At 45.5% G+C, this 52,245-nt stretch overlaps 3 protein-coding genes and 2 non-coding genes across 8 annotated transcripts; 1 reads left to right on the plus strand and 4 right to left on the minus strand.

Annotated features, from left to right (window-relative positions):
• Positions 1-4,477: 4,477 nt before the first annotated feature.
• Positions 4,478-7,376, minus strand: si:dkey-251i10.3 (uncharacterized protein LOC553498 homolog). The gene has a single exon (XM_061724008.1). The coding sequence runs from the start codon at positions 7,334-7,336 to the stop codon at positions 5,111-5,113; it is 2,226 nt and encodes a 741-aa protein (XP_061579992.1). The 5' UTR covers positions 7,337-7,376; the 3' UTR covers positions 4,478-5,110.
• A 2,404-nt stretch (positions 7,377-9,780) lies between these two features.
• On the plus strand, positions 9,781-27,793 carry ccdc93 (coiled-coil domain containing 93). Of its 4 annotated transcripts, none has more exons than XM_061724009.1 (23): positions 9,781-9,890; positions 10,924-11,037; positions 11,305-11,399; positions 11,527-11,638; positions 11,990-12,088; positions 12,169-12,225; positions 13,904-14,004; positions 14,644-14,661; positions 14,872-14,908; positions 16,267-16,347; positions 17,742-17,792; positions 18,114-18,200; positions 18,276-18,392; positions 19,318-19,380; positions 19,458-19,531; positions 20,324-20,408; positions 20,493-20,639; positions 22,377-22,485; positions 22,585-22,667; positions 24,266-24,303; positions 24,386-24,470; positions 26,236-26,349; positions 27,656-27,793. In XM_061724009.1, exons 1-23 carry the CDS (start codon positions 9,801-9,803, stop codon positions 27,710-27,712), a joined length of 1,914 nt encoding a protein of 637 aa, XP_061579993.1. In that variant the 5' UTR covers positions 9,781-9,800; the 3' UTR covers positions 27,713-27,793. The 4 variants fall into 4 exon arrangements, with proteins under 4 accessions (XP_061579993.1, XP_061579994.1, XP_061579995.1 ...); XM_061724010.1 differs by having other exon boundaries at positions 20,327-20,408; XM_061724011.1 differs by lacking the exon at positions 14,644-14,661.
• Positions 27,794-29,682: 1,889 nt separating this feature from the next.
• nifk (nucleolar protein interacting with the FHA domain of MKI67) lies at positions 29,683-35,582 on the minus strand. The gene is made up of 6 exons (XM_061724015.1): positions 35,370-35,582; positions 33,893-34,021; positions 32,918-33,026; positions 32,333-32,544; positions 31,158-31,217; positions 29,683-30,316 (listed from the first exon to the last, which is right to left on the minus strand). Exons 1-6 carry the CDS (start codon positions 35,487-35,489, stop codon positions 30,134-30,136), a joined length of 813 nt encoding a protein of 270 aa, XP_061579999.1. The 5' UTR covers positions 35,490-35,582; the 3' UTR covers positions 29,683-30,133.
• On the minus strand, positions 31,665-31,795 carry LOC133446638 (small nucleolar RNA ACA64). Its single transcript, XR_009782871.1, has one exon. It is a non-coding gene; the product is annotated as a small nucleolar RNA ACA64 (small nucleolar RNA).
• Positions 33,099-33,229, minus strand: LOC133446639 (small nucleolar RNA ACA64). The gene has a single exon (XR_009782872.1). It is a non-coding gene; the product is annotated as a small nucleolar RNA ACA64 (small nucleolar RNA).
• Positions 35,583-52,245: the final 16,663 nt, after the last annotated feature.

Here is a 52,245-nt window from a genome sequence, read left to right on the forward strand (position 1 = left end):
CAGAGTACTCGACCCCAGTACTTGAGTAAGAGTACAAATACTACTGGTCAAAATTTACTCCGTTACAAGTAAAAGTAGCTCAGTCAAAATATTACTCGAGTAAGAGTAGAAAAGTACTTGCTTTTAAAGGTACTTAAGTATCCAAAAGTAAATGCTTTTAAATTTACTTTAAGTAAAAGTAAGAGTAAGAGTAAGAGTAAATTTCGGCTATGTCTTCACTTGTTGCGGCTCTGTCTTGACAAACGCAGGCTACTTTGGCGGTATCGTTTTGAGGAGGCTTGACGTATTTCCGTTTACGTACATCCCAGTGGAGAGCGTGCACTGTGATAGGTCTCCTCCTTTGACAAAAACAGCTTGTGTCCAATAGGATTTTAGGGAAGAAGAAAAAAGAGCAGACCTGAAAGTAACGAGTACTTTTCAGCCTTCCTAGAAATTTACTCGAGTAAAAGTAAAAATATTTGTATTTTTGTATTCAAGTAAGTGTAATAAGTACCAAAGAAATCTAATACTCAAGTAAAGTACAAATCCTCTGGATATGTACTTAAGTACAGTACTCAAGTAAATTTACTCCGTTACTGTCCACCACTGCCAATAAGGTACCTCATAAAGTACCTAATAAAATACATAATAACAATAACTTATTACAACATAAGTTATTATTATTATTATTATTAGGGCCCGAGCACTGAGTGCGAAGGCCCTATTGTATCTGTAGGAAATGTTTTTTGTTTTTCTTCCGACGAAATGAGGGCCTTTTTGCCCCCCTAAACGTGCCCCAAAAGTCACCAAATTTTCTGCAATAACTTTTGAATGGTTTGACATAAAGAGCCATGGGTGGTGTCATCGGACATGGTTTTGAGTCCTTGACCATAATTGGTGCAAATTAGCCCCGCCCCTTCTTCTGATTGGTCGATATTTGATAGTTCCTATTTTCTGCCAAATTTTTTGAATGGTTTCACATAAAGAGCCATGGGTGGTGTCATCGAATTTAGTTTTGAGTCCTTGACCTTTATTGGTGAAAATTGCACGCGCGAGGGCCCGTTCATCGCTGCTTGCAGCTTTCATTATTATTTTAATTATTATTATTATTATTATTATTATTATTATTATTATTTCAAAATACTCATAAAGTACCTCATAAAGTCCCCAATAAATTATATAATAAAGTACTCAATAAAATGCCCAATGAAGTACTCAATAAAGTACCTAGTTTTTGGAAACTGAGCAATGGTGGGCCTGTCCCAGCCAGCTGCCGTGTCCAAGTCTAGTTCTCCAGTCTGGTCTCCTTTATCCTGCCTCTCTCACTATTGCTGATGTCGTTCCATTCTGGCATTGTGTTAACACACGTGTGAGTTCTCCACCAGCAAAGCTCCCCAGATGATTAGGAGCACCTGGTTACAACGCTTCCTCCTGACCACAGCTTCTTAAAACCCCCCAGATATGCTTTATTTACTTAGAGCTGTATCATTTAGAGCTTTATTTACTTAGAGCTTTATTTATTTAGTGCTATATTTACTTAGAGCTTTATTTATTTAGTGCTATATTTACTTAGAGCTTTATTTATTTAGTGCTATATTTACTTAGAGCTGTATTTTCCCTCCGAGGCCAGACTCAGACGACCGCCACTCACGACTACCACTGAGTAGTACTCTGCAGTCTTTTGTCCAGATTGTGGTCACAGTTGACGGTCCAGCTCTCTGCTCGGCTGAAAACTCGATGAAGCTGTTGTAATTGCTCTGAAGAAGTGCTTCGATGGACAGGAACGTGGAGGACGACTGATTTTTAGAACTGCAAGCTTTCTAATGGAATCCTCGGCTGCCTCTCGGGACCGCGGGCTGACAGCCATTACCGGGAGCGGTGCAGAGCCCATTACTGCCGCTGCCGGCGAAATGGAGTGTCCATCAGCCAAAATACAGAGACGTCAGGTGCCAAAGAGCGAGCGCTCAGCCGTGTGTGAAGGTTTAACTGGCCGCCGACGCTGCAGAGATCAGACACACCTAGCGGTCAGAGGAGGCGGCGGGCCTGCAGAGCCCTCCCACCATCATCTGCTGTCCTCAAACCAGCAGACAAGAAGGAGCTGCTCCCGGTCCTTCCCACCTTCACGCTCGGACAGGAAGGAGGTGTGAAGGAAGGACCTGCACCAGCTGCACCTCCTTCCTGTCTGAGTGTGAAGAGCAGAAGTGATGGAGCTTTACCGGCGGTGACCTCCAGACCGGAGAACAGTTAACCTTTAACCTGCTAACATCCTCACCGGTCATACCAAATTAGGGTTGCCACCCGTCCCGTAAAATACGGAATTGTCCTTTATTTGAGAAAAAAATGTTGCGTCCTGTATTGAACTAATACGGGACGCGATTTGTCCCGTATTTTCATAAATTTTTACACCATATTCTAGTTAAATTATTGAAATAAATTAACTTTTACACCATATTCTAGTTGAATTATTGAAATAAGTTAACTTTTACACCATATTCTAGTTGAATTATTGAAATAATTTAACTTTTACACCATATTCTAGTTGAATTATTGAAATAAATTAACTTTTACACCATATTCTAGTTGAATTATTGAAATAAATTAACTTTTACACCATATTCTAGTTGAATTATTGAAATAAAATAACTTTTACACCTTATTCTAGTTGAATTATTGAAATAAATTAACTTTTACACCATATTCTTCACCTGTAACTATATTATACATCTTGGCTGATGTGGACATACGTAGCATAGGAGGCTATTTCAGCTGCTATATGGTTGTCTGTCTCTACAGTCATGAAAGTTCAATGCTATTAAAGCACTTTAAACTTTAAATCAAAGCATTTTGTTTTTCATATAAAATAAACACATTTTTATTCAGTTTAGAAGTTTTAGGGCTTTTTTTCTTGGCTCCTGCGCTGCTGAAATCAGGGCGTCCCTTATTTCTATTTCTGAAAGGTGGCAGCCCTATACCAAATACACGTCACCATCACATTAAACTCTCCTGGAAACACAACTTTTAGTTTCTAGCAGCGACTGAGCATGTCATTGTTTACTCTTTAATGAATGTATCTCAGTGGTTCATATTCAGTGGTTGTTTTATGTTGATGTTACCAATTTCTGGATCTCTTTGTCAACTCCTGTAGTTTTAAACTTGCTACACCAATAAACTCAGACTGTATATCAAATGAATCCTCATAAATATCATGAATATTCATTCCCACATAAACAGTCATGTGAATAAAAAATAAAAAGCATGCTGGTGGACTTTATTTTTCATCTTATTATGTAGCACACAAACTCCTGCATGACCTGAAGCATGAGGGTACGCGGATGGTTTGTACCTTTATCATCATCAAACCAGAGGTGTCAAGTAACAAAGTACAAATACTTTGTTACCTTACTTAAGTAGAAATTTTGGTTATCTATACTTCACCGGAGTAATTATTTTTCAGACAACTTTTTACTTTTATTCTTTACATTTTCACCCAATTATCTGTACTTTTTACTCCTTATATTTTAAAAACAGCCTCGTTAATCTATTTCATTTCGGCCTTTAAAAAAAAAACTATCCAGTTAAATTGCTCCATCCGGATAGAGTGAATTTGGTTGTGGTTGTTTCAGATGTTCTTGTCCAGTTTTGTTCTTACATCCGTTCCCTCAGATTCCTGCAACTAAACTTGGATGTACATTCCAATAAAGGTTAGGATAAATGATAACATGCCTCTGAAGTTTGACTTTTTGCACCATTACAATACTTATAGGCAACTAGTCATCATATCTCCTGCTCTCTGAAACACATGTTAATGCTCAATAGTACACATATATGGTTCTTTAATATATTTGCATTATACTAAGATACATTCATTTTCAATGGCTTTTGTCCTTAATGGGTTTTTTCACACTTACATTACTTTTACACTTTAAGTAGTTTTGAAACCAGTACTTTTATACTTTTACTTGAGTAAAAAACTTGAGTTGATACTTCAACTTCTACAGGAGTATTTTTAAAATCTAGTATCTATACTTCTACCTAAGTAATGAATGTGAATACTTTTGACACCTCTGCATCAAACTAACCATCTACTTCAAATACTGTACCCCATGATGCAATGGGCTACTATACCAGACATCTCCGACTGTGGTCACATGTTCAGGTTGCAGCGCTGGACGCACCAATGACATCTGTCCAGAGTTCAGGCTCTCCCAGACGTCTGTGTGGAGGATCCGCAAGATATCACCACTATAATGTCCCGCGGAAGGTTTGTACACCTTCTAGGCCTTTTACAGCCACGCATTTTCAGACCGATTCATCAATGATCCATCACTGATGAATCATTGATGAACCAGTGATGGATCCAGCGTGATTGGCGTTTTCTCTTAACATTAACTTTGAGACAAAGTAAAACTCACACCTTCCAGATCTTCCACCATGACAGATTTTAGTATCTGAGTTTATTGAAAGCTCATCTTTCTGTATTTTTGAGTTTCTGCGGGAACAAAGACACATCTGAAGCTCCTCCAGACAGAAATTTGGGACTTTAAAAGACTAACTTTAGAAAATAAAGGGTTGAAAGGTCGGTGAATTTAGGAGTTAATCGTTTTTGACTTTAGAATACGTACAAACATTTGACTCTGATTTTAAAAAAATTCTGAAATTCTGAGTTTCTTCAAATCACATTTTTTTTTATTTTGCAAAGACAAGTTTTTTTAAGCAAGTTTCTGGATCAGAAGTGACCCACGTCTGAGGCTGAGAACAAGGAACCAGGTCATAGATCAAGACCACATCCTCCTCCTTATCATCATCATAACCATCATCGTAATTATCTTCATCATAACCATCATAATCTTCATCATCGTCTTAACCATCTTCATAAACATCTTCATCATCATCTTAACCATCTCCACAAACATCATCATCATCCTCCTCCTCCTCATCTCTGACACTGAAGCCGATGACAGAAGACCAGATTCTGTAGAACCGGAACCGGCTGGAAGTGATGAGACGACATTTCTCTTAAAAGTTTCTGTAATCAGAATTTCTGACTTTCTTTTCCTGATTCAGACAGAAACTGCCCCTTTTCAAGGATCAGGTTCTGATCCAGGAATTCCCAACACGGGAGTACTGATGGTCAGCCTTTTAGCTTGGAGGCGGGGCCCCCCGCCTTGCTTGCAACCTTGGCCAACTCCTCCTTCGCCATGGGCTCGATGATGGCGCCCAGCCGGGTCAGAACCCTGGGCTTGGTGGCCTTTTTGACGGTGCGCTCCGTGTTCCAGGTGCGGCCCAGCGGCACGCGGACGGCACTCTGGAACTGGGCGGGGCTCTCGAAGGGGAAGGGCAGGGAGCTGACCTGGTGGACGCCGATGGCGCTGTTCCTCTTCTCTGAGATGATGACGCCGGGCAGCTGCTGATCCTTTCTGGGCGGCGGCGGCGGGGGTTTGACCCGGAACCTCCTGCGTTTCCTTTTGGAGGGCTGGAGCCCCCCGCCGCCCCACTCGCCCCAGCCGGGCAGAGTCAGGTCCACCGCCTTGGGTTTGGACGCGTCCTCCTGCTTGCGCTTGTCCTGCAGGAAATCGGAGACGACGTCGTCGCCGGCGAAGGCCTCCCTGATGAGCGTCCTCTGGTCGGCCGGTTCCCCGGACTCGTCGTCGTCTACGACGGCCGGGGCCAGCGGGACGGGGACGGCTTTGGTGTCTTTGGTGAGAACCTCTTTCAGCTCAATGCCCCTCTTCCTCTTCTTGGTCTTGCCAGGGGGCGGGGCCTCAGGGCCAGGGGGCGGGGCCTGTGTGGTGGGCGGGGCCTGGGAGGGCTGCTCATCCAGCTCACTAGCGGGAGCTTCCAGGGGGAGGAGCTCCACGTCCTCCAGAGTACTGATCCTGAAGAGGCTTTCTTGTAGAGGAGGGGCAGTGTCTTTGAGGGGCTCCTTTATGGATACCCCACCCCTCTTGCTCTCTGCCCCAGCAGGCCCCTCCTCCTCCTCCATGCCTTCCTCTTCCTCCTCCATCACAGTTGTTTCAGCCTCCCCGGCCCCACGCAGCTTCCTCCTCCTGTCAAACTCTCGGAGGAGAGCATCGTCCGGCTCCTCCTCACCATCCTCTGGCCCCTCCCCTTCAGCCTCGCTCCCTTCTCCTGCCTTACTTGTCTCCTCCCCCTGCTCTGCCGGGCCCGGCCCCCCCTCACTGGGCTCCTGCGTGAGCCTCCCCCTCATCCAGGGGTTAGAAGAGTCCAGTCCTGATGGTTCTGCATCATTCACAAAGTCGGGCAGGGCCTCGGGCTCGGGCTCCGGCTCCTCGGCGGGCTCCTCCTCCTCCTGCAGGGAGGGCCCCACCTTCTTGGTCAGGTCTCTGTGGACCTCCAGCTGCTCCTGCATGGCCCGCCGGGCCTGCAGGTCGTACTTGGCCACGATGGCCCTGGAGCGGGCCCACTTCCCACTGTTCTGGTGCTTCAGCGACATCCTCTCCTGGATGCGGTTCCGCTCCAGGCCCTGCAGCTCCTCCAGGGCGGCGCCCGGGTCCGTCTGCACCAGCTCCTCAAAGTCCTTCAGGGCCTGCCGCTTCTTGGCCTTGTTCTGGACCCGGTGGAACTTCTTGCTCTTGATGCGGTGCGTGCGGCGGGCGCGGGACTCGTAGTAGGACTGGAGAGCCCGGTTCTTCTGCAGCTCGGCGCGGCGGATCTTGGCCTCCTCCAGACTCATGGCCCGGACCGCGGCCTCCTCGGCGGGGGTCAGGGCCGGGTCGTGGAGGGGCTGCTTGTTGGCGGTCAGCAGGGCGAACACCTCCTGCTCCAGCGGCGTCCGGGCCGTCCAGCCGGACACCAGCCGGTCCACGGGCCGGGGCCCGGCCGGCTCCTGGTTCAGGGGGAACACCAGCTGCTCAGCCCGCTGGTTCTGGACGATGACGCTGCTCCAGCGGCCCACGTGCTCCGCCGCCTTCTGGAAGGCCACGCCCCTCTGGATGCGCCGGCTGTCCTGAGCGCTGAGCGGGCTGAGCAGCGTCCTGTCGCCCTGCTGCAGGTTCTGCAGCTGCCGCCGGCTCTGGGCCGGCACCACGGCGCTGCCCCGCCCCGTCCCGATCAGGTCCGACAGCTGGACCCGGTCCGCCTCGCCCTGCGCCGACACCGTGAACTCGGACACGTGCACGGCCGCCTCGGAGCGCTCCGCCAGGGCGCGCTTCCTGCCGCCCAGCCCGCTGATGGCCTCCAGCAGCCGCCGGCGCCGCCGCGGCTCCTCCTCGTCCTCCCCGTCCTCATCCTCCTCCCGGCCGCTCACCTCCTCCTCTTCATCCTCCTCCTCCATGGCGGCGGAGTCGCCGTCCGGCCGCTTAGAGCTCACCGGGGTTCTGGTCTCTGCTTTCACCATGCTGCTGCTGCTGCTGCTCCCAGTAAACACACGTGTGCCGGAAAACCTCCTGCCGCTGCCGGAAGCAGCTGCCGTAACGCCAGCACAACTGTCGCAAAAAGCATTCCTCTGTCTCTTCACGTAAACGCGTCCGCCATCTTGGTCAGGGAACGACACGGGAAAGTGTTTGTAGTAGTAGTAGTAGTAGAAGTTTATTGCAGACTCGTGGTCCATACAAAAACAAACCAATAACCAGTACTCGAGTTGAGGGGGGTTGAGGGGGGATGGCATCCCCCCTGAAATAAAAACAGTCCAAATCATCCCCCCTGTAAAACTGCCATCCCCCCTTTCCATCCCTTATGTAATTTCATCAATGAATGTGGTTTTACTGTAATTTCAACATTTAGTCATCACCAGAAAAATGTGACAATTTTCACCTGTTTCAAGTAAATTTTCACTTGAAATAAGTAGGAAAATCTGGGACAAGATTTATCTTCTTATTACAAGCAAAAAATATTGTTCCACTGGTAGATTTTTCTACTTATTTCAAGTGAAAATCTACTTGAAACAGGTGAAATTGTTGTTTTTTTCCAGTGATGAGTCTTGTTTTCAGTGTAATGAGATTTTTTTACTAAAATGAGACATTTTAACTAGAAATAAGACAAATATTCTTGTAAAGATTTTGAGTTTTTGCAGTGATCCATTTTACTTATCCTGCGAAAGACAGAGTCATATTGATAAGTTCAGAAAACTGTTTTTTATTGTTGTGTTTTGATGTATTTGATGTAAGCCCAGTGGATATTTAAAGCTTACAGAAGGCTGCATTTAACTGCTGCTATGTCATTCCTGCAGTATTTCTGTAGGTGTTTTGGTCACTGCTATTATTTGTAATATATTATATTATTTGTAATCAGCACAAATTATCTGTCCCCATATGATAAAATACACCATCCCCCCTGATTTTTTTTTTACAACTCGAGTACTGCCAATAACATAGGACAAAATAGGCTACATACAAAACATAAAACCTGTCCAGCAGGGAGAGTTACAAATACAAGCTTTTAAGCCAATGTCTCCTGAGACAAGAGGAGTATCTGACGCAGCTCTTCCCAGGGTCATTTATATTGACAATGCTGCCATTCACAGACTCATCCAAACGGCACATGAAACTGTGCATTACATTTCTAAGAACTGCTTGAAGAGTATTGACTCTTGCAGCCACAAACATCTCACTTGCACTGCACCATCTAGGCCTTTTGAGTAAGATTCTCATAACATCATTATACATTTATAGTTTTTTTTTAATTTTATTTTCATTTTGCATAAATACTCAAGCATGTTTTACGAAAGAATGGCCCAGTTTCATAACTCTAAACAGAAAAACGACAGCTAGATATTTTGTAAAGTTCTATAAATATAAATGTTGCACTTTTCCATTTGTCAAGAACTAGGGTTGCCAACCGTCCCTTGAAAAACGGAATTGTCCTGTATTTATAAACTAAAGTACGCGTCCCGTATTGAGCTGAAAAGGGATGCACTTTGTCCCGTATTACTGTGAGAATCAAAAAATAGTCATAAAATGCCATGTAAAATGGCATTGAGCTGTTGAGTTCATAAATTGTTATTTTTTCTGTTTTACTACAACTGTAGCCTACAGTCATGGCCTTTGAGGCACAAATATGTTTACAAGTTTTCTACAGACTTTCTGCTTGCACTTTTGTTATTGCACTAAAATGTGCACTATTACAGAATGGATGTTCTGCTTGCTTTCTATTGTTTTATATAAATTTATACAATTTTAACTTAAGCAGGACAGGTTTCTGTTTAAGAAAGATACTTATTTTATTCAGTTAATTTTGTTATTTTGTATTAAAGTGAATTGCTGGATAATAATTTGTTTTCCATGTGTTCATGTCATTCAAAAATATGCATCTAATTCAATTCAGGTTCCAGTCAAATAGTTCACTCACAAAAAAAGGAGCTAAAAAAATCCACCATGCCAGGAAGGGTGAAAGCTATCTGGATGGCCGGCCCTGCTGATGAGATGTCCCTTTATTTTTCAGGGAGTTGGCAACCCTATCAAGAACCCACTTTTAACCACACAAATATGAACATAAATGTGCTGTAGGGTAAACATTGTACTAATGGGTTCATATTTCTGAGCTATTAACGTTTCTCAGCAGATTTATACTGAGAGATTTTTTAGGATTCTAATATAAATTATTGTATTCGATTACTTAATAAATCCGCAGAGACTATATTTATTATGCCACAGTTATCAGCTCCCGAACAAATGCTTTTCTAAACATAAATGTAAATCAAAAACAACACACACATTTTTTGACTAGGTTCTTCAAGACAGATTTTACTTGTAATTTAATAGTTTAATACCGAGCGCCCTCTGCTGGACGGCCGTTTATAGGCTGCTGGTCACGGGCTCGTCACGTGACCAGCGGTCATGTGACTCGTCGTTCGTGAGTCCAAGATGGCGACGCCAGCTGCGTCTGTCTTCCAGAGAGTCCGAACTGGGTCCAATATTTGCGCTCAGTACGACCAGCAAGGGAACGTGGTCCAGGTGAGTGTCCAGGGTAGATGCCCTGCAGCCGCCCAAGCCCCCTGCAGCGGCTGGAGCAGACGGGGGGGCTGTTTTACCTGTGTTTTCACTAATGTTTCACTCCTGTTCTGGTGGACAATAGTGTTATTTTTGCAGAGGTGTCAAAAGTATTCACATTCATTACTCAGGTAGAAGTATAGATACTAGAGTTTAAAATACTCCTGTAGAAGTTGAAGTATCAACTCAAGTTTTTTACTCAAGTAAAAGTATAAAAGTACTGGTTTCAAAACTACTTAATACTAAGTATAAAAGTAATGTAAGGGGGAAAAAGCCATTAAGGACAAAAGCCATTGAAAATGAATGCGTCTTAGTATAATGCAAATATATTAAAGAACCATATATGTGTACTATTGAGCATTAACATGTGTTTCAGAGAGCAGAAGATATGATGACTAGTTACCTATAAGTATTGTAATGGTGTAAAAAGTCAAACTTCAGAGGCATGTTATCATTTATCCTAACCTTTATTGGAATGTACATCCAAGTTTAGTTGCAGGAATCTGAGGGAACGGATGTAAGAACAAAACTGGACAAGAACATCTGAAACAACCACAACCTAATTCACTCTATCCGGATGGAGTATTTTAAGAGTAATGAGGCTGTTTTTAAAATGTAAGGAGTAAAAAAGTAAAGATAATTGCGTGAAAATGTAAGGAGTAAAAGTAAAAAGTCTTCTGAAAAATAATTACTCCAGTTAAGTATAAATAACCAGAATTTCTACTTAAGTAAGGTAGCGAAGTATTTGTACTTCGTTACTTGACACCTCTGCATTTTTGGTGTACACAAGTGTCATTTTTGGTGTATAGTTGTCTCCATTTTGGTGTACATTAGTGTCATTTTTGGTGTATACTAGTGTTATTTTTGGTGTATACTGGTGTTAACCGATGTTTCACTGGTGTTCTGGTGGATACTAGTGTTCTTTTGGTGTATACTGGTGTTTTATTGTCTATACTGGGATTTTAATGGTGTACACTGGTTTGTGTCTGACATCCAGGTGGAGAGCCGCGAGGATGAGGAGCAGAGTGTGAAGCTGGCGGAGATCCTGGAGCTGCTGCTGGCGGCGGGATACTTCAGAGCCCGGATCAAAGGACTGTCCGCTTTTGATAAGGTGCATGGAGACGGGATGGGGGACGGGGGTATTTTAACGTTACTCATTACTCATAAGTAGCGGTTTCAGTTGACGTTCCCAAGATCTGTATGAAAATATACACCTTTTATCTCCTTGCTTCCTTTTCTCATTTCCTCATGTCCTTGGTTCCTTGTGTTCTTGTCACCTCATTTCTTTTGTCCTCACCATCCCATCTTCTTGACTTCTTATCTCTTTATTCTGTTCCCCCCCCCTCCTTGTCCCCTCCTCTCCTCATCTCCTCTGCAGGTGGTGGGTGGTATGACCTGGTGCATCACCACGTGTAACTTTGACATCGACGTAGATCTTCTCTTCCAGGAAAACTCTACAATCGGTCAGAAAATGTGAGTGAAGCGATGCCAGTGGATCATTCTGGTAAACGCTTCTGTGGCATCACAGGAAGTCATGTGACTCAGTCTTCTGGTTGTGGCTGATAACAGTTTAGTTTCAGATGTTTCCTGTTTTCTTCAGAGCGCTGACAGAGAAGATTGTTTCTGTCCTTCCAAAGATGAAGTGTCCCCACCGTCTGGAGCCTCACCAGATCCAAGGCCTAGATTTTATCCACATCTTTCCTGTAATTCAGGTGAGAGACTTGCAAAAGTGATAGAACTTAAAAGGTTTGCGTAGGTACTTGCTAGTCACCATCTTTATAAACTGATGTTTGTATTAATTAATACCAGGTGACTCTGAGTATGTGGAGTTAAAGATGCAAGGATCCTGAAACGGAGCCTTGTGGTACTCCTTAGTTACTAAAATCAATGTTTCCATGGCGATGGCCCATCCCAGGTGCCTCTGAGTCCAGATATGTCGATCCCTGAATGGTTAAGTGACAGTATGAACTTTAGCAGGAGAAATCATCTTTGAGGAACATTGTTTTTACAGAATTTCCCCTACATTTGTTAATAACTGTATGACGTTCATGGTTTCCTGTCAGTGGCTGGTGAAGCGAGCCATCGAGACGAGGGAGGAGATGGGCGATTACGTAAGGTCCTACTCAATTTCTCAGTTCCAGAAGAACCACAGTCTCCCAGAGGTAACCATAACATCAACATCCTCCAAACCTCTCAACCAAAATTGCTTTAAGTGATTCAGACGTTTGGCACCTCCATCCAGGATGAAGAGTTCCTCCAGAGGAAAGACAAGGCAGTGAAGGCGGTTTTAGACGTGTTGGTGAGCAAATCAAATCAAACTATATTTATACATCACTTTTCGTGCACCAAAATCCAGGACAACGTGCTTAACAGCCTTTTCCCCACCAACCCTAATCCCTATCAATAATAAAACCTGATCAAAGATGAAAAGAAATAACGACATGGAGAACTTTGCTGGGCAGAGAAGAACCAGTCAGGGGCGTGGTCTGGCACCCTCTCCGTGGGTACTTTTATTAATAACATAAATGTTAAGAACGCCGGAATAAAAGTTCAGAGTCGAGAATTACGATGTAAAGTGATGTCCTTCACTTGATCAGATGTCTTTAAAGACATTGCGTGTCATTTTAACCAATGTTCCCCTCTTTTAACCTTGGCACCGATGACTCAAACTTCGGATCTGTCCTGGTTGAGTTGCAGGAAGTTTTCTGTCATGATTTATTTTATTTTTTTAACCTTTATTTCACCAGGAAACGAAACTCATTGAGATTAAAAATCTCTTTTACAAGAGGGTCCTGGCCAAGACAGGCAGCAACACAGTAACATGATTCCGACATATGACACGACACATAACAAAACAAAACACTTTAACACCTAAATACAACTAAAACGTCATCAATTGGCCGCGTGTCATCAGCATAGCTGTGAAAGGGAATACTATGTCTCCTAATGACATCCCCAAGTGGAAGCATATATACATTAAAAAGAATCGGGCCTACAATTGAGCCTTGGGGAACACCACATTTAATGTTACGGATCCCTGAGTAGCATGTATCCGTACTTACCAGAAACCTTCTCTGAGTGAGGTAGGACATGAACCGAGAACAGTTCCAGGTAGTACCTTAGATCATTGAGGATCTTTAATACGGCTGTCTCTGTACTGTCGTTCATCCTAGAACCTAGAGATTGAAATCTCTCACAAACATTATTTTAGTTTTTTTTTTTTTTTAAATCATTCAACTGAATAAAAGCACGTTTCTCTAAAAGTTGGATCCTGGTCTGTAGTTATTTAAAACATCAAGATTCAGAGGGGTCTCGCCACAGCAGTCTTAAAAGCAGTAGATGCCCATCTGAAGAGAACAATTACAACATAAAACTCCCTCTCAAAGGATTCATAAAGAGTTATTAAAGGCAAAGTGGGACCTGGATCTGGAGGGCAGGTGGACTCGGAGAAGACTAGCAAGCATCTGAGCATCAACCAGGACAAAACTGCCCAGTGGTTCCTCAGGCTCCTGAAGCGCTCTGCAGATTCTTCACAAAAGCGGTCTCTAGTAAAAGGTCCGTGTTAGGGTTAACTAACTCTGTGTGTTGATTAAATCAGGGTTGATGAGCTTGTCAACAGTAGAAAAGGTTAAGGGACGTTTTTATTTTCAGTGATTGGTTTCGTGAGCTGTCCTTGATAGAACTCGATCATTCAAGTTCTCGCTCAGCTTTCCTGCAGATTCCTTTTGAGCTGTCTAACTTCATCGGGTCCACGAGTGTTTACCTATTTAGTCAGTATGGGACTACAGAGTCCAGCTCCACAGTTCACACGGACGTCTCCCGTCGCACCACACTGGTCCGATACAGCCGAGTCTGCACCGGAGGACACTGGGCCAGTGGATCTACCGCGGCTTGTGGCCAGATGCGTTTCCTCATCGTCCTTGTTACACTGACAAACCAATCGGATCAGCAGAGACCAGTCATGTGATGTTTTGCAGGAGGTGTACAAACCTCAGAGGAAGTACAGGAGGCAGAAGGAAGCCGGAGACCTGCTGGATGAGGAGTCCAGGGTCCACTCCACCCTGCTGGAGTTTGGCAGGTGAGGTTTCCTTCAGGTGTGTCCGTTACCTCTTCAGAATAACTCCAACAAGTTCTGGTGCTGGACTGGTTCAGAACCACTCCAGACTCATTCCCTTTGGTAAGATTCTGAGAACTAGTTTGGTTTCTTCTCTAAATGTACGACTTTGTCATAAAACTACACATTTGTTTCTGAAGGTTCTTGTTTTTATTCTCATCGATACATGTTTTAGTTATGAGAACTAAGTTGGGCAGCTCTTAGGGTTGAGTCGGATCTATAACGATATCTGCCAGCGGTGGAATTCCCTCAGCCCTCCGAGGTCGTGCATCAGTTTGCAGGTTCTGTGGCGACCTCTATGGATGACATGTTACAATTCGTTTGTTAAATTTGGTCATGCCATCACAAGATGGAGATCACTTTGGCTATGGCCACAAGTTAGATTTTTCAGTTTTTTACTTTTGGTTGAAACTTTTTTTTTTTTTCTTCTTTAAAAAAGAAAAAAAAATACTTTTTTTCTCAAAATGATAACTTGGCTATAAGACATAGCCCCGCCCTGGTCCTCACGTCTTAGCCGCGCCCTGATCCTTGCATCTCAGCCCCTTCCTGATCACGTGTCCATGTACTACTTCCTCTGAAATGTCCTTCCATCTCCACCTGCAGACCGTGTCATTTCCCGATGTAAGTACTTCACCTGTGTGGAGTTTCCTTCACTTCTGTGTCTTGTGGTTGAACGCTCACATGTTTGAGGCATGACGGTTAAGAAGCGTGTCTGTGTGGTCCATCAGAGCTGGAGCCCCGCCCTCCGCTGTGCCCTTGCTGTGTTAACGTAGCATGCCGTTTTATTACCCGTGTTTCCTTTGACTAACGTTGTTGCTTCTTCCCCCCCAGACGTTATGGATTCAGTAAGCAGTCCAAACAAGAGCAGGTAGGTGTTGATCTGTGAGCTCTTTAGTTTTCCTTTTTAATCCTATTTGTGTGAAACAAGCCCGGATCATCATCCCTCCACCACCGTGCTTGACTTTACTTTACTTTACTTTATTTATTTCTCAGGACAATGCACATTGATGAACATGCATATGTAAATGTGCCAGATTGTAGCACAAGGCTAGTTTCCATCTGTAGTCCAATATAGGCAGGTAAGGTGTTAAAAGCAGAGAAGATAAAAATGCAATAAGAAAAAGAAAACAGAAACAAAGACAAGTACAATTAGTAAAGACAAGTACAATTAGTAAAGACAAGTACAATTAGTAAAATGAGAATGATAAAAAAAAGTTAGTAGGTAGGAGCAGGCCCAAGCACACATTAGGTGTGTGTACACATTTGTTGACCTCTGAGCCATATTTTTATCTGGTTTTTAAAAGTTGTTAAAGAGGGGCATTCCCTTATGTGTACAGGTATAGAATTCCATAACGCACTACCCTTTATGGATAGTGCGTTATGGCTAAAAGCAGTTTTTCTGAACGGAACCTCTACGTCTCTGTTGGACACTGCTAGAGTGACCCGCGACTGTCGGTATTTAAAAAAATCCTGGAGGCAAGGTGGTGCCAGGCCATGTAGGGTTTTACACATTAGACAACTGTATGAGAATTTGCAGAAGTTGTCGAAGCTTAATAGATTGTATTTGTCCAAGATGTTGCAATGATGGTATGAGATAGGTTTTTTATCTAGGATTTTGAGTGCTTTTTTATATAAAACCTCCACTGACCTGAGTGTGGTAGGCCCCACCATGGTCCAGGTTGTAATGCAGTAGTTTAAATGTGAGAAAATCATAGCATGTAAAAATGTTAGGGCAGCAGTGTTTGACATGACACATCTAATGTGCTTAAAATTATAAAGATTGAACTTTATTTTTTTAGTGATCATTTTTATATGTTTTTTAAAAGAGAAATTTGAGTCTAGAACAACACCTAAGTATTTAAAGTCTGTTACCACTTCTACCTTTTCAGTGCCTAAGCTGACCCCGGGTAGAGAACGCATAGGGGAGACAGTGGGTGTGAGGTGTTTCTGTGTTTGGACATTAAGAGCACACAGCTCCACTTTGGCCTCATCTGTCCAGGACATTGTTCCCGGAGCAGAACACCTCAACCCCCCCCCTCAGATGTGGTTTTGGAGGGATGGTGCCCCGGGCTTCTTCTGGCATGCTCAGTGAGGCCTGCAGGCTGAGATGTAGTTCCTGGGTTTGACTTTGACGGTCTGATCTTGGGGTGAATGTGCTGCTCTGCTGAAAAATCTTGTTTGGAAACGGTCTGAATTAAAAACAGACGTCTGTCTTCCTGTCTCCAGGTGGATGGGGACAAGACTCCGCTGGCGCCCCCTGGCATGGCAGAAGTGCAACAGGAAGAAGACCTCCAGGCAGCTGAGGAGGTGAGCCCTTCAAAATAAGAGATGATGATTCATAGGTCCCCACAGTTTGTGTTTATCTTGAAAAACAAGTTTTTGTTGTTTTTAAATTCAATTGGAACCGACAGGTTATGAGAATTCACAAATGTCAAGGTCTTGCATGGGCTCCAAAAGCACTTAGGATTAATTTGCCTTGACCATTAACCAGAATTCGAAAAGTCAAAGACTTTTATGAGATAGTTATTCAAGCTGGGAGGAGAGGGACTCATGTTTGAGGAGGAGTCCTGTCTTCAGCAGTAGGGACAAAAGGACGTCACAACTTCCTCCTCCCTTTAGCATGTAACCGTAGACAAAACATGAGGAGCATTACGTCACAGCCTCTTTTTCTCTGTCGGGCCCAGTCATGTTGCTCGGGAAACAGACAGAAACGCGGCCGCCCTTTGTCAATCAAAGTTCGCTTTAGCTGCTTCAGCTGAACCGAACCAAAATGCCTGCAAATCTGCTGTCAAACGGTTATGCAAAAAAACATGTTGACTTGGCATTTAGCCAACACTGAATCAATACAAATGGGATGTGGCGTTGCGCCACTGTAGAATGATGATTATGGAGGAGGAAGTGATAACTGCTAGACATTGGCTGAGCCGACTGTCATTTGGTCAGATTAGACTAACCCAGATCCGAATCAAAACCCTGATGACCAACATGGACGCGATGGAGGAGGAGGTTGGTCTGCTAAATGACAGTAATAGTAGTAGTAAACTTACTGCTTTTTTTTTTAAACATGTTTCTTTATTGGGTAATCCATGTAAATTATATTACACAATAAACATTTCTTTTAAAGGGTTCGACAGAATACCCCGTTTTATATTTTACCATACACAATCAAAAAAATAAATAAAAAAATAAAATAAAATAACTAAATAAAATAAAAAATAAATAAGGACACAAAACTTAACATAACAAACACCCCAAAGCACACACACTGCAAAATACGTAATTATAAACAGGTCCCAAAGTAAGTACCGATTACCAATCAAACTCTGACTGAAGACAATAATAATAGGAAAAATAAAGTAATAAACTAAAATACAGGACACGCAAAACAGCAGCAACAAAAAAATTAAAAAAATTAAAATAAATTAAAAAAAGAAAATAAGATAAATAAATAAAAATTAAAATAAACTGACATAAGAGGAACCCTAAAAAAAATGAGACATGGTTAGCAATATCATACTTCCCTGTAATTAAGTTAAATCAGATTAAATTAATCTTCCAAGGATGCCAAAGAATAGAATAAGAATAGGAAACTTACTGCTTTTACATAAACTGCTGACATGGTACAAAAACTGCTAAAGGTCACATTGTAACGTTAGCTTTAGCATAGATCTACAATAACTTCTTTGTTGATTTGTGTCCAGATGCGAATCAAAACCCTGATGACCAACATGGACGCGATGGCAGAGGAGGAGGTTGGTCTGAGTCTCTAGTTCCAAACATCTGCAGCAGAGTGATGGTTCTTTGAGCGGTGGAGTCTGTTGACAAGAGGCTGTCTTTGTCTGTCTTTGTCTTTGTCAGTATTTTACGTTTAGGAAAAGTTTAATTGATATTTATTTTCTTGATGTCTCTGGTCCCATGTGGATGGATTCAGTCCACGTTTCAGGCTAAACCGCTAAAAGTTCCTTTTTATTCCCGTGAATTTTCATGGAAAGTTTGGACTGAAGGTTTCTGGAACAGCCCCAGAAGAAGGAAGTGAAATGCCAGTGTGATGGAGGTGTGTTTGGTTTGTTCAGGGGAAGCTGACCGCCAGCGCTGTTGGTCAGATCGTTGGACTGCAGTCGGATGAGATCAAACAGATTGCCTCCGAGTACGCCGAGAAGGTGAGGACCGCTCCTCTGGGTTTATCCTGACTGAACGGTTCTGTGTTGTTCACCGTCTCCGTGATGTTCCTGCAGCAGTCCGAGCTGTCGTCAGAGGAGCGATCAGAACGGTTTGGACCGCTGCAGCAGCACCGCCGGGCCGTCGCCTCGCTCAGCAAACAGATCCAGGAGAAGAGCAGGCAGCTGGAGGAGGTCAGTGAGGTCGCTGGGTAGAGGGGGGGAGTATTTCCTCACTTCTGAATCCAGCTGTCAGGTGTTCAGAGGGAGTTTAGAACCTGTGAGTAGGGCTGTTCGATTTTGCCCAAAAATAAAATCTCGATTTTTTTTTTCTCTCAAAATCCGATTTTCGATTACGATTTACGATTACGATTATTTTGTGAATTGACAAAAGGCAAAGAAATAATTTCAAATATGCTGTTTTTTTATTGAACATTTGCCCCATTGGGCTTTAAGTGCAAACTTTACTCTTATTAAACCAAAAATGAATGAATAAAGTGCAAAACTCTGTAAAATAAGTTGAAAAAAAGTTTTAAAAAATATAATAAAATATAAAGTTTTATCTCTGGAAAAAAAAATCAGCAAATCAGCACTTGCAAACATACAGTAAGTTATATTTCCAATTAAATAAAACAAGACATTTTCTAATTAAACTAAACTGGGTCTTTGCATGCTAAATAATAATGCAACCCATGAAGGAGGTAGAGGTGTGTAATGTCAGTCATTACATTTGCTATTCACATTTGCAAGTTTTTTGCAAGGAACACGAGCCGGTCTACCGCATCTGGCTTGAGGGATGCCCGGTGGCGTGTTACAACGCCCCCTCCTACACTAAAGAGCCTCTCCGATGGGGCACTTGTCGCAGGTATTGAGAGGTATTTCCATCAATCATTAATATGGTATCAATCATTAATATGTGTGCAGACAAGGTAAAAAAAAAAAAAAAAAAAAAGTGAAAAATCGATTTTACGATTTTCACGTTTTAACATCGTTCTAATTACATAATCGCGATTACGATTTAAAATCGATTAATCGAACAGCCCTACCTGTGAGTAGGTAGGAAGTACGATCAGACGGCAGCTGGACTCTCAGAAATGATGGCGTTTGTTTGCGTCGACAGCTGAAGGTCAAACATGCAGAGGTGAAGGACGGCTGCGATGAGGCCAAAAGGAAGCTCAGCGAGGTTCGTAACTAACTCCTCAAACACGATGGTGGGCGAAGATCCACACGACTCCACTAAGATGTTCCACGTTTCTGCAGGCTGCAGCGCGTTCGGAGGAGCTGCAGAAGGAGTTTTCTTCTCTGGAGGATGTGGAGGAGCAGGCCGACGACAGGTCAGTCCTCTCCTCATCACCCATTATTAAGAGGTTTCACACACTCGCCTAGAACCGTAGGGATCCTCATAGATCTTAGAAAATAAACAAATATAACTACCGTATTTTCTGGACTATAAGCCGCTACTTTTTTCATAGGTTTTGAACCGTGCGGCTTATACAAAGGTGCAGCTATTCTGTGGATTTTTCTTCCACCGCTCGGGGCGCTCTAACCGGAATCAGAATCAAAACTAAGACAAAATAAATGCAAAGAAGAATACGTTACTTCTTCTTTAGCAGATAGAAGTAGGTAGAAGCAGATTTCAAACAGATCAGTAGATAAATAAATACCGGTTATTTTCACTTGGTTCTGTCCCGTTTTAATCAGCAAAGTTGCTGCCGTGTTAAGACACTGTTAGTAAAGGTTCTATTTAGGTACAAACATGTACATCATTTACAGTTCAAAATGGTTCTGTACATGTAGTAAATATCTAATCTAACAACATAAATATCTGCGACTTGCATATCTTTTTTTTTTTTTTTTTTTTAAATAGAGCGGATGCGTCTTTTATGCAGGTGCGGCTTATAGCTCAGAAAATACGGTATATACTCTGACTGTGTCAGTATTCATGTAACAGAAAGGCCCCTACAAGAAATAGTATTTGGGCAATCCTGAGTATCCCCTTGTTGCTTCCGGAGGATTTAAGAGCTGCAGCACCATTGAGATGTAGAGACCTCTAGAAAAGCAGATGTTTCAGATGATGGCAGGCATGCAGCATGTCACCTGTGATGTAAGAGGAAGTGTTTCTCCAGCAGCTTGCTGCAGAAGCTCAGGGCTCTGGTGACCATGAACGAGAACCTGAAGCAGCAGGAGCAGGACTTCCGGACGCACTGTCGAGTGAGCATATTCACCAGCATCTCTGCCAGGATTCACCCATGACGGTAGGAAGGTTTTCCTGAACTCTGCGTTCCGTGTTTCCAGGAGGAGATGGCCCGTCTGCAGCTGGACATCGAGGAGTTGAAGTCTGCATCGGGACAGGACACGGAGGAGCAGCAGGAGAGGGGTCAGCTGATCGACCGGCAGTACGACGCCGACAGAGAGAAGCTGCAGAAGATCCGTTTGCTCATGGTAACTCCAGGCAGCACCAGGTTTAATGGAACTGCAGCGATGCGGCGGGAATGGGACGGCAACACGTCATCTCGATATTTCTGTAGACGGAAGGTTGCCGGAAGTGAACAAAACCCCTCTGTGATTTCCCTTAGAAACTACAGCAGTCAACATCTGCAGTGGGTCAAAACACTTGCATGTTGCATCAGCGCTGAACATCAGTTCTCGTCTCAGCTCCACTGGAATGTTTTGATCCACTTCAAATTATGACGTGCATAGTTTTGAAGCCCTCCGGAGTTGTTCTGGTGAACGGTCCTCAGACTCGGCTGGTGCAGTTCAAAGTCTACTTTTAGTCCACATGTAGACCAGAACAGTCCAAATCCCTGGATGACTTCTAGCTCCGCCCATTCTCTCAGCACGCTAAAGGAGTAATGGAAAGAAGCGAATGCAGCAAAAATTTAAGTCATAACTTTGTTGTGTAACAGAATTTAGTTTTAAAACAATTTATTGAAACATGATGTGAATAAATGTATAGTGTACTTGGTGTTTGGGGCTCAGGTCAGCATCATCTTAGAGGAGCTGACTCCATCCTTCCCTGGTTCATCCACAGATGTGCACGGTCTTGGTCCATGTTCATCAGAAGAGACTCTGCTAGGACGTGCTGTTAAATGATACTCACTTGGTACACGGCTGAATATCACAGAATGTGCCCAGTTGGTTGGAACATGCCCACTTTAAGCTGGAGTAGTTTGCTTCTCAGGTAGTTTAGCTCCTGCTAACCTATTATGATAACTGTGATTAACTTAAACTCATTCTGATCCGATCTCTCCACCGGTCCTGCTTTCAGAAGGAGCCAGGAGGCTTGGAGGATACGCTAGCTTATACGCTTACACGAACGGTTCTAAAAACTGGAGGTTATCTCCTAGCTAGGTGGATGAATGGTGGTTGTCCCCTTCACCACATACTTTGTGGGTAGTGTGTATTTGGTACTTGAAACAGCCAGGATGTGCTAGCTAGTTTCTAGGGACTCCACGGGTACTGGTTTCAGGTTTAAGTCTTGGTTTCAGGTTGGAGTCCTGGATTCAGGCTCTAGCCCTCTTCCATAAACATGTCGATTCACCGGAGAAATAAATAAATGACCGTCTATTTAGTCGATGCTGGTTAATACAGACAGTTCTCGCTTTGCTAAGCGCGGTACAATGACTATTACGGATGCAGAAGTGATAACAGCTAGTCATTGGTTGATCCAATTGTCAATCAATCCTATTAGAAATAAAAATATTTATAGTAACTCTCCTTGCGTGCTACAAAAACATTCACCCCTCAGTCGTCATGGATGAGAAATCAAACGATTGAGACCAAAACGTTTTTTGTTCCAAAGATGTTTATTTCTGCTGTAAAGTTGGACGTTTTAACCTGGAGGTCAGTGGAGATGGACCCGCTTTAGCGGCCTCTAGCGGCCAGTCGAAGAACTGAAACCAACCTTCCACGTGAGACTCAACCTGGAAGTTAGATGGTTGGCTGACATGGCTTACTTGTGATAACTGAAATAAAGTTTTCCCGTCTGTTTCCGGCTCTTTCTGCCCATTTGACTGTTTGTGTTAAGAAGGTTCCGCTATGATCCAGCTGGTCATAAATGGTGGATATTTATAAAATTTGCATAAAGAGAACGGCATCAGAGGTGTCATTTTTCCATCCAATGGCAGCCGAGTCAAGAAAGAACGGTTTTTGGGTTAACTGGTTTTCGTTGTCCTCAAGGCTCGGCGAAACCGCGAGATCGCAATCCTGCAGAGGAAGATCGACGAGGTGCCGAGTCGGGCCGAACTGACCCAGTACCAGAAGAGGTTCATCGAGCTCTACAGTCAAGGTGGGTGTAGAGTTCTCTGCTGCTGGTCCACCACGACCAGGACCCATCTTTGTTTGAAAGATCAGCAGGACTCTGAACCTGCTCTGGTTTTGGTTCCAGTTTCCGCGACACACAAAGAGACCAAGCAGTTCTTCACTCTCTACAACACGCTGGATGATAAGAAGGTCTACTTGGAGAAGGAGGCAAGTAACCCCACTAATCGTTCAGCAGCCACCTCATCCTGTACACGGGGCCACTACCAGGGTGGACCGGCTTCAAACTCTAGAAGGGCCTTAATTCTCGACGACACAGTCAATCAGATTCTGGAACACTCCTCCAGAGGTCTCGACGTGGCCAGCAACAAGACTCTGGTAGGCTGTGGTGTTAAATGATACTTGGTTGGTACTTAAGGCCTAAATTGACCAAGTATAATATCCACCACGACCAACTACCACCAACCTGAACACTTAAAGGAGCTTGAGGCCGGATTGTGGCAAGATTTATGAAAAAAATCCATATACATTTTAAGTTTTCTAGTAATAATGTCAGATGAAGCGTTCCAAACCCAAAAGAATGAGCCCTCTAGTGTATCTCTCCTTTGCCTTGAACAGGCTGCAAAATGTGCTGCAATCGGTCCCGAATTTCCCGCGCTGTCCTGCGGATGTGACGTCATTGACGCTGAATGCACATTCTCTCCGTTCTCCCGTGCCGGCTTCGCTGTTGACTGCAGTACCCCCGACGGCCGTCGTGGCGAAGGGTGGCGCTAATGAGTCTCATTTCTTAAAAGGAGCCTCAAGCTGGATCCGAGCTTTGCGTTGTCAATGCCAGATTCTGACCCCGTCATGCGAGTGTAGCAGTAAATCTCCAGAGATGGTTGTGATTAAGTTCCCAGTGGAAATGCCAACTATCATGATGCGTTCAAGGCCTGTAGATGTGACACCATGACGCGTCCCAGTCACCGAGCTGTGAGGTCACGGTTGTTACCAGAAAGGGTCATGATGGATGTTTTTTCTGTTGGCATACTTTTGCACTTTTTGGCCAGCTTTGTAGGTTCTGGTGAGAATCAGGTCCAGCACCTTACAACCTATGTGACTTGGAGGACAGGGTGTCTGGGTGGAGATTCACGTCAGCTGGGACGAGTAGCGGAAGATGGAAGACAGCAGTGTCTCTTACTCATCCAGCCAGTGGTCCTGGTGGACTTTGTCTTTGACTTATTGTCAATTGTGATGTCAAATGACCAACAAATCACACATCAGAACAGGGCACCAGGATAAATGATATCAGAATAGAGGACATCAGGGTACAGGACAGGATTGAAGAAAGAGTAAATGCAGGTGAGTAAGAGACAGAATAGAGGGACACCTGTCCACACCTGCAGTCACGGAGCTAATACAGCTTTAAATGCTAACGTGATAGCATCAAATGCCACCTTGGTTGTACGTGTAATAACACCAGTGTGTTGGGTTTTAGCCAGTTATATGCCACTATAGTAATGTGACTAGTGCCATGGTTACTAGCTAGCATGCTAAATGCTAAAACACTAGCATTAAATGCTAATAGAAAACCCCGAGTCATGTTTGAAGGATTTTTTCTGTTTCATTTGGAGGATCATAATGTTGTAGCTCGTTCTCGGTCAGAACAAAACGTGACTTTGAGAACTTTAATTATGATGGCGTCCTGCCGTGCGGCGCTGGACAGGTAAAGCAAACCAGGTGGCGGTGACTCTAAATCATGTCAGATACGTTTATACTGTGACAGGTTCTGATACATAAAATGACCAGTGACATGTGGTCTCCTGCAGGTGAATCTGCTCAACTCCATCCACGACAACTTCCAACAGTAAGTACAAACCAGCTTGCGGAAGAAAACGTGGTGCGTCAGCAGCGTCCTGTCTCTTAACGGTCTCTCCTCTGTTGTCCAGAGCCATGTCGTCCACAGCAGCCAAGGAGCAGTTCCTGCGTCAGCTGGAGCAGATCGTGGAGGGAATCAAGCAGAGTCGCATTAAGGTACAAGCTCTGATCGGTCTTTTGGCTCCTGAGGCCACCGGGTACAAGACATGATTCATAAGGTCATCACACATGGTCGACTTTGACGTGCTTCATGTTGGATAACCCGACAAGAACGGTGCAGCGACCAATCAGTCTTTACTTCTGCAGTGATTTTCCCAGATAAAATCAGTGCGTTACAATAAATGCATGTAAACTAAAATGAAGAGTTAAAACACAGAGGCTCAGATGGAAATGACAACAATAAAAGATGTGACGACACAACATCCAACTATTAAAGACAAGCTGCCCTGTCAACTAGAAACTTGTTTAGATTAAAAATGTCGACACTATTGGCCAGACGCAGAACAGGAGGCGGAGCTTTCCACCGTCAAGGGGCAATGAATCGGAGAGCGTGATCTCTAGTTTTAAAATATGTTTGTGGAACGGATAAAAGATTCTGATCTGAGGACCAAAGTGAATGAGCGGAGGAATAAGGGCTTGAACGATCACAACTGTATTTCGCTATCTTGGTGGGGGAAAGCTCTAAAAGCCAGGACTAAAACTTTAACATCAGTGCGTGGTTTGACTGGCAGCCAGAGCAGAGAGGATGAAGGGAAGATCATGTACGAGCAGCAGTTAAATGTCTGGCTGCTGCATCCTGCACATCTGCAGGCCGTTTAAGGAGCGCTGGTTGAAACAAGTAAAAAGAGAGTTGGAATAATCAAGTCTAGAAGAGATAAAAGAAAGTAAAATCATCTCAATATGAATGCAACTTTGGTTATTAGTAGAAACTAACAGAATAATCACCATGTTGACCAAAGAAAAACCTGTAAATGTTTATTATCTTGCTTATTGATTTTTATGCTTATAATTGACCGAAATAAAGATTAATTAACTAACTAAAAGAATTGATAAAGTATGTTTGACATTAAAAGTTGAAAGGATTTTTGCAGTGATGTTAGCCTTGATGGGAGGTTACATTCCTCTAACTAGTCTTTTAAAGGACTGAGTCTAACCACAGCTAGTTAGGACTAGCTAGCTTCGTTAGCAGACCCACATTTCCAAAAACAATTAAAAATCAGCTCCGTCTACACAGAAATGTTGCAACGCTAAACTTAAACATTCTTTGGAACTGCTTCATGCATTCTGGGATATGGTAAGATAAGATTGTCCTTTTATCGATCACCAAATTGGGAAATTCAGGTGTTTCAGTCGTACAAGCCAAAAGAAGAATCACTCAGTAAAAAAACAAGATTGATTTGACAAAAGAAATACAAGGTGTATGTGTGGTATAGGGTGTGCAACTATTACACAGATAAGGGCAGTGTCAGAATAAAGTGACTTACGGTTCTGTGTAAAGTGAATAGCAGACAGAAATGTGTGTCGATACCTAAATAACTTGCTGTTCCAGGTCTGCACACTGAAGTGGGCGGAGTTAAAACCCATTCAGGGAAATCAGCTGCCCTTTGAGTGATCCAGAAACGAAACAGAGCCTCCAACTGCTCCATGTGGCTGTAGACGACCTCACACTGCACCACCAGCATGAGCTGGTTGTGGCTGGTGCTCAAATGTGACCTAGAAATGTCCGTTTTATACTCCATTTAAGTTTTAAAATTCGAAATAAAGAACACAAGAGTTTAAAGGAACTGATTGAACTGCTATCAATGAAGACAGCTATAGAGCCCCGGGGGCTGCAGGAGTACGATACATCAGTGCAGCCTGTAGACATCCTTCACCCAGAACTCTGCACAGATGTTTGTTTTGTTCCTGTTTGGTTTCGTAGATGGAGAGGAAAAAGCAGGAGAACAAAATGAGGAGAGACCAGCTGAACGACGAGTACCTGGAGCTGCTGGACAAGCAGAGGCTCTACTTCAAAACTGTCAAAGACTTTAAAGAGGTAACAAGAAACATTACTGCACTGAAAAACATGGAGACTTTGACTTTAGATATTTTTCTATTCATTTTCACATGAAAAGTGTTCCGTTAGTCTTCTACAAAACCGATGAAACGTAAATCCCCTGGGGCCTCATTTATAAAAGAGTGCGTAGGATCCATACTAAAAGTGCACGTGCGCCAAAAAAAATCCGTATTTATAAAACCGTGTGCACGCACATCTGCACGCAATGTTCGCTTTATAAATCACAATCCAGCTGGAAGGTTGCGCACGTGAATTTGCCTCATATCCCGCCCTCTACACGCCCACTTTTTTACCAAGAATGGTCAAAGCAAAGCACCTGATGACTGTATTTGCATATAAATGAGCATGTGCAGCAGCTGCCTGCAGCTGTTTCTGCTGTGCGTCGGGATGAATGAGACATATGTCGAGCCGGTGTTCTGCTGAGGTGTCCTACCTCGGCGAGGTGTCCTACCTTGACAGCAAATACTACCGTACCATCCCTGTTTCTTTTATCTCAGTTTCTTTTTTTTCAAAGTCTTTTTCATGCAAATGGATGATTTAACAGCAGGAAGTCAGAATGTGCTTCCACATAGATCTATGTGTACGACGCTTCGGCGGAAGGAAAAAACCCGTCAAATCAAGCTTCCACATAGGCATCAACATTTATCTATGTGGAAGCGTGATCTGACGGGTTTTTTTCTTCCGCCGAAGCGTTGTACACATAGATCTCTGTGGAAGCACATCCTGACTTCCTGCTGTTAAATCGTCTATTTGCATGAAAAAGCCTTTGAAAAAAAAGAAACTGAGATAAAAGAAACGGGGATTGTACGGTAGTATTTTCCTCGGCAGAGAAGTATATCATTTCATCCTACGGGTAGGACGATTCACAGAGGTAGGACACCTGCTTGGGTGTACGTGGATCTATAAGTCTGATATGTAATGACATTTAAAGTATGACATGAATCTGGCTTCATTTCACCACCTCACCGCCTGCGTCGCCAGTTCCCCATATCTTCAAAATGTTCGTGCACTAGGGTCAGGGTTGGAGTAAAGATACGCACATTTTTCCGTTGGTTTTTTTTTTTTAGATCCCAACCTTTGCGTAGAAGGTGGCTTGCGCATCTTTCAAGCCCTGTTTTGTGCGCAAGCGAGCTTTATAAATGAGGCCCCTGGTTATTAACACCAGATTGGGTATTATCTTGTGCTATTAGAGGAGCAGAAGTCGAAAGAACTCGAGTGAAACTGATGTGAAAGGTGAAGAATGGCTTGTTTCTGCTCATCTAAGATTCTTCTTTGTGTTTTCCAGGAGTGTCGCAGGAACGAGATGCTGCTGTCCAAGCTGAGAGCAAAAGGAGCTTCCTAAGTGGTCCGTCCAGATGGAAGTGACACAAGCTGCATGTCCCCATGTTCAGTTGTTAATGAATAAACGTACCCATGAGCCAAATCCAGGTTTCGAGTCTTCACTGTGGCAGACAGACTTTCGGAGGAGGAATAAAAGTCTGCTCTGAAAGCAGTCTGATGGTTCCTGTACAGAAATATCCAACTCTCTCAAAGTCCAGATTTCCTGCAAATCTGAAGGGTTTCTATTCTGAACTGTTTATAAAACTGTAAAATGCTGCTAGACGGCGTCCAGCTACATCAAAGTAGTTACCGTCTTAACTAGTCAGTTAGCATTAAGGCTACGTCTTGGTCATTAGTAAGAGCTAGGCCGGTCAGCCTCTACGGCCGTTAAAGCTACTAGTTAGTCCTGTGCATGTTGGTCCTTCCAGGAACTTTAGTGATGGACGTCCAGAACTTCAGTTGGCAGGTTCGGTTCTACTTATACAACAGCTAAAACGCATCTGCGGCAAGTCGTCTGAAGGTAGCCCGTCATGTGAGGTCTGACCAGAGGTGTCAAAAGTATTCACATTCATTACTGAGGTAGAAGTATAGATACTAGAGTTTAAAAATACTCCTGTTGAAGTTGAAGTATCAACTCAAGTTTTTTACTCAAAAGTATAAAAGTACTGGTTTCAAAACTACTTAAAGTATAAAAGTAAAAGTAATGTAAAGGGGAAAAAAGCCATTAAGGACAAAAGCCATTGTAAATGAATGCAAATATATTAAAGAACCATATATGTGTACTATTGAGCATTAACATGTGTTTCAGAGAGCAGGAGATATGATGACTAGTTGCCTATAAGTATTGTAATGGTGCAAAAAGTTGAACTTCAGAGGCATGTTATCATTTATCCTAACCTTTATTGGAATGTACATCCAAGTTTAGTTGCAGGAATCTGAGGGAACGGATGTAAGAACAAAACTGGACAAGAACATCTGAAACAACCACAACCAAATTCACTCTATCCGGATGGAGCAATTTAACTGGATAGTTTTTTTTAAAGGCCGAAATGAAATAGAGTAACGAGGCTGTTTTTAAAATGTAAGGAGTAAAAAGTACAGATAATTGTGTGAAAATGTAAGGAGTAAAAGTAAAAAGTTGTCTGAAAAATAATTACTCCAGTGAAGTATAGTCAGATAACCAAAATTTCTACTTAAGGTAACGAAGTATTTGTACTTCGTTACTTGACACCTCTGGGTCTGACCGGTTCTGACCTGAACATGTTTAAAATCGGGTTCCTTCCCTTTTTTCCGCATCTCCACCAACGTCTCCACAAAACTGATAAGCAGTAGGTGAAGATGGATAAACATTTCCATGAGATGCACTTTCTACTCACAGCTGCAGTCTTTACAGAAACCCCTCTGCTGACTTTAAAACCACCTTTATCTCCAAACCGACCTCGGCAGAGCCGCAGAACCAAATTAAAGTTTTTAAAGCTTTTGTTAGGCACCTGCTGAAAAAGCAGGTTTATGTGAATCAGTCAAATCTATGAAACACACCACCTCTAGCGTGTAAATGTTAAATCAGAGTAAATTGAATCTGACTAAATCTTCCACTTCTAGAGATCGTGTCTTTTTGGATCCATGTTTCAAACCTGAACTCCAGAACTTTCTAGACGAGCTGAGGCTCCACCTTAGGAACATCTGGTCGGAGAAAAAGTTAACTGGAGTTCTGAAGGTTTTCTTACAATAAAGTTTTTACAAAGTGTTCCAACTTTCTATGTTGATAAAGACCACCCAATGCTTCGTCTCCCCCGACCTGCAGCCCACCTCATCCGGACCAGAGAGGTCAGAGAAACCGCAGGTCTGGACCTGAACCGGGTCAGTTTGTAGCTGCTCAGCAGCAGAATCGGTGACTTACGCGTGAACCTGCTTTAAGAAACCGGACCGACCTGTGGGTCCTGAAGTGTTGAAGTTAAACTTGAAATTTAAAAACGAAACCGATTTCAGGTCTGGAAGGAAATTAAAACATTTTATATAAAAATGTGCCAGAAAATAAATACGCTGAACTTAAAACAAAACATAATTCTTAAGGTAATAACTCAAATTGTCTTTAAACGTTGGTTAATTTGTGACTTGTAGACCACATTAAAATGGCTTTATTCTTTATTACAAATGTCAGCTTTCAAAACTGCCTGGACACTTTAAGTTAGGAAATAAAGATAAATGTCGACATCTTTTATTCATAAAAACGAACTGATTAGCTTCAACATCGTCACGTGTCTTCAGTCTTTCACGTTCCAACGCCTCAGCCGACGCCACCACAGTAATACTTCCCCCCGCCCACAGCCTTGTACCCATGGTAACAGCACACACTATTTTGAACATTGTCCAAAGTCCATTTGTGATCCTGAAGTTTGTATTTCTGCTTTGACCATCAAAGTCCAAATCCAACTCAGGACCATCACTGCTCCTCCTCGTCTTCATCGCTGCCCGAGACATCGTCATCCTCCTCTTCTTCATCTTCCTCCTCTTCATCCTCGTCCTTCACCGGCAGCTTGAGGACGATCTCGTCGTCTGCGTCATCGTCCGCGACCGTGGACTTCCTCCTCTGTAGGAAGGACGGCGTGCAGGCCGGTGTGGTGTCCTGCAGGAGGAACAAGTTGTTAGTCTGGTTGCACTTAACCCCCTGCTGTCAGTCTGGACCAGGACCAGGACCAAAGGTGTCAAGTAACAAAGTACAAATACTTTGTTACCTTACTTAAGTAGACATTTAGGTTATCTATACTTCACTGGAGTAATTATTTTTCAGACAACTTTTTACTTTTACTCCTTACATTTTCACACAATTATCTTTACTTTTTACTCCTTACATTTTAAAAACAGCCTTGTTACTCTATTTTATTTCGGCCTTTAAAAAAAAAACTATCCAGTTAAATTGCTCCATCCGGATAGAGTGAATTTGGTTGTGGTTGTTTCAGATGTTCTTGTCCAGTTTTGTTCTTACATCCGTTCCCTCAGATTCCTGCAACTAAACTTGGATGTACATTCCAATAAAGGTTAGGATAAATGATAACATGCCTCTGAAGTTTGACTTTTTGCACCATTACAATACTTATAGGCAACTAGTCATCATATCTCCTGCTCTCTGAAACACATGTTAATGCTCAATAGTACACATATATGGTTCTTTAATATATTTGCATTATACTAAGATGCATTCATTTTAAATGGCTTTTGTCCTTAATGGCTTTTTCCCCCTTACATTACTTTTATACTTTAAGTAGTTTTGAAACCAGTACTTTTACTTGAGTAAAAAACTTGAGTTGATACTTCAACTTCTACAGGAGTATTTTTAAACTCTAGTATCTATACTTCTACCTGAGTAATGAATGTGAATACATTTGACACCTCTGACCAGCATCAGGCCCCTCTGAACCCGGTCCGGGAACACAGGCGTGTCTAGAACAAGGACACGGTTCACTTACGTCGCTGCAGGACGATGCATTTAAGCCTTCGGACTTCTTCTTCTGAGGAACCTGGGCCGCCTGGAACCAGAAGAAGAGCGTATCATTCTCTCTGAACAATAAATAATCTTTATGTTCAAAGTAAATCGGTCCGATTGGAAGTGAACTAAAGCTAGCGGTCTGAACTCTCCTCCCATGTCCCGTTGATGCAGCAGTCTACGATCTAACGGACGCTACAGTCGCAGCCGTGAGCTGCACCACCGGCATGCTACATCACCACGACGACGCCAGCGCTACGTCAGGAGCATGGACGTGCTCAAGCTAACGCCACCTGCTCACGCAGCTGAAACAAACGCACCCTGAAAGAGCTCAAGAGTCGTCAGGGAAGAGACCGACGATCTGCGCCACCTCGTCACATTCGTACTCCACGAAGGCGTAGCCCTTACTGCCCCCCGTCTGCAACAGAACCAGACAGACGTGACGCTGCAGCTGCACACAGACCGACCCAAGCGCCCGTTTCCTCCCAGCATTTGTTGGTACGTGGGTTTTATCGCCGTGCCGACGGGTCGAGCAGGTGATAAGCTTAACGTACCGAGTTTATGTGGGCTCAGTTGTCTGGCCTCAGACCACCAACACGCCTGAGGCCATTTTCAGTCTGAGCCACGCGGTCTAAAGGGTGAAAAACAAAACAACCCCAAAAAGGTGCAAAAGAAAATACTGAATTTTGGCTGAAAAACTGGGAAAATATAGAAACCTGGAGACAAACCAACTTTGCCGGTTGTCGACGTTTAAGCGGCGTTGCATGTTTGGAACTGAGCAGTGTTTCCGTGAACATTTAACCGATTGTTGTGTGAGACAACATGTTAGCGATCCTGTGGTAGCCGGCGCCACCCGGTCGTTACCAAGCAACGAGAGTCTGTTGCACCACAAACTCAGCCAACGTTAACGTGTTTGTTGAACCGTTAGTTAAAAGGTCATTGCATCTAAACACATTCAAACATTCTGAGACGCAAATTAAGAACTGAAGTAGCTTTTGTAAGAAAAAAAATAACGTTATCACCTCGACGTTTAACGTTGTGGCTCTCACCGATCACACACTGGTAAAGTATCTGAGCAACGGCACACGCGGACCGCGACGCCGCTCCTTCATGAGCGTTCACACCACTGATACCGGTTCCCAAACAGGAAGCACTTACGAATCCGGGGAAGTCGTAGTCGATGCCTCGCGCCGCCAGCCGCTTCCGCAGCTTCGACTCCTTGCGCAGCAGTTTCTCTGTCATCTTGGCGATCTGCTCTTCCGAGTGTTTCTTGTTGTAGCGCGCCACCGCGGGAAGCGAGGGTTTCTTGAACTCCCTTTGAGAGCCCACGAACAGCTTCTCGTGCACCTTCTCTGGAGGAACCACATGACCTGGAGAACATCAAGACAAGAACGTGAAACCAGGGTCACCACTTGCGTCTCTAAATGCTGTTGTAGATTCAGGAACGTATTGTTCTGATGAACCCAGACCACACAACCTTAAAAACCCTCTCAAAAACCAGCACCCGTCCTACCAGGACCAGTTTAGGGTTTCTGATCTAACAAACAGTTTCTCAGCAGCGAGCAGGTGTGTGAATAAATCTGGTATCTAAATAAATAAAGTACATGTGAGATCCAGCAGAAAAACAAAAGAACGACCTTGATCGGCAAGTCTTTAGACATCCAATCAGTTTTCTCCCAACCTGTTTGGTCAACTTCAGTAAAATGTTTCCTATAAATAAGTTGGGGGGTGTCTGGTACTCACATTTGATGATCCTCTCCCCCATCAGGTAGTTGTTCATGGTCTCTGCGACGATCTGCGCCACCTCGTCACATTCGTACTCCACGAAGGCGTAGCCCTTACTGCCCCCCGTCTGCAACAGAACCAGACAGACGTGACGCTGCAGCTGCACACAGACCGACCCAAGCGCCCGTTTCCTCCCAGCATTTGTTGGTACGTGGGTTTTATCGCCGTGCCGACGGGTCGAGCCGGTGATAAGCTTAACGTACCGAGTTTATGTGGGCTCAGTTGTCTGGCCTCAGACCACCAACACGTCTGAGGCCATTTTCAGTCTGAGCCACGCGGTCGTGTTCAGGTGTGCGTAGGGCTGGGCGATATATCGAGATTTTAATATATATCGATATATTTTCAAACACGATATGGTACGAGACAATATCGTTTATATCGATATAGCTTTTTTTTTTGATTTGGATATAGCTTATTTTGTGACAAATTGACTTGAATGTTTTGAGATTTGCACAAATGTTTTGTTATTTGCACAACTGTCCTCAGTGGAAAAGTCTGCTTGTTACTGTCTACATTGTATTAATTGCACAGTGTATTTTAATTTAATTGTTATGCAGGAAAGGGATATTTGTTTTGTTTTATTCAAGAAGCATTTTTATTCTATATATGCAGGCAGTTTATTTTTATTTCATTTGTTTTATACATTTTGATATTGTGCAGACCTCTGTTAATAAAGGAACCTGTGTGACATTTGGCACGAGGCTTTGTATTAAAACTGACTGTTTTTTTAAGGGTTTGTCTCAGAAAAAAATGAAGCTAACAGAGATGCTATGCTATAATGCTTTGGGGGAAACCCCAATTATGGCACAGAAAAAATATCGATATATATATATCGAGTATCGCCATTCAGCTAGAAAATATTGAGATATGACTTTTGGTCCATATCGCCCAGCCCTTGGTGTGCGGGTCGTGTTCAGGTGTGCGGGTCGTTACCTTCTTGCTCCTGGAGAGCCGGAGCCTCAGAACCGTCCCAAACTGCTGGAAATAGGACTCCAGCTGCGGCTCGAACAGGCCCAGGGGGAGGTGTCCCACGTAGACCACGCCCGGGACCAGCTTGTTGTCCTGGAACAGGAGAAAACATTGGTCCAAGTCTGTTTAGTGTTCACACAACACCAAGAGGGAAAGACACCAGCGAATGTCTTTAGAGACACATTCAGGAGGTCTGAGAGAGCTAACCCACTTTGTTTTAATGAGCCGGGTCTGCCCGTGGATCCAGACCCTCACCTGGACACCCCCACTAAACTCCTGCTCACTTCATAGAGGGAGCAGATCTTTGGGGATTGTGGTTCAGATGGTTTTAGTCATTTCAGAGATCACGATTCAAGTTTTAATGACACTTAAAACAAACTTTAACTTTATAATCGCGGGTCAACACCTGGTTGTCCTGGTTCCTGCTGGTATGAAGGGTGGACTGTACCCAGAGCCGGCCCAAGGCATAAGCAAACCAAGCGGCTGCTTAGAGCCCCGTGACCACTAGGGGGCCCCCAAGAGTTAAAAAATTAAATAAATGTAAAAAAAAAAAAAATGTTTTTATGTGTGAGTGATGATTCATACATCATCAACGGTACGTTATTGTACAAAAACACAATTAATATTATTACATAAACAGTATTATGTTAACAGACTAGAGTAGACTACTCCACTTCAAATTGTTGTTGCACATTGCTGTTGCCGTTTATTTAAAACCAAAAATAAAGTAGATAACGTGTTTACAGTAAATGGTTTATGAATGATCCATTTGATTATTTTGTTTCTTTTATTAGGCCTACACTAGATGTCACTTTAAATATTAAGTGTAAATCAACCCCAGGCCGCTCTTGCAGCTGAATTTGCTCCATTTCAGATTAAAACCCATAGATGGTAAAAACCTGCCAGGCTGACAATAGGATGATGGAAACAACTCTGCTGCAACTGTGCAGCTCTTTGACCTTTGACCTGTTGCTTCTCTGTGTGGCCAGTAGGGGCAGCTGCAGATTTGTCTGCAAATTAATCTGTTGTAGCTTCCATGCTCTTAATCCCTCTGGATTACAATCTAACTACAACAAAACGTTCTTACATCTAGTTTTACTAGTGTATTTGTAATGACAGGGAAGAACATGTTCCTGGGTGTGAATGATGAATAACCAGTATTATTGGCAGTAATACACGGCCCCAAAATCGCATTTTGCTTCGGGCCCCATGGAGGCTTGTGCCGGCCCTGGCGGTACCAGAACCCTCCGGCTACAGCAACGTGGACGTTTAACTGTTCACTTCTCATTAAACATTAATGTTTGTTCAATATTAAATGGACTTAGTTCTTGTGAGGTGCTATTGATCATCTACCATCAGATGAACACTGGTCCAGAATGCAAGTGCACACGCGGATTGATCGCTGTTCTTCAGATAATCAATAGGAGCGTGCTAATCTCACCTGTTTCCTGTTCTTCTTGGCCTCCTTCACCTTCCTCCTGAAGTCCTGCTGCTCCGCCGGGTTCAGCGCCAGCAGCTCCTCCGCCGGAGCGGAGCCGGACTCTTTCACCGTGTCCGTCATTTGTGTGGAGGATCGAGCCAGAACCAGAACATGGACCGAGACAGAGGAGGACACGCGTCTGAGCTCCGTGTGCTGCACGAGGCTCTGGCCCCGCCCACGGGGCCCGGGACAGCTTCCTGCCGGCGGAGCCGCCACAGCGCCGCCTGCCGGCGGAGCCCTGCGGGGGGACCTAATACATCCATGGGGGGGACTCGGGGATTTATGCCATAGACGATTTATGCTGCGTTCCATTTACCTCGGAAGTCGGAACTGGGAATGCCGTCAGAGCCGAGTTTTTTTTTTGTTTTTTTTTAGAAACTTTATTGAAAGTTCAGACGTTACAATTAGTGAAAACACATTCAGGTGTTCCCAAGGCAGGTAGTAGTAATGTACATGTCCATTTACAACAGTAATAATAAACAACAATTAAACAAATGTAGTACATATAATGGCATGACGTTATTAATAGAAAAGACTACAACAGCTGAGTGAATTGAGCATGAAGAATAATACAGCATTAGAAATCCAGAAAGAGTAACAAGGGAACATAAAACTGACCCTAATGTGACATATTTTAAAATTCTTTAACATAAAGTGCAACAGACTGAATAAAATAAATAATAAACAGACATAATGAAATAAAAGGAACTTTTATAAATAAGTAATTAAATTAGTAAAGTAATATAGAATCTGTAGCGGGTCCCGGCTGGGCCGCTAGCAGATAGATAATCCTCGAACCGGAGTACTGGAAACACACAAATAAAATGAGTGACACCGGACCACCTCTGCTCATTCTCCAGTCCAACGGATTATGAGCTTCCCGTCCTCGCCGCGCTGTTAAGAGTCCCAGTGGCGCGGGCCGGGGCTGGTGCTGCCACCCTGTGTCCGTTTCTGGTACTAAAAGTTCTTGTGTGTTTCCTTCTTGTTGCCATTTTAGCAGGATGAAATAATAAAATAAAAAGATACAAAAACCAAAGATAGCAATAAACCAAAACGTGACTTCAGCAGAGATAAAACAATAATAACGACAATAATAATAATTCTACAAAAACACTTTTGTGAGTATCACATCCACCCCGACAAACAAAAATGGCTCCCGACATTTGCTACTACCCAAAAAAAAAAATTCTCTTTGCCCCTTTAATACACTTGTGTGGTAAGTGGAATGTAGTATGTGTAGGGCATGTACATGTGTGGCGTGTAAGGAGCAGGTGAGATGAACTGTCTGGGCATGTGGGCCATGAAAGGCAGGGAGAATGGGGCAATCTGTGGAGAGACAGAGTCTACATGGGTTTGTATGGAAGGCTGGCCCAGTGACTCATAAGTGAAAGTTGGTCTTGGCCTCCTCTCCCTGACTGACCTCCTCACCTCCCTGTGTCCATCTTCTGCAGGCAGAGTCCCTACAGGGGGAGAGCTCGATCTTTCCACCTGTGTGTGGTCAGCATGGTCATTTTGTTCATCCTCTTCAAGCTGAGGCTGAGTCTGCCATTTATCATCCACAAACTCCACTTCTCTTTCTTTCACAGGGAAGGTTTGTTTGTGCTCACTTTCAGGTAGGTTTGTCACATCCGGTAAGTATGTATCCATTGATTTCCACAGGGTCTGAACAGGAACTGCAGGGGGGAATGTTTTTGACACTGACCTTTGCCCTCCTGCGGCTGTTGGTCTGTCACGTCCAGATTGATCACTTTCCATCCTGACAACAGGTGTTCTCAACCAGTAATCTCCCGTCTGCTCATCCTCTTCATCTGTGTCTGACATCACGTCGTTTTCAGTAGGGCCTGCCCTCTGTTCTGGTTGTTTTCGTCTCTGAGGAGGTGTTACAGCTGGAACAGCTGACAGTGCTGGGCTCTCGACAGGTAAGTCATTGACTAAAAGTAGCAGATTTCTGTGCATGGTTCTGTGTCTTGCACTTGGGTCTCCCTCAGGATGGATGACATATACTGGGTTGTCGGAGATTTGCTCCTTCACCAGGTAAATCCTCTTCTCCCAGTACGAGCGAAGTTTACCGGGTCCACCGCGCTCACCCATGTTCCGAACCAGTACTCGATCTCCTGGTTTGAGGACCACTCCCTGCGCCTTTTGATCATAGTAGGATTTGTTCTTTGCACTTGACGATAAGCTGGCTTTGTTTGCGATCTTGTACGCTTCTTTCATCCTCTTTGACCATTTCTCCACATAACCTCTGTGTGTCACTGAACCATTGTTCTCCAGCAGTCCAAACAGGAGATCCACAGGGAGACGGGGATGTTGTCCATACAGCAGGTAATGAGGTGAGTACCCGGTGGACTCGTGACGAGTGCAGTTATATGCATGTATCATCTGTGGTAAATGCTCCTTCCATCTCTCCTTTTCCCTGTCTGTAAGTGTCCGTAACATTTGTAACAATGTGCGGTTGAACCGCTCAGCAGGGTTACATTGAGGGTGATATGGGGACGTTCGTGAGTGTCCGACCCCTGACAGCCGTCCAAGGGTGCGGAAAAGGTTGTTCTCGAACTCACGTCCCTGGTCGTGGTGGAGGCGGTTTGGATATCCGAGACGAGGTATGTAGTCGTTGTATATTCGTTCAGCTGCAGTTTGTCCTGATTTGTTTTTGGTAGGGTAAGCTTGAGCAAATCTGGTAAAGTGGTCGATTACTACCAGAATGTACTCAAAGCCACCTTTGCTCTTTTCCAGGTGTAGATAGTCTATACAAACAAGATCAAGAGGGGAAGAGGAAGTCAGACCCCCCATCGGTGCACGGACATGTGTGGTGGGTTTCTTTTGTTTTATGCAGCTGCATTTTCTTGTGACATAGTCCTCAATACATTTCTTCATGTATGGCCAGTAGAAACGTTCTCTGGCGAGGTGGAGCACACGTTCTGTCCCCACATGACCCATGTTGTCATGGAGATGTTTCAGCGCAACTGACCGGTATTTGACAGGTAGTACCAGCTGTCTTCTTTCTGATGTGCGGCGGTACAGGACTCCGTTCTCCAAATGCAGTTGACTCCACTCATGAAGGAGCTTGCGAGTGAGCCCACCCACCGACCTCTTGACCTCCTTGGTGAGAACACTGTTGGTTTCTTTCAGCCTTATTATTTCCCCTATCTCAGGGTCCTCCCGTTGGGCTTTTGCCAGTTCTTCAAGGCTTATTTCAGGCAAAAGTGGATGAAGCTGTGGCCTTACATCAGCAGAGGAGGTGTAGAGCGCAGCGACCCATGCCACATCCTTCCTCTGAGCTGCTCTGCCTCCTTCCCAGGTTGCATGCAGAACGTCCTGTGACAGCTCCTCAGTGCATGTTGTGACATAGCTGTCAATATCGAGTGGGATGCGTGAGAGTGTATCAGCGTCGATATTGTTTTTTCCAGGTCTGTATTTAATGATGAAGCGGAACTCTGACAATTCTCCAACCCAGCGATGTCCCACTGCATTGAGTTTTGCGGTGCTCATGACGTAGGTGAGTGGGTTATTATCAGTGTAGATGGTGAAGTGGGGAGCGTAGAAAAGGTAGTCTCTGAATTTCTCACACACTGCCCACTTCAGAGCAAGGAACTCAAGTTTTCCGCTGTGGAGCCTGTAGTTCCTTTCTGCTGGTGTCAGAGTTCTCGATCCATATCCGATTACTCGCAGTTTTTCACCTTGCTGCTGATAGAGAATGGCGCCGAGCCCCTTCTCCGATGCATCGGTGTGCAGGACGAATGGTTCCTCGAAGTTGGGGTACGCGAGTACTGGGGGGTTGGTCAGCATGCTGATTAGCCTTTCCAGGGTGCTTTGGTGGTCAGCTTTCCACTCGATGGGCGTCTTGGATGGGAGTTGGGGACCTTTGGACTTGTTGTGACGTGGGAGGGGTTGGGGCATGGATGACTTAACTTGGAGCAGCTCATACAGCGGTTTTGCTATCTTGGCAAAATCCTGTACGTAGGAGCGATAATAGCTCAGAAAACCCAGGACCTGGCGGAGCTCACCGATAGTTTTGGGCGGTTTGTCCTTTAAAGCTAGCACTGCGTAGATGTCTTTGGGGTCAACTCGAACTCCCTCGGCCGATACCAAACGTCCAACATAGCGGACCTCCTTCTGGAACATCTCGCACTTCTCTGCCCGAAGCTTCACCCCATGTTGCTGCAGTGCTTGGAGAACCTTTCGAATCACCTCCACGTGGTCACTGAAGGATCTGGAGTAGCACAGTAGGTCATCCAGGTACGGAATGCAGCACTCGTCTCTCAAGGAGCCCAACATCTCCTCCATACTCCTCTGAAAAGCTGCTGGCGCATTTGACAGTCCGAATGGGATTCGTGTCCATTCGTAAAGCCCCCAGGGTGTGATGAAGGCGGTGAGATGGCGGGACCCCTCTGCCACAAACCCCTGGTGGTAAGCTTTACCTTGGTCAAGAATGCTGAAGACCGAATATCCGCCAAGTGTGTCCGTCAAATCTTGTATTCTTGGCAGTGGGTGCCTGTCAGGTACAGTCTTTTGATTTAGGAGACGATAGTCTATACAGAGGCGCAAAGAGCCGTCCTTTTTCCTCACACACACAACTGGGGCAGAATAGGCAGATTTAGATTTCACTATCCATCCCTTGACAATGAGATCTTGAATGTATTCCTTTACCTCTTTGAACAGTGGTTTAGGGATAGATGTGTACGCTCTCTGCACCGGGACATCGTCTTTGAGGTTGATCACCATCTGCAGATTTGGAATGCAGCCGATGTCGTCTCCATCCCTGGCAAAGACGTTTGACTCCTCATACAGCATCCTCCTAGCAGCCTCCCGCTGCTCTTCCTCCAGGTGGTCGAGGTTCACAGGCGGGTACCACAGGGGTGAGTCTGAGCTGTGGACATGAGAGGTGGTAACATCACATTTTACTGCAGGCTGTGATTTGTCAGGGATATCTGCCTCCACAACATTTTCCACATGTTGCAGGATCCCGAGCGCTGTTTTACGTGGCACTGTGATGTCATGATTTGTGTTGTTGCCAATAGGAATGGTGACATAGGGTCTGGCTGGATTTTGAATTTGCAACAAACCTGGTCCTATGTCCCACTGTTCAGATGACAGACTGTCCTCATCCGCTTCAAACAACACCAATGGGGTAGAGGTGTCCATGTGTGGCGGGACCCTACACTTCACCCACGACACTTGACCAGCTGGGAGTACAATGTCTCTGGCCCCTGTTCTCAGGCGTCCCTGCTGCATGACTGGCTTTGACGTGTGGACAAAGTTGACGAGAGCTTCAGCTGTTTCGTTGGTGACAGATATAGCATTTCTAAGTAGGCTAGCTAGTACTGGTATTAGCTCCTCTGATTGGCCACATATTAACACTTCTAAAACATTAAAGCCAATTAATGGTCTGTCCATGGGGTGGCTGCTGATGAGAAATGGGACACTAAGGGACAGGTTGGGATCCAAATTCCCTGGCAAGTTAACTGTGATAGGAACCCACCCGTCATATGGAATGAGGCCCCCATTTGCTGCCATGACTCTCAGTTCCTCCTGTCCTAAAATCTCTGAAATTGGGCGAGTGTTGAGGTCAGGTAAGTATTCATCTTTCCAAGCACGGCTGACTATACTAACTTGTGACCCGGAGTCTAGCAGTGAGGTCACTGGCAAGCCATTTAGATAGCTCTGAACTAGGGCCCTTTTTCCAATGAGGGTAGCAACAGCGTTGGCTTTAGCTACACGGGGTAGTTGAGGAGGGGGCTGTGCTACCTGTGTGCAGTGACCCTGTGCGTTTGTCATTACTGAGGTCTGGGGCAAAAAGGGGGGTGTTCTTTTGGCCTCACCTGCTGGTTGGGACTTACTTCCAGACTCGGTCACTAGATGTCCCCCTCCAGTGGCCGGTTGAAGTTTTCCTGCTTCCTTGGTCGTTTCAGGCAGCCTGCTGCACGGTGTCCTTCATCTCCACATATGAAACAATGTTTACAATCATGTCTGCCTTGTTCCACACAGCTTGGACAACCATATGCTTTCCCACGTTTAGCTTGTGTTCTATTTTGACTGTACCGATTTTCATAATATTTTGGCTGTTGTTCACTTTGTTTTTGCATGGACATGACGAGTTTGGTGAGCTCCTCTACTTTAGACGTGAGATCTCTCATGGGATCTGATTTAAATTGGTTTGCTTTGGACTCACCACTCGCTGACTTTGAGGTTGGTTTCTTTACCTCATCAGGTTCAAGCTGCGCGCTGTGTGTATTTGTTACAGTCTGTCGGCGGGAAGAGCCAAGTCTTTTCATCCGCTCGTTTTCTTCACTGGTGATTTTCATCACATGGCGCAGGATCATCTCGTCTGTGACACCGCTGCTTGACAACAAAGGTTTGAGTTCTCTGCGTATGTCAGTGTGTTTGTGTCCAAAGCCTTGGTATACTGTGTGCAGAAAAACATCTTGTACAGTAGCAGCAGAGTATTTAATGTCTGTGTCAGTCAGCTTTGATGTGAATAGGATGCGTTGTTTTAAACCAATTACTCGGTAGAGGAATTGTTGTGGTGTCTCGTTTTCTTCTTGTTTCGTACACATCAACTCTTGGAATAACTCTGTGCTGTTTTTTTCTCTTAGGTGAGTTTGGAGAAACCCCTTGAGTTCAGCCACTGTTATGTCGTCTTTATTTATCAACATCTCCTTGAATATGCCTGGTCTTATGATTTTGAGAACACCACGCACAATCTCTGAATCAGAAAATCCTTCCCTGATTCCATCCTCCATTTGTTTGCACAAATTATTGTAGCTGATGTCAGAGTTTTGATCACCAACCTGACCGCCTTGAACTTTGAACTCTCTCCTGGGTAGGTAGCTGAGTTCCCTCAGAGACACCATCCCCTCGCGAGTTGACTGAGAGGCAGGTTCAGCCAGTGGATTGCTGCTCGGTTGCCTGGGTAGGACAGGGGGCGGGAGCAGATGTGTCTGTGGCGGTGCAGCATGTGCTGGTATACACTGTATGAGTTTCTTGCTCAGCTCTTCATAGCCAGCTAGTACTTTAAGCAAATTAGTGTTTGCTGTGTCAGGTGCAATATCACTAGGTGATGCAGTACTGACTGAAATTGGTGTGTGGTGAATCTGAACGTGAGCGTCTGTGGTGATTTTCTGGGGTGTTTGGTTAATGACAGAACCATCAGACAAATCAACAAAATCAACAGACTGTTCACCATTTTCTTCAGCATTTTCCTCAGTATCATTTACTACCTTTAGCAAAGGCCTATCATCATCACGACTTTTTACTATTTCATCAATAGTATCTTTCAACATTAGCAACTGGACCATCCCCTGGTCTTCTGTTTCAAGTAACTCCTTGCTATAGATGAACGAGTGAATGCAGTCGTAATACACCTCCTGATCTCCTTCCACAAGCTCTGTCTGGTCCACTTTCAACGTTGAATCCACTGCGCTGGCGACCCGAAGAAGCTCTTCAACTGACAAAGTGAGTAAGCTCTTCCTGATGCTCCACACCAGGCTTTTCCTCCCACTGTGCGACATGATGGCTCCTCGTTCCCCTCACGGCTGGCAACACCGTCTGATGATGGCACCTTCGGCTCTGGATCACGGACCTCCACTCCTCCACGGCTGCAGTCCCCACGGCTGGATAGGCTGTTGGCTGGTGGCTGGGTGCTGTGGCCCTCACACCCAGTTGCTGGTCAGCGTTGTCATCACCACTTGGCTTCCGGTCCAGTAGAATGGCACCGAAGTAATCCCGGACGAGCCCCCAAGAATCTGTAGCGGGTCCCGGCTGGGCCGCTAGCAGATAGATAATCCTCGAACCGGAGTACTGGAAACACACAAATAAAATGAGTGACACCGGACCACCTCTGCTCATTCTCCAGTCCAACGGATTATGAGCTTCCCGTCCTCGCCGCGCTGTTAAGAGTCCCAGTGGCGCGGGCCGGGGCTGGTGCTGCCACCCTGTGTCCGTTTCTGGTACTAAAAGTTCTTGTGTGTTTCCTTCTTGTTGCCATTTTAGCAGGATGAAATAATAAAATAAAAAGATACAAAAACCAAAGATAGCAATAAACCAAAACGTGACTTCAGCAGAGATAAAACAATAATAACGACAATAATAATAATTCTACAAAAACACTTTTGTGAGTATCACACTAGTAAGGAAAAAAAGCAGCTTTTATAAGGGGGAATTCAGACTGATTTTATTCAATTCAGTAGGGAAAATTCTTTAAAGGGAACCCTGCATATTAAGACATGTAGTCCCTAATTAGCCACAATTGTTCTCTTATACTAAAATATGTTGTTAGAAACACATAAAATAATCTAATTGCTTTAAAAATCTACAATGTTTATTACATATTTTGACCTGCGGGAGGCGCCATGTTTTACCTGCGCAATGTATTCTGGGGGCGATGACGTACGACGGTGGCTCTGGGAAGATAAGCCCCATTAGTTTAACTGGGACAGGTATCTAAAACATAGTTGAGCAGCTCTCTCCCGGCCGTGGAGGCTGACGAGGGAGCCCATAAGACGTCTCGGTTCAGGCCAACTGGATCAAAGTTCTGTGATGCACGGGAGATCTGCAAAAATGATCAATGTTGTGCGCATCTTACCAGTGCATTAGGCTCCTGCGTAGACGGCGTAGCCTACGGCGTAGACGGCGTAGGCTACGCCGTAGCCTGCGTAGGCTACGCCGTAGCCTGCGTAGCCGGGGCTCTACAGCCCGCAGCGCTCCGCCACCCGCTCTCCGCTCTGCGCTCTCCGCTCTCGCTGCAGCCGCCGGGATGGAGACGCCGGTGGGCAATATGCACGTTTGAGTGGGCATAGCCCCCCCCTCTCCCCCCTAAAACCGGCCTCGGTGCTGGGTGATGACAGACCCGACGCTGAGGGGACTGGCCCGGGACTTTGACGAAACGGGAGGCGCAGACTTCGCTTCAAATAGGCAAGAACATCTTTATTTAATTTAATGACGCCAGATCTGGCTGGGGTTTTTATTGTAGCATCGGTTATCTGCTAGTTGAAACGTGTGGTCTGTTAGTCTATCTGAGTTTTATGGTGTTTTTATAGTTCATGCTGTATGGGGCTGCACTTTTTTTTTTATTTTATTTTACTTTTTTGTAGGTGCGCCGTCACCTTAATGTTCAGCTGTGTTTTCATCTGTGTTTCTGGTGCGCCTGTTATATTGCAAAAGATAACGTGACACGTAACTCAAGTCGGAGTTGACGTGACTCCATTTATTTCAAACCCAATAACATGAATGAATGAAAAACCCACTGACCGCCTTAAACCGGAACGGGCAGTGTCGTAAAACCGAAACAGTTCTTAAAGTGACAGAACCTGTTTAGTGTGTGTCTGTGAACCACCAGACATAACATTTCCCCCCCCTTCACACAACCTAGGTGTGATACTCAGTCTCAAAGTCCCCCAGGTGTCTAGGCCTGGTGCGAGCCCGAGCTGGGCGCCCCTCGGGTGCAGCAGCAATGTCCGGTGGCCGCTCTTCGACTGCGGCCTGTGCTTGGACAGCTGGGGCGGCTGCCACATCAAGCCGTGTAGCCGGTGGGGCTGTAACGGCCGGTACACCCAGTCCGGACCCAAGTGGGACCTGCACCTTACGCAGGCGGTTAGCATGCCAGCGAGTGCCATCGGCTAACCTGAATGAAGCTGGGCCAAGCCGTTTGGTAACTTGGACGGGGTCTGACCAGAACGACTGGAGCTTGTCGCCACGATGAGGTCGTCGGATCCTGACCCAATCCGAGACAGCGATGGCAGGTGGTCTAACCCGTCGGGTCCTGTCGAAGCGGTCCTTCATCTGGCGTTGACGGGTAGTGACTGCGGCTTGAACCGGGTGAACTGGAACCTCAGCCAGTGTGGGGCGGAGCCTATCCAGTGGCAGCTGGAGCTCCCGTCCCAGCATGAGGGAGGCTGGGGAAACTCCTGTGGTGGCGTGTCGAGTGGCCCGATAGTGCAGCAGCGTCTGTAGGAGACTGGTGGTGAGTGTGCACCCTTGTGCCAAATGAGCCCTGATCCCGTTTTTCAACGTTTGATTTAAACGTTCCACCCCCCCGTTCGCCGCCGGGTTGTAGAACGCCGTGCGGATGTGGCGAATCCCTTTCCCCGCCAGGTATGAGGACAGTTCATGGGAGACCATTTGAGGTCCATTGTCAGTCGTGATCCTCCTGGGCAAACCCCAACGCGCGAACAGAGACTCCAGAATGTCGATGAGCACCTTGGCCGTGACGGAGCCCGCGGGTGCCACCTCCGGCCACTTGGAGTGGAGGTCGTAAACCACGACGAGGAACCTCTGGTGATGTGGCACCCCATGCAGCTCACCACAGATGTCAAGCTGCAGGTGCTCCCAGGGCTGTGATGGCCAGTCCAACGGCTGCATGGGCGGGGGCGGGGCCGGGGCCCTGGTCTTGCCGCTAAGAAGGCAAGCAGTGCAGTCCCTGACCAGGGCCTCTATTTCCCTGTCGATGCCTGGCCACCACACGACATCACGGCACCTCTGTTTGAGCCTGACTATGCCCAGGTGACCCTCGTGCGCCATTGCAAGGACACGCGCCCGGAGGTCACCAGGGACCACAGTGCAGAGCCCACGGGCGACACAGGTGTCGTTCCAGCATGACAACTCCTCCCTGACCCTGTGATAGGGAAGCAGCTCGTCGGGTACCCTCCCAGGCCAGCCTTCCCTGACGTAGGTCGAGAGTGTGGACAGGATGGGGTCGTCCGCGGAGGCGTCCCGAAGCTCCTGCAGCGACACTGTCTCGTGGAGGGGTGAGTGGAGGAGCTGGATGAGGTCCTGTTCGGCCTGGTCCCGTTCGGGGGCCAAAGGTTGGGCTGTGGGCGGGCTAGGGATTGCACGTGACAGCAGGTCAGCCACCACGTTGTCGCGGCCTGGTGTGAACTGCAGGCGAAAGTTGTACTGCTGCAGTCGGTCAGCCCAACGATGGAGGCGGAGCGGTTTGTGGCCAGTGCCTGACGTTGCCAGGAGGGTAGTGAGGGCCTGGTGGTCAGTCCTCAGTGTGAATGTACGCCCGTAAAGGTACATATGCCAGCGCTCACAAGCCCAGAGGCACGCTAAGGCCTCCCGCTCCCCCACCGAGTACCTCTGTTCTGTGGGACTGAGAGCCCGCGAGGCGAAGGCAATCGGTCTCTCGACGCCCCCCTGCAGCTGGGACATCACAGCGCCGATGGCGAGGGCGGAGGCGTCGCACGTGACGAAGGTGGGGCTGACCAGGTCGAAGTGGGCCAGGACCGGTGCAGAGGTGAGCTGGGACTTCAGTAGGCGCACGGCGTCGGAACATGCCGGTGTCCAGACCCAGGGCTCGTCCTGCTTCAGCAGTTTACGCAGTGGCGCAGTCGTGGCAGAGTACTGTGGCAGGAAACGGAGGTAATACGCCGTCATGCCCAGGAAAGAGGCTACCTGAGCGGCTGAGGTCGGCTCCGGGACACGGTGGATGGCCTCTGTGTTGGAGTGGAGTGGGTACGTGCCACCCGCTGAGAGGCGGAACCCGACAAAGTCAATGGCTGGGGCGGTGAAGACACACTTCTCGCCATTGAGTGTGAGGTGATGTTTGGCCATTGCACTGAACACCCTGTGCAGGCGCTCATCGTGTTCCTCGACCGTGGCCCCGTGAACCACAATGTCATCCAGGTAGACGGCCACCCCCGGTATACCTGCGAAAACGGAGGCCATAATCTTCTGGAAGCAGCTGGGGGCGGAGCTTAGCCCAAACGCCATGCGTTTGTAGCGGAACACCCCTCTGTGGGTGATGAAAGCGGTGAGGTTGCGGCTCTCAGGGTGTAATGGCACCTGGAGGTAACCCTGGCGGAGGTCCAGTTTAGAAAAAACGATGGACCCGTGGAACTGGGCGGTGAGCTCCTCTGTGGTTGGCAGGGGGTATTTGTCGGGGATGATGGCCTTGTTCACCGCTCGAAGGTCCACGCAGAGTCGCAGCCCCCCAGACTTCTTCCTGGCCACCACCAAGTTGGAGATCCAGGGTGACGCGTTCACCTGCTCGATGATGTCGTCATCCAGCATACCTTGAAGCTGAGCAGAGATGTCATCACGGAGGGCCAGGGGAGAACGACGGAGGGGCTGTATGACAGGCGTCACAGTCGGGTCCAACAGGGGCTGGTGGGCGAAACCCACGAGGCAACCCACCCCGCTGAACAGCGCAGGCCACTGTTGCTGCCAGGGGATGACAACGGCGTTAATCTCCGAGCCGGTGGTGTCCAGCAGGGTGAAACCGAGGCTGGTGAAGAGGTCGAGGCCCAGGAGGTTGGCCCCGTGGCGTGCAACATTAAACCTAAAGACTGGCAGTGTCTTATCCCCGTATTTTACGGGCAGCTGAAGGGAACCCACGATGTCAATTTGGGAGTTGGCGTAACCACGCAGGGTGGTGGTGGCCGGTCCAAGTGGCTCGCAGGGGAAAAACTGTGTGACAGTCGCCAGGTTCAGGAGAGACACTGTGGCCCCTGTGTCCAGGAGGAGGGGCAGAGTGACATCTCCAACCATTAACGAGCACGTTTTGAACGGTGCTCGTGCTGAGCTCACGTTGTGGATGACTGTGGTGTTAGTGGGTGGCTGAGAGGCTCGAGCTGGGGCAGACCTGCAGACTTTGTGGAAGTGGTTTAATTTCCCGCAGTTGGAGCAGGTTTTACCACGGGCAGGGCAGTTCTGGGCTCTGGAGTTGTGTGCAGAAGAGCCACAGTTACCACACTGCTGATGGTACTGATCGCGGGGCCGAGCGGCCAGCAGGATGTTCTCCTCCCCGCTGTCAGTGCTCACATGAAGGAGGGGCGTGTGTGAGGTGAGCGCGCCCGCTGCCTGTGTCTGTGAGGGCTGGGGAGTAGAGAAGCTGGCCGCGCACTCCAGCGCAGATTCAACCTGAACCGCGAGGTTTATTGCTGCTGATAAAGTCAGATCATCATTTTCCAGCAGCAGTCTTTCTCTGATTTTGTTGCAGCTTGTGTGCAAAATCAGTTGGTCTCTGACCATTTCGTCCCGCAGTCCTCCAAACTTGCAGGAATCAGCCAAACCCCGCAAGTCCGCCACGTACTGAGCCACTGTTTCTCCCGGCCTTTGATGTCGCCGCCGGAACAGGACCCGGCGCAGCAGAGCGCTCTGTGGAGCCGCGAAATGTCCTTTCAGTAACTCCACGGCCAGGGTGTATGACGGTGCGTCGCCGAGTGTTCCGAACACCCGCTGTCCCTCAGTTCCCAAACAGTGCAGCAGCAGTGCACGTTTCCTCCCGACGGACACGTCCGTCAAGCCGGCAGCCAGGATGTAGGCCTACGTCTCGAACGCGGAGATCCAGCGGTGCCACGGGACCGGTGGTTCGCCCGGGAGGGCCAGGAACGGAGCGGGTGGTGGTAGGGAACAAGCTTCAGCCATCTCTCGTCGCCAATGTTATATTGCAAAAGATAACGTGACACGTAACTCAAGTCGGAGTTGACGTGACTCCATTTATTTCAAACCCAATAACATGAATGAATGAAAAACCCACTGACCGCCTTAAACCGGAACGGGCAGTGTCGTAAAACCGAAACAGTTCTTAAAGTGACAGAACCTGTTTAGTGTGTGTCTGTGAACCACCAGACATAACAGCGCCGTCACCTGTTTAGCTGTGTTTTCATCTGTTTCTGGGTGTCAGAACAGTGGACGGGGGTTAGCAGGTGCCACCGTGTGACGTACTACCCAGAACGTAAAAAACAATGGCGACCTACATGTTAAATTATATTTTCAAATTTTATAAAAACGAAGACATCAACAAGGTTTTTTATATCACATTGTTATAATTGATACCAACATTTATCTTTTAAGACCTACATGTCTTAATATGCAGGGTTCCCTTAATGGCGCTTTTGCATTAGTCTCACTTCTCCCCGGTTCTACCCGCTATGGCCCCGTTTTGCGCTTTCGCACTAGGGCTGAGACGTGTAGAGCCGCTCCAAGTCGGTACTTTTTTCTGTAACCATTGGCGCTTTTGCATTAGTCTCACTTCTCCCCGATTCTACCCGCTATGGCCCCATTTTGCGCTTTCGCACTAGGGCTGAGACGTGTAGAGCCGCTCCAAGTCGGTACTTTTTTCTGTAACCATTTCAGCCAGGTTCTTTGCGGGCTGAGAAGGGACTATTTCTGACGTCACCACCCTCCTCGCCACCGATTGGTCGGGGGGCGGGGCCGTCACCACCCTCCACGCCTCTGATTGGTCGGAGGGCGGGGCCGGCAGACGTTTGAATCAGGAAGCGGGAGTCAGAGCGAGCCGACTCGCGGCTCGCAGCGATTTTATTATAAAGCGCAAAACGTCTGTTTGGTGATCCAACTCTGAGGTGCAGATGTTCATAAACCTGGTGGCTGTCGAGAAAAAAATTAAAAAAGCGATGTAGACGGGCTGTTTTACTCTCAGCCGCTCCGGCTCCAGCTGATTTCTGATCAGCGCTGACGTGAACAAAGGTGTTGCGCAATCGAGTACGTCACAGCAGCTTCACCCAAACCTGCCCGCTTCTCCCCTGGCAATGCGAAAACACACAGTGGAACCGTGTAAAGCCGCGCCGAGCCGAGTCGGGCCAAGTAAGTCCTAGTGCAAAAGCGAGATCATATAAGTTTCGTGCCGAGTTATCAGCGTTCCAGTTACCAAGTGTAAAAACAAGATGGCCACGTCCACGAAAGCTGTTATAGCTGCCTACATTACAACATAGCCAACATAATAGTCCTGTTTTCAACCCAGAATTCACTCTTCTCTTCATAGAGGGTAGTCATCATCAGACACATGGCTCATATCTGACTTCACATAACATTTGCTTTATTTTTTAGCAAAATGTTAATTTCAAGTTAACATCTCTGATGTTTGGGATGAAGTCGTCCTCCCTTCCTTGGCTTGCCTCTTTCATTGTTCACGTATCCGTGGCCCTGACACCAAACGTTGCTTCGGGGCCGTGGAATGGGATTCTCTGCACCAGAAGTGGGATGGTAGGAGTTTTTATGACCAAAACTAGACAGAAGTGCTACGAATTATTACAGGAGCTCTCTTCTAATTCCTGTTTACAGCCGGGGCAGCCATGTTGGAATGTTAACTCGGGGGTGGTGAAGATTCTCCCACTTTCCGAGTAGGCGTGGGAGGGGCGTTCTAGTTGAAAATTCCGACTCGGAACTCAGAAATTCCGACTTCTGAGGACAAATGGAACGCGGCATTAGAAGACAGAGATTCTGAAGAGAGAAAAGGAATAAGTCAAACTCAAAGACTCGAAGATTCAGAGAAAAGTGACTAAGGAAAAGACAGAAGGCTAAAGGAGCCAGAAAGATAACAAAAACTCTCCAACTTTTTTTTTCTCACTGCCTAAACTACTTGGGAAGCCTCTTTCTGTCCCCAGGGGTGGTCAATGTCCATGGGGGTCAAGTAGTCTCTTCAACCAATCATGAGCTGTTGAGATGGTGGTGTTAACATCCATTGTCTACTACTCCTCTTATTTCTTTAGATAAAATAAAAATAAAAGAAAGGAAAAGAACCATATAGATTTCAGCTTACTAACGTGATGGATTGATTTCTATATTTGGACTCTTTATATACATAACTTCTTTATGGTTTTTATGAATCATGTTGCTCATAGATACACATTAGACAATTGTTTGCATTGGTTTTATTTCTTAATCGAGGAACTGATATAATTTTGTAAAGCATGAAGATAAGTGCAGAAAGTTTTAATGAAATCAATATGGTGGTGGCATGGAGACATGAAACTGTAATTTAAAAAAGGAAAATAAAACATCACCTTGAAAGTGTTCTTAAACGAAGTTAATTCATTCCAATCTTAGGATTTAGCTCAGAGATGGGGACTGTTTGAGAGGAAGTCAACAGTTCTGGTTCTTTTCAAAGTCAGATTTTATGACTTTAGACTCATCTATTCTCTTCTGTACCAGGCTCTGATAGGTTCCCAAATATTTTTCTGGCTCTGTTTCTTGATAAGACGTGTATTTCTGTGGTGGTGAATGTGCCATTTTCTATCCTCCCCAAGTGCGACTTATTCAGGAAGGGTCAGTGTAGATAGTAATAGTAGTTAGTAGTACTTAGTGACTTTTAAGGTCAAAAATGCATTTTATTCGTTTTTCATATGGATTTCAATTACATATACAACCCCTAAGATATACAGATTATGTAAATAGTGATAAAACTAGGGTTGCCAATCGTCCTGTATTTATAAACTAAAGTACGCGTCCCGAATGGAGCTGAAAAGGGACACACTTTGTCCCGTATTACTGTGAGAGTGAAAAAATAGTTATAAAATGCCAATGGAAAGTGGCATTGAGCTGTCTATTCATAAGTTGTTTTTTTCTGTTTTACTACAACTGTAGCCTACAGTCATGGCCTTTGAGGCACAAATAAGTTTACAAGTTTTCTACAGACTTTCTGTTTGCACTTTTGTTATTGCACTAAAAATGTGCACTATTACAGAATTAATGTTCTGATTTCTTTCTATTGTTTTATATTAATGTATACGATCTTAAGTTAAGCAGGACAGGTTTCTGTTTAAGGAAGATACTTATTTTATTAAATTCATTTTGTTATTTTGTATTAAAGTGAATTGCTGGATAATAATTTGTTTTCCATGTGTTCATGGCATTCAAAAATATGCATCTAATTCAATTCAGGTTCCAGTCAAATAGTTAAAAAATCATTTCACTCGCAAAAAAAGGGGCTAAAAAAATTCACCACGCCAGGAAGGGTGAAGGTGATCGTGTCGGCCGGCCTGCCCTTATTTATTTTTCAGGGAGTTGGCAACCCTAGATAAAACGATTGAGATTTAGGATAAGTGGTTTAATGAGATGTAAGATTTGTACCTAGACTATTCTTTGTTGTGTATAT

Source organism: Cololabis saira, chromosome 6, assembly GCF_033807715.1.
Source record: "Cololabis saira isolate AMF1-May2022 chromosome 6, fColSai1.1, whole genome shotgun sequence".
NCBI classification, from domain to species: Eukaryota; Metazoa; Chordata; class Actinopteri; order Beloniformes; family Belonidae; genus Cololabis; species Cololabis saira.

Coding starts and splice junctions, on each gene's coding strand:
- nifk (XM_061724015.1), bottom strand. CDS start 35,489: ATGACGGACACGGTGAAAGAGTCCGGCTCCGCTCCGGCGGAGGAGCTG. Junction 34,022..35,369: donor CCAAGAAGAACAGGAAACAG/GTGAGATTAGCA, acceptor CTCCTGTTCCAG/GACAACAAGCTGGTCCCGGG. Junction 30,317..31,157: donor ATGCATCGTCCTGCAGCGAC/GTAAGTGAACCG, acceptor TTCCTCCTGCAG/GACACCACACCGGCCTGCAC.
- si:dkey-251i10.3 (XM_061724008.1), bottom strand. CDS start 7,336: ATGGTGAAAGCAGAGACCAGAACCCCGGTGAGCTCTAAGCGGCCGGAC.
- ccdc93 (XM_061724009.1), top strand. CDS start 9,801: ATGGCGACGCCAGCTGCGTCTGTCTTCCAGAGAGTCCGAACTGGGTCC. Junction 11,639..11,989: donor ACATCTTTCCTGTAATTCAG/GTGAGAGACTTG, acceptor GTTTCCTGTCAG/TGGCTGGTGAAGCGAGCCAT. Junction 20,640..22,376: donor AGAAGATCCGTTTGCTCATG/GTAACTCCAGGC, acceptor GTTGTCCTCAAG/GCTCGGCGAAACCGCGAGAT.